At 36.6% G+C, this 72,089-nt stretch overlaps 2 protein-coding genes across 10 annotated transcripts in view; both read left to right on the top strand.

The window, feature by feature from the left end:
* LOC136029875 (tetratricopeptide repeat protein 7B-like) overlaps nt 1-20,895 on the top strand; it is a 235,461-nt gene extending 214,566 nt beyond the window's left edge. For all 4 annotated transcript variants that reach the window (XM_065708342.1, XM_065708343.1, XM_065708348.1 and 1 more), the window contains one exon: nt 19,781-20,895. In XM_065708342.1, coding sequence (XP_065564414.1) covers nt 19,781-19,913 — 133 coding nt within the window. In that variant the 3' untranslated portion in view covers nt 19,914-20,895. The remainder of the gene's footprint in view (nt 1-19,780) is intronic.
* A 6,745-nt stretch (nt 20,896-27,640) lies between these two features.
* LOC136029873 (uncharacterized) lies at nt 27,641-70,312 on the top strand. 6 transcript variants are annotated; one of them, XM_065708337.1, is made up of 4 exons: nt 27,641-27,750; nt 45,681-45,807; nt 62,177-62,274; nt 70,027-70,312. In XM_065708337.1, the coding sequence occupies exons 2-4, from the start codon at nt 45,703-45,705 to the stop codon at nt 70,175-70,177; spliced, it is 354 nt and encodes a 117-aa protein (XP_065564409.1). In that variant the 5' UTR covers nt 27,641-27,750; nt 45,681-45,702; the 3' UTR covers nt 70,178-70,312. The 6 variants fall into 6 exon arrangements, with proteins under 6 accessions (XP_065564409.1, XP_065564413.1, XP_065564412.1 ...); XM_065708341.1 differs by having other exon boundaries at nt 27,663-27,701; XM_065708340.1 differs by having other exon boundaries at nt 27,682-27,706.
* Nucleotides 70,313-72,089: the final 1,777 nt, after the last annotated feature.

Here is a 72,089-nt window from a genome sequence, read left to right as displayed (position 1 = left end):
AGGATATGATGACTAGGACATGTCCTAGTCAAAAAGATATGATAACTAGGATTGTCCTTGTTGGCAAACCATCTAGTGCCGGACGAAAAGTAGGTCGTCCCCGAATGGGGCGGGAGGATGTGGTAAGGAAATATTAAGAGAAATAGGGACTTCTTGGGGTGTGTAAAGAGGCATGGTTTGGGTATACTGGGCTGGAAGAGGAGCATGTGTAGGTGTGTAGGCCTCAGGCGGTTTGGTGCTGGAAAAAGTTGTTAGTAGTAGTTTGAATGAATGTTGCAAGCCAAATAAAAGCTATAGAGACACATAATAATACAGTATATTCGACTTCAGAGCCATCTTTCAGTGCTAGGAGTAGTAACGAGAAGAGCACACGATAAGAATGGTTGCACCCAAAATATGATTTAAAACTAAATTTGTTTGACGGATAAGCAACTTTAGAAAAGATTTCAGAAAGCAGAACATATTAAAAAACCTTTACTTAAAGAGCAATCTACTGTGTCAGGCCTACATGAACTACAATTAGTTGGATCTTTACCACGTTAAAGAATTGAAGTAACACTTCCACTTGAAAGGAGCACTGCGCCAAAGATCTAGACAAACTAATTTGAAGAAACAGCTGCAAATGATTTATTAGTTCACTTGACTCATAATAATCATTTTATTCATTTGGTTATCCAATTTGAAGCCATATTTCAGCTCGATTCTTCACAATTCTCAACTCTGAATCTGTCTTCCGTGTCAGACTTCTTTTGTTGACCATAATTTGGCTACGTATAACTGCTACATTTTTGGCTTTTTTTTGGGTTTTACAGAATCTGAGTGTAATTTACGTTAAGCTGAACACAAGCTTGTGGAGATTCAACATTGGTGCACAGCGAGTTAAACGTAACTTTATCTTTGACAGAAGAATAGCTAAAGTGGAGATACATAGGGGCCAATCAGCTTTATCCATCTCTTTTAACACTTTAACACTTCTACGATTAGTCTGAGTGGTATTCTTGGTTACAGTGGCTGAAAGAGGTAGATTGTCCGAATTACGTTCATCCTGGTGTACGTGAACGTGACTGATGCAAACACCATATAAAACAATACAACACTCGATATCTGACTGGAGGCCACTCCAGTCTATCCCATTGTTTTCAACACCAACCAGATGGGCTCCGTGATAAAATAAGATGCTTCAACTTACTGCTGAACTTTCTCTGTAATAATTAATCAGTATTTCTTATTATCAAGAATTTTCGAAAGCTGAAATCCAGCCTGCATAGAGTAGGCGTTGTTTAGCTTGGGAAAATCCTGGTAGGTTAAGCAGGTTAGTTGACTAAGATTGTAGGCTTAGTGGGGACAGAGTTCTGTTTTCTTTACCCTTCCCCCTTGCATTTTAGAGTACCTGGAAAGGCAAGTATGCAGCAGTGATGGGTCAAACAAAATAAAAAATTCTAGATGGTGGTGGTTAATTTTGTCGACAGTAGCGCCAGTATCCATTCTTCTGCGTTTCCCATAGTCTTTGGCACAGTGTGTAATCTGAAAAATCTTGTCGGTACAAGTCATTCAAATTAAGTGGTTATAAACTGTTTCAGGGAGTTGAACGGTATCTACGATTGAACGAAAAGGTCAAAAGGAGCTTACATCTAACCAATTTGGACCAATTCAAAGCATATAATCATAAAACTCCCATTCGCCTAGGCAACGTATCTGTCTTTTTTGTTCTAATTTATTTTATTGACTCGAGGATACAAAGCCATGCCTCAACAATTTTATTTTTTCTTAGTTTTTTTGAATATATAACTTAAATGTCGTTGCGTTTTGGAAAACTTCATGGTAAAACATGATGGAAGCATTTTTTTTTTTTCAAGTTTAATAACTTCTTTTTTTAGAGATAATCCTTTTTGTTTTCCGGAAATTTTGGGTGGGGAGGATCGAATTTGACGAAAAACTTGGTCAAGCAATGCATATACCAAAACCTTCACCATATTTTGTAAAATTACCAAGGACAGTTAAAAATGAAACCTGTCTGTTTAAATTCTTTTAATGGAAACTTCAATAGCCACATATATCTAGAATCAGAAAAATTCAAGAATTTAGCTCTCAGTGCAATTATCTCCAATTGCAGCTGTGTAATTTTTAGTTGTAACGGGTGCCATTTTTAAAACATAGATAAAAAATCAGCGAAAAATAAGGTGACATGAAACCAAACTGCTTAAGAAGATTTACCTTTACTTTGAAAGAGTAGTTGTCTTTGGTAATCAATGATTGTTGGATCACGGATCATGGATCACGGATGAGATCATTATGCTGTGCGAGGATATGTGATTAAATTGTAACAAAGCCTACCCCAATAGCCGAGATACTTGTAAGCTCATCAAGCGAAGAATAGAGCGGGAGATTAGAAAGGCACTACGCAACTACCTGTGGAAGAAATGCAAAGACTGCGAAGCACAGCTGAAGAAAGGGAAGAGCAGAGTAGTTTTTAAAATGGTACGCCTTTTGAGTCCGAAAAAAGAGCCTCAAATATCGGTGATCCTTGACGAACATGGGAAAGAGATTAGCGATCCAAAGATGAAACTTGAAAGATGGAAAGAGTATTTTAAGGATGAAATCAATCCCCCTGTAGCTGCTGATCCTGAAATACTACTTCCCTTCTTCATGCTTGACCAAGAGCTCGGACCACCACCTTCACTCAAGTCAGAAACTGAGTCCACTAAATTACTGAAGCAATCAAAAGTCCCTTCCCAGACGGAGTCACATCCGAACTCATTAACATTAGATCACTTTTAGATAACTGATCTGTGCCGTGCCATTGTGGCCGCGGTGTAGGAAATTGGCCACACACCCCGACAGTGGTGCGAGGCTGCCACTGTCTATTCGTAGAAAATGGTCGAAAAAAGAGTGCGGAAACTACCGTCCAATCAACCTCACGAGTCATCAGCTGTATGCCCTGACAATAGTTCTACTTCGACGAATACAAGCAATAACTGTTATTGCCATTGAAGAATATCAGGTCGGTTTCCGCCCTGGAAGATACACAATTGATCAGGTATTTTCGCTCGACAACTCATCGAACGATATGTCGAATTCCACCAAGGACTCTACTAAATATTTGCAAATATTTTCGGCAGGTGTTTGACCTTATATGGCGTGAATGTCTCTGGAGTATCTTTCTTCACTACAGTATCCCTTATGAGATAGTCCAGATGATCAAGAGTCTGTATGACCAGTTTCAAGGCCAAGTAATAACTGCAGAAGATTTCAAAGCTTCGTCAGGAGTACTTCATGGTTGCATCTTATCACCACACCTTTTCAACCTCTTTCTAAACTCCATTGTGTCGCTGATATATTCGGAATATAGCGCTACTATCGGAGGACTGTTGATAAGTAATCTTGCCTGCGCTGATGATATTGATGTGCTAGCCAAATATTCACAAGAAATAAAGGCACAAGCTAACAAACTCTATGATGCCACTAAGCCGTTCGGGATGAACATCGATGTCAGCACGACCAAAGCCTTGAAAACTACGAGACAGACAACGTCAAGTTAGTCCAGTATTATCGTACCGCACCCAATGAAATAATGTACCGAGTCCTTGCGCGTGAGCTAGCAGTAGGAGTGGCCCCATAACGTCCAACGAGGATGGTTGGGAGCTAAATAAGTAATCTTGTCGATCTCTTACCTTGCATACACGATTCCCAACTGAATCTGCTCTGCTAAGTATCATTAGGGACGGAGGAATATCAGCGTACAAAAGTCTCATTTTAAATGCTTGTTGATGGATTTTCTGCATTTAAATCTATGAAAATAATACCTATGAGTGACAGCTTAGTGTTTAACAGGCGTGTTATATTCATCTTTTGAAATGGGATCCCTGTTACTGGTAATAAAAAATAACGACTCGGTTCGAAGATACTGGTGTCTGACAACGGCATGCAATAAAGTCATTTTTGGTGCCATATACAATTTCAGTGCCAAATAAACAATAAGAATCTACTTTCCTGTAGGAGATTTCTTTTCCTTTGAGCAAGTTCCTGGGAATCTTAGTGTGGAAGTTGTTTGTTTTTTTTCATCTTTCGATTTAAATGGAGAAAAATAAGCTATTGCATCCTTATGAATAGTATTTGGGTGCCAAAGGTCTTATTTTATAGTATTTCAGGATTGACGTATAAAGCTGTAACGTCAAAGAAAGTACAAAAACCACCGTTTCTTCTGGAACTCGTTTTTCTCTGAGCAATCTTAATTACCTGATTTTTTTGGGGTGGGGGCTCGCAAAATTTATGTAGAATGACAAATTATAGAATTTTTTTAAGGAGATTTTCCCGGTTGAAGGTTATAATACTTAAAACAAAAGATAAACCGTTCAAAAGATAATTGGATTAAAATATGTTTTTCTGGAAAATAAATATTATAATATGTAATTTTTGGAAAATATCTTTCTGAAAAGCTCGACTGCAAATATGCCTAGGCTGCACTCTTTAGTTGGATGTCCTTATGCTTTTGGGATAAAATTTCTTCTTTGTGTGCAGTGTCCTTTTATTAGTTGCCACATTCACCTCTATCTTATGATAATATCAGAACCATAAAAAAGGATTCCAAACTATAAAAAGTTTCAAGTGATAAAATGTGACATTAGTAATTTAGTGAACGATCGTAACTTATTCATAAATTTTGAATATAATTTTACTCCCTAATCACGGAACGCTAAATCCCTAATCCCTGAAACGTTAGTGACCTGGCTGAGAATGTTTTAGGAGGATTTCTACGGAACCGTTGAGCAAAAAATTCAACTTTGCTGGAATACAACTTTTAATATTTGTAGCTTCCCGGTTTATACCTAAAACAGGTATATACATGTTTAATAAAAAGTAGGTATAGACCTAAAACAGGAACTTGCGCAGGATTTCTTTTCTTTGGGGAGGGGCAATAATAAAAATAGAGGGATGAACCCCTCTCCCCTTCCATTCCAACATTCCTGACCCAAAAGGACTTCTTTGAGCCTGCAAGGGCTGAAATTAGCTATAAACAAAATTTACTCTACCACGGGGTCAATGCCCCCGGGGGTGTAAATGCCCCTTAGATTCTGCCCTCCTATATTTTCGTGAATTGAAGCTATTGCACTAACAAGTCAATGCAATTTAGAGGGACTAAATCTAACGTTTGCATTGAAATCAAAAGAACGACGTTCCAAGAATTAGAAGTTTACATTGGAAACAGGTCTCTTACACTAGCTTTCAAACAGTTCGTGGTAACGAATTGTAGTAAGGAGCGACCCGGCTCAATATTAGCCGAAACTTTAAAAAATAGAATTTGATACCGATAGTTACATCAAAAGAATCGTATTTTAATGCTGATTTTGCATATATAAATTTCATAAAGTTTAGTCTTACCCATCAAAAGTTACCGAGCCTGAGAAAATTTGCCTTATTTTAGAAAATAGGGGGAAACACCCCCTAAAAGTCATATAATCTTAACGAAAATCACACAATCACAGTCAGCGTATCAGAGGACCAGTGTAGAAATTTTAAGCTCCTATCTACAAAAAAGTGGATATTCGTATTTTTTACCAGAAGACCGATCACGGATGCGTCTCTATTTGTTTTGTTTTTTGTTTTTTTCCAGGGGTGATCGTATCGACCCAGTGGTCCTAGAATGTTGCAAGAGGGCTCGTTCTAACGGGAATTAAAAGTTTTAGTGCCCTTTTTAAGTGACCAAAAAATTGGAGGGCACCTAGGCCTCCTCCCACGCTCACTTTTTCTCCAAAGTCACTGGATCAAAACTCTGAGATAGCCATTTTATTCACCATTGGCAAAAAACCTAATAACGCTGTCTTTGGGGACGACTTATTCCCCCACACTTATTCCCCCACGGGAGGGGCTGCAAGTTACAAACTTTGACCAGTGTTAACATGTAGTAATGGTTATTGGGAAGTGTACAGACGTTTCCGGGGGATTTTTGGGTCTTGGGGGGAGAGGTTGAGGGGGGTCTTCGTGGGAGGATCTTTCCATGAAGGAATTTGTCATGGGAGAAGAGAATTTCAATGAAGGGAGCGCAGGATTTTCTAGAATTATTTAAAAAAAAAAACAATGAAAAAATAAATATGAAAAGTTTTTTCAACTGAAAGTAAGGAGCAGCATTAAAACTTAAAACGAACAGAAATTATTACGTATATGAGGGGTTCACCTCCTCGTAATACCTCGCTCTTTACGCTAAAGTATTTTTAGTGATGCCAACTATTTATTCTACGTTCTTAATGAAAACGCTCTAAAAAAATTAAAAGTTCTGGTTATCTTTTTAAGTAAACAAAAAATCGGAGGACAGTAGGCCTCCTCCCTTGATCCTTTTTTCTCAAAATCTTCCTATTGAAACTATGTGAAAGCTATTTAACCAAAAAAAAAACTAATATGCAAATTTCGTTTTAATTTATGTGCGGAGAACCAAAATACAAACATGCATTAATTAAAAAACGTTCAGAAATTAAATAAAATAAATAAGATTTTTTAACTGAAAGTAAGGAGCAACATTAAAACTTAAAACGAACAGAAATTACTCCGTATATGAAAGGGTCTTTTCCTCCTCAACGCCCCGCTCTTTACGCTAAAGTTTTTTACTGTTTCAAAAAATAGAGTTAAGAGAAAGAGTCAAACTTTAGCGTAAAGAGCGGGGCGTTGAGGAGGAAAAGTCCCTTTCATATACGGAGTAATTTCTGTTTGTTTCAAGTTTTAATGTCGCTCCTTACTTTCAGTAAAAAAACTTGTTTTTTTTTTATTTAGTTCACCTAGTGATGATGTTAATGGCGTTAAGTAATGTGCAAATTTTACGATATTTTTTTTTCAGGAGGGCTCGGCTTGCAGTTTTAGTAATGCAGTATTAAGCATGCACATAAACCAATTTTTTTTTGGGTTGTTTAGTTGTGTCTTCGTTATGACTTATTCAGGCGAAGTCGGCAGAGTGAAAACGGCTTTCTGGTCACTGGATTTGACTTCTCCGCTTCAAACGTGCCTTATTTGGCTTTTGAACTTTAAAGTACCAATAGAAACTGGAGCTGCCACACTTATTCCCCCACGGGAGGGGCTGCAAGTTACAAAATTAAACCAGTGTTTACATGTAGTAATGGTTATTGGGAAGTGTACAGACTTTTCCAGGGGTATTTTTTGGGTCTTGGGGGGAGAGGTTGAGGGGGGTCTTCGTGGGAGGATCTTTCCTTTCATATACGGAGTAATTTCTGTTTGTTTTAAGTTTTAATGTCTCTCCTTACTTTCAGTAAGGAGCTTATTCAGTAATACTTATTCAGGCGAAGTCGGCAGAGTGAAAACGGCTTTCTGGTCCCTGGATTTTGCTTTTCCGTTTCAAATGTGCCTTATTTGGCTTTTGAACTTTAAAGCACCAATAGAAACTGGAGCTGCCAATAAAAGTCAAAAGACAAAAGTGACGTGGCCTGAAAAAGCCATCATAAAGACATGGCTTTGTTGGTGGGTAAAACTAATAGCTGTGTCTACTCTTGCATTTTCCAGAAAATTGGCATCTAAAGCCGTACGTCTCTTCATTTCCCTCTCAGGTGAAGTTTGCCAAGAGGTGTCAGAACTGATGACCAGTCAATACACGTCTTGATAGGGTGTAGCCAACACCACCCTAATTCGTTGCACTTTGATTGGTTATACATTTTGACATCACATTGTCAAATTCGCCTTAGAAAGTCAAATCACGACCCGGCGGGAGTACTATCGAGTGTTATCAGAGCAAATAACGGATCATTCTCAAGAAGGCTGGGGCAGAGACATTCCAAGGAAATATGGGACCTGGACTGAATTATTTCTATTTATTTTTATCAGCCTTTTTTTTAATTAAATCCTGTCCCTTCTTGAAAAATAGAAAGCTGATTTTCCTTTTGACCTTCTTTAATCTACACTCCTAGCAAGTTCAACCCAGCACAAACAACTCTGTGTACATCTGTTATTGACTATGGATCTGTCCACTAGCTTTTTTTTAATTTACCACACCTATGTTTACCAACTAGTCTACTAAAAGGGGTTTGTCCTTTTTTAAAAGAATAAATACATAAAAAACAAGTTTTTTTTAACTGAAAGTAAGCAGCGACATAACGAACAGAAATTACTCCTTATATGAAAGCGGCTGTTCCCTCTTCAACACCCCGCTCTTTATGCTAAAGTTTGACTCTTTCTCTCAACTCTACTTCTTAAAACAGTAAAAAACTTTAGCGTAAAGAGTGGGCGTTGTGGAGCGAACAGCCCCTTTGTGAACGTTTTTTTGTGAACGTTTGTGAACGAAATTTGTGAACATTTTTGAATTAGTGGATGTTTTGATTTTGGATGTGAATAATTAAAATTTATTAATTTATTTTTTGGCTAAATGGCTTTCTCATAGTTTTGATCGGACGATTTTGAGAAAAACAGGAGCGGTGGAGGAGGCCTAGTTACCCTCCAATTCTTTGATTACTTAAAAAGGCAACTAGAACTTTTAGTTTTTTACGAATGTTTTTATTTGTAAAAATATACTTAACTTACGAATTAACTTGCGCAACGAACTTCTATATTCTTATATTTTTATTAAGTATATGAGGGGGCTCACCCCCTTGTCAATACCTCGCTCTTTACATTAAAGCTTAAATTTTGTCCCAATTCCTTAAGAATGACCCCTGAATCACAAAGGCCGTAGAATAAATAGTTGAAACTACTAAAAATACTTTAGCGTAAAGAGAGAGGCATTAGAAGGAGGTGAACCCCTCATATGCGTTATAATTTCTGTTCGTTTTAATTTTTAATGCTGCTCCTTACTTTCAGTTGAAAAAACTTTTTCATATTTATTTTTTCATCGTTTTTTTAATGGTAGAAAATCCTGCGCCCCCTTCATGAAAATTCTCTTCCGCTATGACAAATTCCTCAGTGGAAAGTTCTCCCCACATAACCCCCTCCCCAAACCATAAAAACCCCTGAAAATCTCTGTACATTTCCCAATAATCATTACTATATGTTAAAATTGGTCACAGTTTGTAACTTGCAGCCCCTCCCACGGGGACTGTGGGGGAGTAGTAAGTCGTCCGTAAAGACATAGTTATTTGGCTTTTTGACTATGCTGAATAAAATAGCTATCTCAGAATTTTGATTCGATGACTTTGGGGATAATTGAGCGTGGGGGGGCCTAGGTGCCCTCCAATTTTTGGGGTAACTTAAAAAGGGCGCTAAAACTCATGATTTTCTCTAGAATGAACCCTCTTGCGACATTCTATGACCACTGGGTCGATACGATCACTCCTGGGAAAAAAAAAACACGCATCCGTGATCTGTCTTGTTGCAAAAAATACAAGATTCCACATTTTTGTAGATAGGAGCTTGAAACTTGTACGGTAGGATTCTCTGATACGCTGAATCTGATGGTGTGACCTTCGTTAAGATTCTATGACTTCCAAGGGGTATGCTCCCCTGTTTTCTAAAATAAGGTAAATGTTCTCAGGCTCGTAACTTTTAATGGGTAAGAACAAACTTGCTGAAACTTATATATTTTAAATCAGTGTTAAAATGCAATTCTTTTGATGTAACTATTCTTATCAAAATTCCGTTTTCTAGAGTTTCGGTTACTATTGAGCAGGGTCGTTCCTTACTACAGTTCGTTACCACGAACTGTTTGGACAGTTTAACATTTTGTTTGAAATCAAGAATAATTTGAATGATTTCTGAATAAATATAGCGTAATACAAAGATAATTCTTATTTCAGAAAGTCTAACGCTAGCGCTGATAGAGCCGGATTCGCTTCTTACGTCAACAACGAACAACAAAAATCCTTCAAAACTAATTACAAACGAAATATGCCATATATAATATGGCTACACAAATAGAATGTCCCTTATTTATTAAAAGAAATTAAGGTTTGGTAAAAAGGGAGAGAAAAGAGGAGAAGGAGATTCACTTATCTATCATATCAGTTATGCAGTGGTAAAAGTTCTTCAATATCTTTCTTTGGAAAAATTTAGGAAATTAACAATGGGGATGTTTGTTGAGTCGCCTCAGAGGAGGCCTGGTCTAAGGGGGGAGGCGTCTTGGAAAAAACATGTTTCTCCAGGGAACATGGAGATCACTGTGGGCGAAACGTAAGGAAGTTTTTGTTCTCCTTTCCTCTAGTGGAACCATATTTGCTCTGCGAAGGGTGATATAAGACACTTTACCCTCACGAAAAATAATTCTTGTGAATCTTTTTAATATTTTTTGCCTTAAAATGTTCTTTAATTTTCCACCTCCTCCCTCTCCCTTTGTAATAACGTCTGATGTGAAACCGAAAAATAATTATGTCTCTTTCAACACAATCGCTCTGAGGAAGTTGGGAGAGGACAAAGGGGTATTGCTAAAAGTACATAGGGTCTTCAAAATCCAAGAACCAGCCTGTGGGATGGATTTCTTCGTGTCACCTCCCTACTTTTTTAATAGCAGTACAATTCTAGACTAAATGCGCATGTCAAGTCATAGTAGCGTATCTCGGTATTGCAAGCAAAGAAATCCACGCGATATTGGATTTAGCCTATAATGCATTTGTCTTTATGTGCCGTCTCCTAAATTCCAAGTTTTCTCAAATGTTTTGACTAAAGGCTCCTTTTAATTTTCAGTTGCCTATTTAATGAAAAGAAAGATCAATAGAAAAAACATTAAAATATTACAATTATAAACTAAATAATAAGCTATTAAACTGCAATAAAAAGTTGCATTAATAAAAAAAATGCATCAAGCCCCTGTGAGTAACCGGCTCCAGGTATGGCTTATGCTTATGTCAGTCGTCAATTAGACTATTTGGTGAGTTTTCAGTTGTTTTGTTTTATTATTTTGAATTATTGTGGAAGCTACTGTGTGTTTCTGCTAAAAAAAAAAAATAATAAAAAGACGAAGAAATGGGACAAGTTTTTTTCCAAGATGGCGGAATAGATTGACACCTAAGATATTGGTTACGAATCCATTTTAAAGGTTATTTTTATTCGGGAGACCTCTCTCAGCAGAGCAACTATTGCTTCCAGGATATGTTCCAATAGGAACACATCTAATCCAAGACTGCATTTAATTAAAGACGTCGCATCTGCTTTCTGCTAACGGGGATAACATTGGTATCTGATTAGGGCCAATTTTCTTTTGAGAGTGGTTGTTTTATGTTCATGAAAACGAAAAGCCCGATGATAGCATACGAAAGAACCTTCATCGGGTTCATTTCCAGAAGTCAATTATCATTATCGACTAATGATTATTTGCTATTACGGTCATCCTAAAATGGTAGACAACAATAAATTCAGCTACACATTTAGGTGGATAACGTTAAATTCAGCTACATATTTAGGTGGATAACAATAAATTTAGCTACATATATAGGTGAATAACAATAAATTCAGCTACACATTTAGGTGGATAACATTAAATCAGCTACATATTTAGGTGGATAACAGTAAAATAAGCTTCACATTTAGGTGATTAACAATAAATTCGGCTACACATTTAGGTGGATAACGTTAAATTCAGCTACATATTTAGGTGGATAACAGTAAAATAAGCTTCACATTTAGGTGATTAACAATAAATTCGGCTACAAATTTAGGTGGATGACAATAAGTTTTTGCACATGTGTAGTTAAATGGGCCAGCATTGAATTCCCTTCTATACTTGTAACAGTGAGAATTGATCGCATTTCTTAGTATCTTTCAAAAATAAATGATGATTGATTATTTATTGTTCATCAGAATTGGTTTCCAGGAACGTAACCGTTGTGCTATAACAAAATTATCCATATTCTTGACCAGTACCACCATGCATAACATAACATTCATAACATAGCTCATATTATCCCCATTTTCCTCCCCATCATAAGTGGTCACATACATTTCATAAACGATCCCTTTTTTTTAAATATCTTTTACAGATTTATTTTCGTTTTTCACCGATTTATATTTTGCATATTAACGCTTTACTATCTTGGAAACATAATAAAGTGATTTATTACTGTTCATCATAATTGGCTTCTGGAACGCACCCCTAGTAGTTCTTTTCGGCCAACCGTCTTGGGTTAAACCCAAAGCAGGTCATCCGCGGTTGGGGTGGGAGAAGAAAGATTTAGGATAGAAAAGGAGGGTGTGTAGCTATGTTTGCATCAGGCAGCTTGGTGTTGCGGTGAGTTGTTAATTGTAGTAGCAGTAATATAGTCTGAAAAGGATATTTTGCCACCCGATTTTTTTTCCTTTTTTTGGAATGGGGGGTGTTTTGGCTAGAATCTTGGCTCGTTTGGTGTGTCTCCCCATAATATTAGTACTAATGAATACCCCTAGTTCAATGGATGTGACAGCTATTATTCAAAAGATGACCAAATTTCTTTCAATAATATTCAAAACAATTCAAACCTAAAATCAATCGCAATTTCTTATCATTTTCTTGATGAATTTCACAACGATAACATATAGTCTTAGTGCCGCAGTATACTCGCCCATAGATAAAATAAATGAATAAATAAAAATAAAAACATGATTAATGTATAATTCCTCTTGCTTTTAACGTTGCACTTGTACTACAGAAATGGAGGATTAGAATGACAAAAAGTAGTTTTAAAAGGCTTTATCATCACTAGTTTATTAACAAATAACACTCACTAACATTAATTGTGTGTGAGCTTTTTCTAAGATTCATCATCAGTTAGGAAAATTCCAGCTCTAATCTTCCATCTTTACAATTTTATAAAGTTATGCCTATGAATTTTACTTACAGTTACAGGAGCAAATAGATAGGGTACCAGGTAGGAATTTGGTGTTTTTGTTAGGAGTTTTTAACGCCCAGGTTGGTAGAAATAGGGATTGTAGGAAAAGAAAACAGTGATGGTTATAGAGTTTTGCAATTTTGTAGGTATAACAACCAAGTTATAACCAATACGGTGTTTGGTCACAAAATGGCCCATAACACGTTGACAGGGTTTTCACGCGATGGTAAGACAGCAAACCTTATTGATTATGTTATTGTAAACCGAAGACTAGCAGGATCAAAATCGAGATACTAGGGTGTATAGGAGTGTTGTTATTGATGTTAAAAGTAAAGATCACCATCTAGTAGTGTCTAAGGTTAATTTAAAGCTGAATTTTCAGAAGGGTAACTACCTCCCGGAAAGTCATGATGATGGTAGACTCCAGGATGAAAATTTGAGAAAAACCTCCCGGGAACAGTTGAATACTAAACTTGAGAGTTTAAAATTTGCCAATGCGGAAGATGGATGGAATAATTTTAGAAAAACAATTTGTGAAGTTACTGATGGTGTCTTAGGGAAGAGTGCTAAGACTGCAACTAGGAATATTAGTGAACAAGCTTTATGTTTAATAGAGAGTAGAAGGGGTTTGTAGAAGAATTATCTCAGTGATAGATTGTATGAAAACAAAAGGAATGTAGAGAAAGTGGAGAAAGTATTAAAATGTAAACTAAGGAGATGTGAAGTGGAGGCCATGGATGAAATTTCTGAGGATCTGGAAGATGCAGCTAGACGGCATAATAGTAAAATATTGTACTGGTATGTTAATAAATTGAGAGGGAGTAGTCAATCTTGACTAGTCCTAGTCAAATACAGGAATGGGGCCACAATTAGTGATAAGGAAAAAGTTAAAGAAAGATGGGCGGAACATTTTGAGAATGTGCTAAAACGAGATACAATTGCAAGACAAGATATAGATGAAAATGAAAAAGTTTGTGATACCTTGGATGTGAAGGAAGATTTGTTTTGTGAGGAAGAATTAGCGACAGTACTAAAAGGATTAAAAAATAATGAGGCTCCAGGTGCTGATAGTGTGATAAATGAGTGTCTTAAATATATGGTGGCTCTGAGGTTAGAAATAAGCTACTGAAGATTATGAATATGATTTTTGAAAAAGAGGGAAGTACCTAATGATTTTAGGAAAACCTTGATTAAACCACTGTATAAGAAAGATGACAAGAACGAGTGTCGTAATTATCGAGGCATTAGTCTGGTCTCAGTAGGAAGCAAATGACTTATTAATCTGATAATTTTTAGACTGAGAGATGTTGTAGACAAAGTTTTAAGGGAAGAACAGTGCAGTTTTAGAAAAGGTAAAGGATGTGTCGACCAAGTTTTCACTCTTAGGTTAATAATTGAGAAGTCCCTTCGTTGTCAAACACCTTTGGTCCTCAGTTTTATCGACTATGAGCAAGCTTTCGGTTCTGTTGATAGAAGAGCGATTATCCTTATATGGTATACCAGAAAAAATACATTAAATTGATTTGTGCTATGTATGAGAATAATACTGCTGCGGTTAAGGTAGGAAATAAGGTTAGCAACTGGTTTTGTATTAAATCAGGAGTTGAGCAGGGTTGTGTACTATCCCCCCTTATATGGATCATTTTGAACAAAGGAAAGGCAACTGGAGACCATGGAATCAAATGGGGCGGAAAAACACCCCAAAGTATGAGCAAAATTAATGAATTTTTAGAGGTTTTCTGATTTCAGGGTGCTAGAATAGACTTGAAAATTAATGTTAAGAAGACTAAGTCACTAAGGCTAGGAATATGTGAAGATGAAAAGGTGATGTTGGGTAATGAAAAGATTGATCAGGTTGGCAGCTTCACTTACATTGGTAGTATTATTAGTAAAGACGGTGGGAGCAGTGAAGATGTTAAAAGTAGAATAGCTAAGGCTCAGGGTTTCTTCGCAGTTAAAAAAAGTTCGGAAAAATAGGAAGATAAGTCTGCAACCCAAGATTAGAATATTGGAAGCTACAGTTATAACAGTAGTCAAATATGGCTCTGAAGCATGGGAGCTCCGAAAAGGAGACGATAATTTACTAGATGTTTTCCAGAGAGATTGCCTACGGATCCTTCTGGGTACTCGGCTGACTGACCGTATTTCAAACAGTAGGCTGTACGAAAAATATGGTTCAATCCTGCTTTCTAGGGCTATAATGAAAGAAAGGTTAAGATGGCTAGGCCACGTTCTGCGGATGAAAGATGACAGATTGTCCTTTTTGGCCAACCGTCTGGGGCTACACGGAAAGCAGGTCGTCCTCGTCCGGGTTTGGAGGATGTCATAAATAAAAATTTAAAGGAAATGGGAACTTCTTGGGAGGGTGTAAAGAGGGAGTTCTTGAATCGATTAAGTTGGAGGAGTAGCGTGCGTAGCTGTGTTAGCCTCAGGTGGCTTGGTGCTGCAGTGAGTTATTAGTAGTAGTAGTCGTATGCGTATGCCTTTACTTTGACAAACCTTTTCACAAATTCTAAAATGCCCTTGAAATTTATGGTTGTTTTTTAGAAGAAGCATAGTCTATGGTGACCCAAAATTTGAAATAGCATTAGGTTCTCTGTATTTTTTTTTATGGCACTTGGTATTTACAATTCGAAAAAATTAGAATAAATAAGGCATTTTTAACTTACGAACTGGTGATCGGATCTTAATGATATTTGATTTTCAGAAGGATATCGTTTCTCAGAGCTCTTATTTTAAATCCTTACCGGATCCGGTGACATCTGGGGGAGTTTGAAGGGGAAATCTGAAGTCTTGGAAAACGCTTAGAGTGGAGAGATCGGGATGAAATTTGGTGGGGAAATATGCACAAGTCCTAGATACTTGATTGACATAACTTGACAGGATTTGCTCTCTTTGGGGGAATTGGGGGGATGAGGACCTAGTTCGGTAATTCGGAAAAATTAGAAAAACTGAGGTATTTTTAACTTACAAACGGGTGACTGGATCTTAATGAAATTTTATATTTAGAACGACCTCGTGTCTCAGAGCTCTTATTTCAAATTCTGACCGGATCCAGTGATGTTGGATGGAGTTAGAAGAGGGAATCGGAAATCTTGGAAAACGCTTAGAGTGGAGAGATCGTAATGGTTCTTGGTGGGAAGAATAAGCAGAAGTCCTAGATATGTGATTGAAATAACCAGGCAGGGTTTTCTCTCTTTGGGGGAGTTGGGGAGGGGTGAATTCGGAAATATTAGAAAAAATGAGGTATTTTTAACTTACGAACGGGTGATCAGATCTTAATGACATTTAATATTTAAAAGGGCCTAATGTCTTGGAGCTCTTATTTCAAATCCCAACCAGATCCATAGATATTGAGGGAAGTTGGAGGGGGCAACCAGAAATCTTGGGAAACGCTTAGAGTTTAGAGATCCGGATGAAACTTAGTGGGAAAAATAAGCCCATGTTCAAGATACGTCATTGATATAACCGGCATGGATCCGATCTATTTGGGGAGTTGGGGGATTTGCTTGTTTGGGCACTTCCAGATAAGCTAGGACGACTAAAGTTGGCAGGCGCATCAGGGATCAGACTAGATTAAGTTAGAAATAGTCTCTTCCCCGATTCGACCATTTATTTAGTGGGGAGCGATCGAAAAAGATAGTTGAGAAGAATTTTATTGTCGATAAAACCAATGATTGTTCTTCTTAAGTATGGCTTGTATTCTAAGGGTATGATTCTCACTCACGGTGCGAGAGGTGTCAGGTTCGAATCTAGACCATCCCAATTTTGACATGGAGATGATCCGAAATTAGATACGTGATCAATATAGCGATCGCTGAAAGTTGGCCTGAGAATCAGGGACCCGACCAGATAAAATTGGAAGTAGTCGCTTCCCCGATTTGAGCGTTTGGGGGGAGTGGAAGGACGGTTAATTCGGAAAAATTAAAAAAAAGTGAGGTATTTTCAACTTACGGACGGGTTATCGGATCTTAATGTATTTTGATATTTAGATGGATCTCGTGTCTCAGAGCTCTTATTTTAAATCCCGACCAGATCTGGTGACATTGGGGGGGGGGGCTGGAGGGGGAAATCGAAAATCTTGGAAAACGCTTAGAGTTGAGAGATCGTAATGAAACTTGGTGGGAAGAAGCTCTTGGCTCTTAGCTCTTCCGACCACGTCTCAAGTGTCGTATGAGCTTTTGGCTCTTGTTTTTCTTGTATTTTTTTAGGATGTGGAGGCAACATGCCTCTTTAGCCTGAGTCTCGATTCTAGGGAATGCTTATTGTTCAGTGATGTGACTCGACTTGATTTATTGACAAAAAAAAAAAACGCTTATTCCCGTAATGCCAACACGCCAGAGGCATGTCAACGGGAATTTGGGAAATCAATCACGTGACAAAAATATCACAATGAACAAAAAACATACCTTTTTCAAATAGTATTAAGCAGAAAAACTAAACAAACAAAGAAAAACTAAACAACAATTTATAACTAAACAACGATTGTAACTAAACGAACCAAACCAAAGGGTGCATCCATACTCTAAATATGAAGAGCATAATATAAAGTTTTAAGTGCTTCACGAGGAATCAAATAATTTATTCTATTTAGAATACCTGTCCCTCGGGGAATTTTAATGGAAAATGCCCTCACATGATCTTTCCATATAATCATTTCATCAATAATTAATCGCTAATATTTGAAATTGGTTTCTCTTTCAATGACTACATTTCCAAATGAAAGTATCTTATTCTTTTAAAAATGTTGTATATTTGAAGAAATCATACATGACTACTATTGTTTAAATTTCTCTCAATAAAAGTCAAGATAATTCAAGGAAAATCTAATGTCAGGTGACACTTTCTAACCATTTTCTGGCCCAATTTCATGACAATTTACTTTTCTTCCTAAAACAAAAGCCAATTCGAGGATATGTGGTAAGGTATTTTGGTCAAATATATGTATAATACTTGTAAGTTAAACATAAACTTATTTCTTACGAAGGTCGGGGGTAGGCCTATTTTCAACGAGGGATTTCATCGTAAAATCGTCTACTAGCCTGTGTCTTTCTATTTGATATAAGATCAGTAGATCACTTTCTGTTTGATTACTAGATCATCTCAACTCACCAAACTCTGTACGAACTGCATTATTGAAGCTGTAATCGTGCGGAAGTCTGATTTTACCTACATCAAACTTCTACAGTCTGCGCAGACTTGTGGATAAAAGACTATTTCGTGGCTTAGGCATAAGGTTCAGGATAGAAAGCGACTTACTTTTACACAAATAAACTTTCTTATTATTACTTGCGGTAAATCTTTGACTAATTATGATGATGATGAACTAGGGGTGATTTTGCCAAACTAATCCGTAAGTGGTCCTGATCAAACAGTTCGTGGTAACAAAGTTGAAGTAAGGAGTGATGCGGTTCAATAGTAACCGAAACTCCTAGAAACCGAGTCCAAATAACAACAAATACATGGAAAAGAATCGAATTTTGATGTTTATTCAAAATATGTAAAATTCACCAATTGAATGGTACCCATCAAAAAATACGAGCCTGAGAAAATTTGTCCAATTTTTTAAAAAGGGGGAAACACCCCTAAAACATAGAGCAATCTTAATGAAAATTACACTGTCAGATTCAGCATATCAGAAAATTCTGCTGCATAGGTTTCAACCTCCTATGTACAAAAATGTGGAATTCGCATGTTTGCCAGAAGAAAGACTTTTTTTCAGGCGTGATCGCATCGAATCAGTGATCGTATTAGATCGGGAGAGGGCTCATTTTATCAGAAATCAAAAGTTCTAGCAACTTTGTTGAGTGACCAAAAATATTGGAGGGCAGCTAGCCCACCCTGTGCTCCTTTTTCCCCAAAGTTGACCAATTAAAATTTTGAGGTTTGATGTTTTTTCAGTATAGTCAAAAAATCTAATAATTATGTCTTTAAGAATGATTTGACCCCCACATTTCCCGGGGGAGGGCTGCAAGCTATGAACTTTGCCCATTGTTTACTTATAGTATTGGTTATTGTAAAAGAGAAACAATTAAAGAGAACAAATTAAACAAAACAATTTCCATTTAATTTAAATTATTATTCTAATTAAACGGCCTTTGTGATTAAAGAGTCATTCTTAAATGACTGGAACAAAATTCAAACTTTAGCGTAAAGAGCGAGGTATTGAGGAGAGACAACTCCCTCATATACGGAATAATTTCCGTTCGTTTTCAGTTTTAATGTTGCTCCTTACTTTCAATTTTTTTAATCTCATTTAGGATTCATTAACCCGACAAAATTAACCTATAAATTAAAAGGAAGTAGTAGAAATCTGAATTTGAGCGCTCCTGGGATACAAATATTTTTGTGGAAATCACAAAATACTTCTTTTAAAAAGCGAATGACGATTCTTCGAATTAATAATCTGGCTCAATAGGCTAGTAAAAAATGAATGGCATCTTTCCTGGCCAAAAACAGGATGACAATATCCTTCCTGACGCTTTACAGGATAGGTGGTCCCTATCCCCCCCTCCCCATTGCGCTTTCTGGCTGAAGGCTCATGAAACAGAGATCAGCTCTGCCTGTACGGAAGAGTTTAGCGCCGAATCCTTTACCTTTAATTTTCCTGACAAACAATTTTTTCTACCGTGTTCAACTTCAGCGAAACAGAGTTTACTTGTTAAGAAGAGTTTTGACTCAAAAATTTGTCTTTCTCTTTAATGGCTTGAATTAAAAAAAAAAAAAAAAAAAATTTGCTCAAAATTCTATATGTGACCACAAGTCTGAAAATAATCTGTACCAACCTAGTCACAGAAAAAAACCATTGAGCGTACTTTTTTAGCACATAAGTATTCGACAATGATCTTTTTTTTCTTAGATTTTACTGTAATGCTATAGTTTCTTTGGGAATCTAAAGTCTCCGCCTGAGTATAAATAAATGACAATTTAAACCTTACATTCATGTGCTATTGTTCCCAGAATTCAGAACGTCACGATTGGATATCTGGATGTGTTTCTTGTTGGAGATGGAAACGAAGCCAAATGCAGGTTATTAGTCTAATCTTTCCGCATTGCAGGTATTATCTGGGAGAAGTACTGGAAGCCGAAAGAGATTTCGAAGAAGCCGCAAAGTGTATGACAACAGCGATTGACGTTCAACGAACCAGTCCAATTCTGGATTTTGGAATTGTTCCACTTATTTTTGAATGAAAAATTAAAACTATGAATCATTATTTGCAAAATTTTGCTAATGGGGGTTGTTTGATTCTGTTATATTTTTTTTTTTGCGGTCATCTTCGTAGAAAATAATCGACCAATAAAGCTTTATCTTTTAACTAGTCTCCTCATTTTATCTAAATGGCTTAAAAAGAAAGACAAGTAGTTCATTTAAAACTCTATACTAATAAACCGATGGACAGGCCTTACTATGCCTCACGTGGCACCTGAAGTTCATATGTTACTTGGGAGTTTCTTTAACCGTAAGCCCTCATACTCACCTTGGCTAAGCTTGTAGAATTATATCGCTGGTCTCACCCAGGCGAAATGGTTACTACTACTACTACTAGCAACTCACCGCAACAACAAGCCGCCTGGGGACAACACAACTACGCACGCTCCTCCTCCATCCCAATCTATTCAAAGATTCTCTTTTTACACCCTCCCAGGAAGTTCCCATTTCCTTTAAATCTTTCTGACGTCCCCCCACCCCGGACGAGGACAACCTGCTTTCCGTTTTGCCCTCGACGGTTGGCCGAAATGGACAATCTTCGGCAATCTGTCGTCCTTCATCCGCACAACGTGCCCTAGCCATCTCGACCTTTCTTTCATTATAGTCCTAGAAGGCGGGATTGGACCACATTTTTCGTACAGCCTACTGTTTGAAATACGGTGAGCCATTCGGGTACCCGATTGACGGCATCATCAAAGACTTGATTCCCACCCTGAAACAAATAGGACTACAAGTCAAGTATGCCAACCGTGGTCATTACTCCCTTTTCTTTTTAACCTGTCAAAATGAAGTTTCTGTAGGCTAATATATGTTCCTTTCAAAAATTTTTGCACTTAATAACCGCAACATATTTTTTCTTCCAATACTTTTAAATCTTATGTTTTTTCTTCGGTTTTTTTAGATTAGAGCCTATTTCGGTTGTTATAAGGAATATCAACAAATAAATGATAAACGTGTTCTTAGTTTTGCCTTTGCTTTTTTACATATGTCAAGGAGATTGAAAGAAAAACGTTTATGGGTTGATTCTTCGATGATTTTAACATGGGAAGATGGGTATTAAAACTACTAGCCCCACTACCGTGTAGCGTCTGGCGACTTCATTAAAAAAGTAAAAAATTTAAAAATATGGGAAATTGGTATAATTAATTAACAATACAGAAGGATTTAAACTGAAATCGTTTTTAATTCAAGAGACATTTAAACTCCAAATTCATTCAGCACAAAGTAGTTCTAGGTTAACTTGGGAAAATCTTGCCAGGTTAAGCAGGTTAGTCGACTTTAAGCTGGTGGGCCTACTAGAGACTGAATTTGGATTTCCTTATCTTCCCGTGTATTCTATTGTACCTGAATCAACAAGTATGCAACCAATCTCGGCTATACAAAGTCACCAACAGTAGACGGCGCTGGAAATTTTCTTTTTGGCACTAGCGCCAGTTTCATTCAAACATTTCCCATAATCTTCTTTAGAGGTTCTAAATAGAAGCTTTCGTTTCATCAAACCATGTTTCTGCTTTCGAGTGGAATGCTCCGTTCTAGCAGGCAAGCAGGCAGGCATCACTTTCAAATTGAAGATGGACTAAAATCTATAAGTGTTAAATATATGCGGCAGTTACTCGGCCTTAGAGACTTAGAGGACTTAGAGGTACAGGTGTACCTCTTAAACTTTAAAAGTTCTGTCATTGCTAATGAAATTGGAGCTTATCCTTTGCTCCTTTCTAAGTGGTGACGTTAGAAAGTTGGCCTACGGCAAAAATATAAACATTTGAATTAAGACAGATAGAATTTTTTTTTCGACGGCAATCGGTAGTTGTTGATGAGCTGATCAAAATATATGTCATCCATTTTTTGATACAAAAATTCCTTCATGAGATATACTAGTTTGAAAGTTTGAAGGGGTTGACAACTTCAGTAGGGTACACACTGAAACCAAAAATAAGCCGATATCAATTGTGAGACATGTAGGGGACTTGTAAGGAAAGGTCAGCTGTTAGCTCATAATCATCTTCGGCAGTGAGGGGTTTGCAAATTTTGCTATTTGGTGTGCCTATTATTTGTTTCCAGTGTATTTGATGATAAGATCGAGTTGGTTCCAGTGGTAAGACATGTAGGGGAGTTGTAAGTAATAATCGTCTGTTAGGCTACAATCATCTTTAGTGAAGAGGGGTTTGTAACTTTTGCTAGTTGTTGTAGCCTACCCATACTCACTATAACCTAGAAATAAGTGTTTACGCAACGGGTACAAACGATAACGTAAAACAACGAGGCAGTTTCGTAATAATTAATAGAGTGTCATCTATGGTATTTTGATCCTGAAAAGTTACGGATAGCTTTATAATACCAACTAGATTATATAAGATAATGTTCCAAGTCTTGATCCGTCACGATGTCTTAGATTGAAAAGGATAAAGTTCAACTGGCTGCAAAGTCGATTTAGTCCCTCTTTTCGATATTCTTTTGTTATTGTTGTTTTTTCAACGCTGAGGAATAGCCTTTGATCATATGATTACTGATCGCGTTCTTCTTTGAATATAACGTTTTAAATGCTTCAATGGGCTGACAACTTCAGCATTTAACCGATAGCAAAGAAACAAAACCAAAGTGTTGCTCTCGCAACACTTTATTCGGCGAAGCCAAACAAAGGTTGCCGCAGCACTTCACTTTTCTCAGGCAATGTAGGTCTAGTTAAGTTTAAGAAATACGACGGTAGAGACAAGATTCTCTTCGGGGAGATGTATAAAATTATAGAAAGATCTCTTTTGAATTGATTTTGGAGACATTGTCCCATTTATGACGCATACACTAACATCCCAGAGAAACAGAGAGTCCACTTGTGAAAATTGTTGTGGATCAAAAACGTTTCGTTCCTTTTACTGGCTTAAACAACATTCAGGATTTGTGCTATTTTCACTTCCCCAAAATTTGACATAGTAGCAACAGGTATAACGTTGGCGCTAATTGGCCTCCCGTCCTGGCATACATCTAAGAAATAGCGTGATGGCTTCAGAAATCACGTTGCAGAAATGAATCAATAAAGTAAATTTTACCATAAATTTCACTGCAAGAGGTCTAAACTTATTTTCTTCAGGGAATGGGCTTGGATGACCTGGCTCTGAGCGATTAATTTAATCGCAATGTTTTAATTTTAGACATGTCCTTGTTCAGGGGTTCATTCGGCCCAATTTTTAAGGTAAAAAGACCTAGTATCATAAATTTGGTGTGTGTAAAGAGGAGAAAAAACCTCATAGCCAGTGCAGAGTCACGTGGAAACCATAATAGAGTGTTTAGTAGGTAATTCTTCTGCCATTTAAGTTTCTTTAGGTAGCTGTTTCTCAGGTTAAAGAAATAAAATATATTCACTTACTGTAATTTTTGGATAGAATTTGTGTCTACTAAGACTTGTTCTATAACAAAATAAAATATACCGATAATAAATTCTGTAATTAATTACTAGTGTTTATCATACATTTATTGAATGCATGTATTTAAAATATATTCTCCCCGTATTCCTGGCCATAAAGCTTTGCGGAGGTTTTTGATGTTGTTTTGTTTCTTTGTTTTTCGTTATAATTATTATTCCCAAAATATATGCACGAGTATGACGGTGTATATTTACAATGAGATAACATACTTTATGTCTACTATATCATATTAAAGATCTAAGGAAATAGTATACTTTTTTGGGTCTTAGTTTTTTGCAAAAGAACATAAACATATTGAGTATCGAGTGCAAAAATAAAAACACTTGTTGTATAATGAGTAAACTAAGTCCATGAGAAACCCTGGATGTCAGCAACAGATGCCAAACTGTGTCAGTGGCCCCCTTGGAAAGACAAGAATTCAGGGAAATTGCAAACTATTGAATCATTCTTCTTAAGCTATAAATCTTCCTTATAACAGTCTATAGTATTTCTATTCCTTCCTAGGGAAAGATTTATTCAGGTACGTTATAAGCTCGTGAGAGACGAAGTGGATGAAAGATGAATCGATTTTTTAGACATAATGAATTTCGTGCTCATTACCGATCCTGCTTTAGAAGGCATAAGCGCATATTTTTTTTGGGGGGGGGGTAAAAAAGAGTGATTAACGTGCACATTATAGAGTATACTTCAAATTACTGAGAAAATTGTAAAAATCATGAGATTGGAAAGGAGGCTCGGCCAGAAAAGTCCCCTTCACCTGCGCGTTTGCCTTGACCATCCTTATTTATTTTTTTGTGTGTTTTAGGAAGTATTAGCAAAGTTTAGGGAGGAAGTGTAAGTAAAGTAAATGTGTAATTTGACGGAAGCTGGCATCTGCTTTTGATGTCACGAATTTTAGAAGTTCACAAGACAAGTTTATACTATTCCTCTGACCCGCTTCCGATTTTTACCTTCTATAGGCTATTCGCTAGTGCATTTTCTTTACTTTTGTTTCAGCATGTTTACTTTTACTTTTCTATTCTTTTGCATTTTATTTACTTTTTATGTCAGAATATTGAATTTTTAAGAATAAATGGGGATACCACACGGAAATAACACCTATATTTCGACAAAAGGAAATAATTCTAATAAACATTTTGAATGAAGTCAGATTAAATTTAGCTAAAAAAAAATCTCTTTCCTTAGCTTTGAATCGCGCAATCAGTTCCACGCGACGATGTTTTTCTTATAAAGGGATATGCTTTGGGAAGGGGGAATGGTCTCCAAACAGGCAAACTGCAGAAATCAAACAGTTCGTGATAACGAACTGTAGTAAGGAGCGACCCGGCTCAATAGTAACCAAAGAATTCAATAGTAACCAATAGTAACAAAAGAATCGCATTTTAATGCTGATTTTAAATATATAAGTTTCATCAAGTTTAGTCTTACCTGTCAAAAGTTACGAGCCTGAGAAAATTTGCCTTATTTAAGAAAATAAGGGGAAAACACCCCCTAAAAGTCATAGGATCTTAACGAAAATGACACTGTCAGATTCAGCGTATCAGAGAACCCTACTGTAGAAGTTTCAAGCTCCTATCTACAAAAATGTGGAATTTTGTATTTTTTGCCAGAAGACAAATCACGGGTGCGTTTGTTTTGTTTTTTTTTTTTCCAGGGGACATCATATCGACCAAGTGGTCCTAGAATATCGCAAGAGGGCTCATTCTAACGGAAATGAAAAGTTCTAGTGCCCTTTTTAAGTTACCAAAAAAGTTGGAGGGCATCTAGGCCCCCTCCCACACTCATTTTTTTCCCAAAGTCAACGGATCAAAATTTTGAGATAGCCATTTGTTCAACATAGTCGAAAACCATTATAACTATGTCTTTGGGGATGACTTACTCCCCCACAATCCCTGGGGGAGGGGCTGCAAGTTACAAACTTTGACCAGTGTTTACATATAGTAATGGTTATTGGGAAGTGTACAGACGTTTTCAGGGGGATTTTATTTTGTTTGGGGGTGATATGAGGAGAGGGGGCTATGTTGGAGGATCTTTCCTTGGAGGAATCTGTCATGGGGGAAGGAAAATTCATGAAAAGGGCGCAGGATTTTCTAGCATTACTATAAGAAAACAATGAAAAATAAACATGAAAACTTTTTTCAAATGAAAGGAAGGAGTAGCATTGAAACTTAAAACGAACAGAGATTATTACGCATATGAGGGGTTCTAAAAATACTTTAGCATAAAGAGCGAGGTATTTAGGAGGAGATAAATACCTCGCTTTTTATGCTAAAGTATTTTTAGTAATTTCAACTATTTATTCTACGGCCTTTCTGATTCAGAGGTCATTCTTAAAGAATTGGGACAAAACTTACGATTTAGTGTAAAGAGCGGGGTATTAATGAGGGTACAAACCCCCTCGTATACATAATAAAAATATAAGGTTATGAAAGTTTGTTACGTAAGTTAATTCTTAAGTTACGTATATTTTTTACTAATAAAAACGTTCGTTAAAAATTAAAAGTTCTAGTTGCCTTTTTAATTAACCGAAAAATTGGAGGGCAACTAGGCCTCCTTCTCCACCCCTTATTTTTCAAAATCGTCTGATCAAAACTAAGAGAAAGCCATTTAGCCAAAAAAGAATTAATATACAAATTTCATTTTAATAATTTATGTGCGGAGAGCCAAAACCAAACATGCATTAATTCAAAAACGTTCAGAAATTAAATAAAAAAAACTATTTTTTTTAGCTGAAAGTAAGGAGCGACATTAAAACTTAAAACGAACAGAAATTACTCCGTATATGAAATGGGTTGTCCCCTCCGCAATCCCTCGCTCTTTACGCTAAAGCTTTTAATTGTTTTAAAAAGTAGAATTGTGGCAGAGTCAAACTTTAGCGTAAAGAGCGAGGGATTGCGGAGGGGACAACCCATTTCATATACGGAGTAATTTCTGTTCGTTTTAAGTTTTAATGTCGCTCCTTACTTTCAGCTAAAAAAATTAGTTTTTTTTTTTATTTAATAGCGTACAAATGCATTTCAACATTGATCAAAATAACGAGGAATGAGTTGGTGGGACTAGATGTGGTACCCCTTTAAAAATTGGACGAGCGAGGACCCCTCCTGTCTTAAACTTTCTTGAATCCCATGAAATTTTTAATAGATTCCTATAATTTTCACATAGGTCGTTTTTTTTTCCTATTTTGACGAATTTGACTCCCCATGGCTAATCCAAGCGATATATGGTTTTCCTGTGCAAAGATTTTTTTATTGCCTATTCCTCCTCACCCTCTTAGAAAGGGATCTCTGTGAGTACCCCTAGTTTTAGATGTAATGTAGCACCTTTAGCTCTTGTCTTCCTGCTTTAATTATTTTTTTTCTTTTTTCTTTTCATGAGATGTTGGCCGTTTCTTCTGGAAATGTTTCCAGCCGTCGGCAAAATGAATGGTTTTAATTTCCTTCGACTGTGGACACCTGTATACAAAAAAAAAATCCTATTTTTTTTTTTTTCTTTGAGCTTTACTTTAGATCCTTAAGTGCCTCCTGAGTTCCGCGAGATGTCCAAGAAGAGTCTCTATTCGTTTCTGCAGTTTGTGGTTGCGACGATGTCCGACCACTCTGTTTGTAAAGGAGCTTTAAGGTATCGTAGGTCTTTGTTGTACATGCGAAAGAGTGTTTTATGCTTGGTTGATTTTGGGTGAACAAAAGAAGGCTGGATCCAGTGGCAGATCTAGAGTAAAATCTTGGGGGCCCAATGTGACAAGAACATCAATAAGCAAAACCTTAGGGGGGTGCCATTTTGGCAAGGGCACCAATAATTGACCAAATTGACACATTTATTTAAAAAAAAAGAGTGAAAAACAGAACAAAAACATGGAATGAGGGTGCCAAAAAAAAATCTGGGGTGGCCCGGGGTCCCTTGCCCCTCTGGATCCGACAATGGGCTGAATTGAAGGATGGCTGACCTTAAATATGGCATAGGTAACTAGTTTTTAACATATAAATGTTTTTTCCTTTCTTTATTTTTGATTATCCTTACCATTGTCGTATCTTTTTTTTCTTTTTTTTTTCATGTGACCAACGAAAAACATGTGTAATTTTTCGCTATACAGTCTGTAAGAATCCTGCCCTGTTTTGTTTTCTATCAACGTAGTAGATGGCCTTATTTGTTCCGTTACCCTTTTTGCCGTCTTTAATGTGTTCATTGCCGCTGTCGAGTGGTAAATTTAAAAAACCGGTCGCCTACGGTACCAGCCATTTTGGAAGTCAGATACCCGGTTTTTTTTACATCGATTGACAAATTTTTCATTTAGTTACAAAGTGAGTGAAAGGTTTACCAAACGCACGAGGTGCAAGGACAATCGGAATATAGGCAAGGTGTCCCAGCCAAGTTTTGACAGATCATCATGTTGTAAAACCATGTATTTGCGAATAATTTTTTTTTTATGCTGATTGGTCTTGGGGGGGCACATAACATGAACTCTCGGGGGAGCAACCCTCTGTGGGGATCATTGTGAGTGCATATATCGTTACTCGGGAGATGACGGTAGTAGCTTCATATTTTCAAACAGTATGTAATAAAATATTACATAATTGGAACTCGAAAGGAAAAAAAGTACATTCTGAAAAGTTTTGAGAAATCCACTCCTTACGGCCCTAAGGACTAAGACCTTCATTTATTGACCGTTAATTACTTATAAGGTTTTAAAAAAACTCAAAAGAAATTTAAAAGAAAAAAACAAATAAGTAAATAATTTGGCTCTCTGTATCTTTTGGAAGTCACTTACTAAAGTATGCCTGTCTTTCTTATTTCTAAAAATTTGATAGAAAGAAAACACTTGCAAAAAGGTTCTGGTAACTTGCAATGAACGCCAAATGTCATATCAGAAAAAAGTAATTAATTATACAGGGTGTCCACAAAGTCTGGTTACATACGAATTTTACTTGATGATTAAATTGAAAGTACGGAGCAAGATTGAAATGAACAGAAATTATTCAATCTATGAAAAAGGTAGCCCCATTCTTGATACCTTCCTCTTCATGCTGACGTTTTTCAGTGCTTTAAAAAAAAACTTATTATTGTTCCGATTAGTCGTAAACGGCCCTTGTGACCGGAAATCTCGGAAAACATATAAAGCGCAGAGATTAGGATGAAACTTGGTGGGAGGAATAAAAACATGTCCAAGATACGTGACTGACACAACCGGACTGAATTCGCCCTCTTTGGTGGAGTTGGGGGGGAGGGAGTAATTCGGAAAAATTAGAAAAAGTGAGGTATTTGTAACTTACGAACGGGTGATCAGATCTTAATGAAATTTGATATTTAGAAGGATCTTGTGCATTAGAGCTCTTATTTTAAATCCCAACCAGATTCGATGAAATTGGGGGGAGTTGGAGGGGAAAACCTGAATTATTGCAAAACGTGAAAATTGAGGTATCTTTATCTTACGAATAGGTGATCGGATCTTAATAAAACTTGATATATAGAAAGATCTTATGTCTCAGATGCTCCATTTTCAATTCGAGTTGGATCCGGGGATATATTGGGTTGGAGGGGGAAAACAGAAATCTTGGAAAACGCTTAGAGTGGAGAGATCGGGATGAAACTTGATAGGAAGAATAAGCACAAGTTATTGATACGTGATTGACATAATTGGAACTGATCTGTTCTCTTTGGAGGAGCTGGGGGGTGTTGATTTGGAAAAATTTTAAAAATTGAGGAATTTCTAACTTACGAATGGGTGATCGCATCTTAATAAAATTTGATATTTAGAAGGATGTCTTAGAGCTCTTATTTTAAATCCCGACCGGATCTGGTGACGTCGGGGAAAGTTGAGGGGAGTGCATAAAATCTTGGAAAACGCTTAGAGTTGAGGGATCGGGATGAACCTTGGTGGGAAAAATAAGCAGACGTCCTAGATACGTTATTGACTTAACTGAAACGAATCCGCTTTCTTTGGGGGAGTTGGGGGAGGGCTAATTCTGAAAAATTAGAAAAAATTAGGTATTTTAAACTTACGAAGGATTGATCAGATCTTAATGAAATTTCATATTTAGAAACTCAGATTTCTTATTTTTAATCCCGACTGAATCCTGTGCCATTGGGGGGGGGGGGGAATCTTAGAAAACACTTAACGCGGAGAGATCAGGATGAAACTTGGTGGGAAGAATAAGCACAAGTCCAAGATACGTGACTGACATAGCCGGACCGGATCCGCTCTCTTTGGTGGAGTTGGGGGGGGGGGGGGTAATTCGGAAAAATTAGAAAAAATAAGGTATCTGTAAATTACGAACGGATGATCGGATCTTGATGAAATTTGATATTTAGAAGGAGCTCGTGCTTTAGAGCTCTCATTTTAAATCCCAACCAGATCCGGTGATATTGGTGGAGTTGGAGGGGGAAACCGGAATTCTAGGAAAACGTGAAAATTGAAGTATGTTTATCTTACGAATGGGTGATCGGATCTTAATGAAACTTGATGTATAGAAGGATCATATGTCTCAGATGCTCCATTTTCAATTCGAATCGGATCCGGGGACATAGAGGGCTGGTGGGGGAAACAGAAATCTTGGAAACCGGAAATCTTGGAAAACGCTTGGAGTGGAGAGATCAGGATGAATTTTAATGGGAAGAATAAGCACAAGTCCTAGTTACGTGATTGACATAATTGGAACGGATCTGTTCTCCTTGTAGGAGCTGGGGGGCGTTGATTTGGAAAAATTAGAAAAATTGAGGTATTTTTAACTTAAGAACGGGTGACCAGATCCTAATGAAATTTGATATTTAGAAGGAACTCGTATCTCAGAGCTCTTATTTCAAATCCCGACTAGATCTGTTGACATTGGGGGAGTTGGAGGGGAAACTGTAAATCTGGGAGGACGCTTAGACTGACGAGGTCGGGATGAAACTTGGTGGGTAGAATAAGCAAATGTCTTAGATTCGTGATTGACGTAACCGTACTGGATCCGCTTTCTTTGGGGGAGCCAGGGGGTGGGTTCAGTGCTTTGGTGATGTTGGTGCTTCTGGACATGCTAGGACGATGAAAATTGGTAGGCGTGTCAGGGAGCTGCGCAAATTGACTTGATATAGTCGTTTTCTCCGATTCGACCATCTGGGGGGCTGAAGGGAGAGGAAAAATTAGAAAAAAAGTGAGGTATTTTTAACTTACGAGTGGGTGCTTAATGAATTTTTTCGGAATCTCCGAACCAATCTCATTTACGCTAAAGTTTGAGTCTTTGTCACAACTCTACTTTTTAAGACAATTAAAAATTTTAGCGTAAAGAGCGAGGCGTTGAGGAGGAGACAACCTCTTTTATATACGGAACAATTTCTGTTCGTTTTAAGTTTTAATGTCGCTCCTTACTTGCAGCTAAAGTTTTTTTTTATTTAATTTCTGAACGTTTTTGAATTAATGCATATTTTGATTTTGGCTCACCGCACATGAATAATTAAAATGAAATTTGCACATTAGTTTTTTTTTGCTAAATAGCTTTCTCTTAGTTTTGATCGGACGATTTTGATGAAACAAAGGGGTGAGGGAGGAGGCCTAGTTGTCTTCCAATTTCTGGCTACTTAAAAATGCAACAAGAATTTTTATTTTTTACGAACGTTTTTGTTAGTAATAAATATACGTAACACAAATTACGTAATACGTAATACGAATTTAGTTGTCAGTCATTTGTTTGGATCTCTTGTCCAAGTTATGGCAAGACCGCCCAGTCGATTATAAATAGTTTGGCCAATACACCAAAAAGTTTAAAATGGACGATATAGGGTGACTCTTTGAGGCAGCGGATCCCCTTTACTTTTAGATTAAACCCCATTTACTTTACTTTTAGATGAGGTAGCGCATCCCCCTTAATATAGATTAAGGTAAGGTTTACAAAAATTTGAACTCAGTTTAAAGATATACCTAAAAATAATTCAAGGAGAAATGCTACTCCGGATGAGTCACGAAAGAAAAAATTGGGATCAAGATGTAACTTAACCGGAGAGACATTTTGATAGGCATGCGGAACAGGTATGCTACATGCGATGTGACACAAAAAAGCGGCACGTATGATACAAAAACAAAGAAATTTTCTGAAATTGTCGTGAATAAACATCACTATTTTGGCACTAAAGCATTTGGAATAGCATGAAATTCCTATAAAGTGAATAAGTATTTCGAATAGTATGAAATTCCTATAAGGTGAGTAAGTTGGACTCCAAGGACCAGAGAGGTTTGTTGAAAGATAGCAAGATGTCGGTGTTTCTTATCAGAGAAACGGTGTTTCTTAGGTCGTAATAAGGCACTCTTGCAGACAAATATTTCAGTAGGGAGAGGGTGAGTCCGTCGAAGAGCAAACAGATTTGGCTTAAAGGGATGGTATGGATACTGCGTTAAATTCATGAATATTTTTGAGGGAAGGAAGGAGCGTATAATCGTCTTCTCTGTCGTCGTACCACATATCCACATTTTGTGAAACTTAGTGTGTTTTTCGACCAATGTTCATCAAAAGAATAAAACTCTGCTTTAAGTGATGACTATATTTAATTCATTCTTTAAGTGGTGCAAAATAGATTCCATTATTTTCTCGGGAGGGAGGAGGGGATCAAAACCTCCTATTCCTAATTCTGACCCTAATACCCATTCTCACAGATCTAAGCATGTTAAAAAACCGTTTGACATTAGCAGAAGATTCTTAGAGAAAGAGCTTTTGCATTTCGGTGAATTCAGGTATATTAGATGCAGTATCTAAAAAATCACCTCTCACTCCCCCAATATCTCTGTACGCCAGAAGGCTAAAACCTATATTTTTAATATTCCTCTGGTTTAAACCTCCCTTGTAAAGAGACCTTTGTGGTCTATTTGCCTGAGAAGGATCAAAGTTCTGTGGTGGTTTGACGTCGTGAGTAACGAGAAGCTGCTGTAGGTCACCAGGCAGTTTTTAGTTTTTCGGCAGTAGCAGCCGAGAGCACCTTAGGATGGTTTGGATACCTACTTAGAATGTGCCTGCATTTACCCGTCAAGACGACCCTACGAAAGCCGGTTGGAAGTGGCCTCGCGGCCGAACGAAGAAACAAGGGTCCGACCGCCTGTCCGAGTTTCTGGCGATGGCAAACATTAGACCGAACAAGCACAAACACCTGCCATGGACTGAAGCGAATGGAGAGAGCAGCCGTCACTCTCTGTACCGAGCAGCACCCGGCAAGAAACCTAAGTCAAAGTAGGTCAAGTTTATCTCCGTGGATCCGAGTCTACCTCTAGTTCTATGACCACCTCTCTGGTGCCTATCAAGGAATCTAGTGGTCGATTCTTCGGAAAAGTCTAACTTGCTTTGGTTTTACCTCAGATTTCTGCCTTTATTTAGCGTAATTATTAATCATAAATTAAACACTAGTACTATTAGATGTTTTTCCATCATATTAACTAAGGATTAATTTCTTTTATCTTGTCTAGATTTCTTGCCAAAGGCCAAAGGTGGCTTGGTATTCTCTGTCTGGAGAAAATATCTCAGTTTCATGTAATGTTTCGAATTTAAATCACGTGGATTGCATAGTTTTGCTTTTAGGCTGGTAAATCAAAATCTGTTAGATAAACGACTTCGTCTGGGGGAAATCGTTTGAAAGGTTTTGCTTACAGTACTCAATTGAAGTTCTGAACATTGTCCTCTGCACAGAAAGACGTTGAAGACTCCTGCTATTGGAGGAAAGATAAATTCAGTAACATGCTGAAAATATTGTTGAAAAATCACTCTTATATTGTCAGTGATATTTTAAATTTGCCTCAGTTGCACAACATTACTTTCCATTGCAGGCCTTTTGTGCAAAGGGTTCCTGTTCTGACTTGAATAAAAGGGGTTTTCAGAATCACCTGAATCAGATTTGCCGCGTTTTTTTGTTATAGGGATATAAAAATAAAGATTTTAATTTTTCTTATTTTTTTTAATGAAAATTCGAAAATACTTAGCGTCAGTTAACTAGAAAACTATGATTTAAAAAAGGTGCTTGAAAAATCTCTTGTCTTTCCTCTGATGAAGATCATGTTGCTTTCTAACACCACGACTTTTAAGTTTTTACTTTGCTTTTTTTTACCATGACCTTTTTTTGCCATTTCTATTCAAATTCCTGGTAATATATTAACGATTGATGTAAAGTAGGGAAAAATATCAAATCAGGCGGAAAGCTAGGCAACGGCAAATTGTGTTTCCTTAGACATAAATAAAGGACTGATTTATGTTTACAATGCTATCTGTAGAGCTAAATAGTATAATTAATGAGTCCATTTTTTTCTTTAAAGTGCCCGAATCGCCTGAAAGAATCACAGTATTTTTATATGTATATATATATATATATATATATATATATATATATATATATATATATATATATAAATGAACTGCAACTAAATAGAAAAGGTAACTGTTCACATAGGAATGTAAAAAGTCCTTCCGGAAGGATCGTCCTCGGATTTTTATTTTATCTTATAATATGATTAAATAAAAAAAAAGCTTTTTTAACTGAAAGTAAGGAGTGACACTAAAACTTAAAACAAACAGAAATTACTTCGTATATGAAAGGGGCTATCTCCTCCTCAACGCCCCGCTCTTTACGCTAAAGTTTGACTCTTTTTCAATAAAAAACTTTAGCGTAATGAGCGGGGCATTGATGAGGGGAAAGCCCCTTTCATATACGGAATAATTTCTGTTCGTTTTAAATTTTAATATCGCTCCTAATTTTCAGTTTAAAAAAACTTTTTTTTATTTAATTTCTGAACGTTTTGAATTAATTCAGGTTTTGAATTTGGGTCGCCGTACATGAATGATTAAAACGAAATTTGCATATTATTTTTACTTTTTTAAACTAATAATAACCTTAGAATAATCTAAGATTGATTTTTGTTTCAGTTGTTTAAGAATGACTCCTGAATCACAAAGGCTATTTCATTAGAACAATAGCCTCTTTTAAAAGTTAAAAAAGAAACATTAGCGTAAGAATGAGCTACTGAGGAAAGGCAATCCATCTCATTTATGCAATATTTTCTGTTCTTTTTAAGTTTTAAAAAACTAGTTTTTTATTTAATTTAAATAACGTTGGGAAATCCCGCTCCCCCTCTATGGAAAATTTTCTTTCCCCACGAGAAATTTCTCCACGGAAAGATTCTCCCACGTAACTTAAACTAGTGATATTTGCAGAATTAATTTTGTAAGGCATAGTAACAAAACGGCCAAACAGGTCGAAACTATTTTTTTGAAAATGAGAGTCACAAGTTGAGCAATTCTCAAATGACTGAAATAAACGAAAGAAAAGATCTTTCAAAGATATACGTAATAATTTAGGTTCGTTTTTAATTTTTAATGGTATATCTCACTTTCAGTTGGAAAAAACTGTTTTTTTTTTTTTATTTAATAACAACCACAAGCTTAACATATAATATCTTTGGTTTATTATCACATGAAAATCATAGTTATGAAGCTGCTTAAGCTAAGACTAAATGCTAAGATTAGCTGGAAAATAACACAAACAAATTATTGCTTGTGCCGGCCATTATTTTACAAGATTCGAACTTTAGCGTAAACAAGGGGTTTACCTCCTCGTCAATACCTCCCTCTTTACGCTAAAGTTCGAATTTTGTTCCAATTCTTTAAGAATGAACCCTGAATCACAAAGGCCGTTTAATTAGAATAAATAGTTCTTTTGAAATTACTATAAATACTTTAGCGTAAACAACGAGGTATTAACGAGGGGGCGAATTCCCTCATGTACGTAATGATTTCTGTTCGTTTTAATTTTTAATGTTACTCCTTACTTTCAGTTGAAAATTTTTTAAATTTAATTTCTAATCGTTTTTGAATAATACTGGGATGCCCATCGCCCCCTTCATAGAAATTATCTTCCCCATGGAAAAATCCTCCCACGTAACCCCATCCCCCCGCTCCCCCCACCATAAAAAGTCAACCAATAACAAGTACTATATGCAGAACAATGGGAAAAGTTCATAACTTGCAGCTCTTCCCCCGGGGACTGTGGGGGATTAACTCGTCCTCAAAGACATAGTTATTAGATATTTCGACTATGTTGAACAAAATGGTTATCTCAAAATTTTGATGCTGTGACTTTGGCAAAAAATAAGCGTGGGAGGGGGCCTAGTTGCCCTCCAATTTTTTGGTTACTTATCAAGGGCACTAGAACTTTTAATTTCCGTTCGAATTAGCCCTCTTGCAAATTCCAGGACCACTGGATCGATCCGATCACCCCTGGAAAAAAAAACAAATAAATATGCATCCCTCACTTTCTTCTGGCAAAAAATACAAAATTCCACATTTGTGCAGATACGAGCTTGAAACCTACACAGCATGGCTCTCTGATACGCTGAACCTGATGGTGTAATTTTTTAAGATTTTCCCTTCTTTTTCGAAAATAAGGCAAATTTTCTTAGGCTCGTAACTTTTGATGGGTAGGACTAAACTTGATGAAACTTATATATTTAAAATCAGCATAAAAGTTATATTCTTTTTGTGTATCTATTAGTTTAAAAAAATCCGTTTTTTAGAATTTCGGTTAGTATTAAGCCCGGTTGCTCCTTACTTATAGTTCGTTACCAAGAAATGTTTGATAAGATCTGTAATATGAACATAAGAGTTAGAATGCTGGTAAAAGATGGTTTAATCTCCCTCCTCCCCCCATCCTTCTAAAAGTAATGAATTTCTTGTTGTATCTATAAATTTTATTTTCTTTTCTTTTTCGAGTTTTCTTCGAAAAATATGGGTATAAATATCAAGCCAGTTGAAAGGAAAGTTTTGAAGCTCCTCCTCCCCCCTCTAAATAACCGTGAATTTTACACAGTATATATAGTGGTCCTTTTGATCAACAAGGAAGCTTAGTTGAATTAAGTATCAGACTTGAACAATCATTTAGCAAATCTCGTTGGTCCGACTTAGTGACTTCATTGCGTTTATACGTACCTTGTTAGACAAACCTTTGCTAGCTTTGTTTGAAAAATCATGAGCTAAATCTAGAATTCAACTCAAGAGCTCCAGTCCTATGACCAGTTAAATCATTATATAACACTTTTGGATAAAACACCACGTTCGTGACTCAGAAGAGTTATCAGGTTTTACCGGGTCACATTTCACAGCATTTTTTTACTTCAATTTTTTTTGAAATCCCTAAAAGACTGGTGGAAAAATCCCTAGAAATCTTCTTTTTAATACCAAAATCCTGAAAGTTTTCCCATTTTCTGACTTCTTTCCAAATCACTAGTAAAGCCTCTTTATGCTGACTTTTAATATCATTCGTTCAAGACGACTTATTTTGCAACTTATTACTTTTACTCATGCCAACATGTTTACTTTTGACGTTTAAAACGATGCTTTGTATTTATCGTCTAGTTAAGTTACGTGTCGATTCATAGATTCCGGTGCCAGGTTTCACATTCTGGACCGTATGAAGATATTTTTTTTCTTTGCTATTATTTTTTCCTTCTCTATTACATTTCTTGCCGCACTCCCGTTTTTAATTGAACTGACACGATGAATTGGCATGAATGTTATCCAACCAGCCACTTTTTGAAGTATTAATTTTTGTTTTGGCTTGATATCGTAATGAGTTGTGTTTATGTTAATAATAATAATAAAAACAAACTTATCTGTCAAAGGTAACTGAAAATAGGAAAATTGCAATTTTGAAAATTTGACAGAGAATTGCTTAAAATGTACTTTGAATAATACAGAAAAGGTAAAATATGAAATAATACTTAGGCATTGTTCACATTCATGTAGTAAAATGCAGTAAGGCGAAATAGATTAAGTAAGAGAGATACATTCCAATTCTGTTTTCTATTACGCATGGACTATCAGAGTGATTAATTGGCTGCGTTAGCAGGTCAGTGGATGAAGATCTTTTCAACTGCGTCATGGGGCACACCAGGATCTTATTTTAGTGTCAACAGAGAGTCCTGCCCAGTTGAACCCAAATAAATACTTTCGAGGGGATGGTAAACACTTGGGTCATTTATATTAAGTTGTAATGCCTTCGTTGACTTCACATAGTCTTTCTTCGTGAAGCTCATAAGCAGTTCTTGGTAAGGGATTCAGTCTGTAGTTGCAGGCGATAAAACAGTGGTTGTCAGCTTGAAAAGCTACATTAAATTCAATAAGCAATCCCAATCCAATGGTAGCAAATTCAAACACTCACTTGATGACTGGGTTTGGATTTGTGTATACAAGCTCATTGAACTTTGTTGGATCCTCGACAAGTAGAAGTCTTTAGTAGGCACTTAGAGCATCCAAATTTTCTAAAATTCTGTCCACAGCATCTGTGAAGGAAAGTCGTCGAGTCTGCCCTGCCTGCAGAATCATAAAAGGCTACGAAAAACTCGATCTTAGAAATAGCCAAGTCATTTTCAACTAGAAAACTGCAGATTATTGCCTCATGAAGCTTTGTCTGGTCAGGGAACCCCCTCGTAAAAAATGATCAAGAGTATTCGATGTGGACCCCTCTGTTTCAATGTTTGACACATCCCTCTTTGTGTTGGAGTGCTTCATAAGCTCTGACTCTCCGCTTTTTCCTAGCTTGAGATTAATATTGCATACTCCACAATATCCAAGATGTAAGTTCTTTTCTTTAACCATCCCTTGAATTGTGGGTGACTCATCCATGAATAAACGAACTTTTGGGAGTATTGAATCTCAGAGGTAGAACTTTTGTGCAGGTTTCCATTTCATCTGTCCTTTCTTTGGAGGAGTTTTATAAGCTGAGGAGAGTAAAACGTTAGAATTGGATTCTTCACTATCGCTATCTCCCACACTAACTTGAAAAATATCAGGCATCAAGGATACAATCTTTGAAATTAAATAAAACACGTCTTTAGTGAACCGTTAACGTTGATGCGATTAGCAGTGTGGACCTACTACATCAGGATACAATAAAACCGCTATATAAAGTTAATATTTTGTTTATTTTGACCGTTCTATCCTAGAATATCAATCCCCCTTGATTTGTAGCAAATGTTCTTTGGTTAAAAGTTGAGAAGGAATGAAAAAGTCACGATAAATAGAACATATGCTAATGTTTTTGCAGCAGATCATTGGTTTGCTCAGTTGAGTTCAAAAAGAGTGGGAGAAACTTATTGAATTTTTCCTACATAATGGTAATCATGGTTCCATTCCAACTGAACCATCGTGTAACTAAACCCCAAGGAACTGAACCCCTGTGCAACTGAACCCCTGTGTAACTAAACCACTGTGCAACTGAGACCCCTTACAATAGAATCCCCGTGTAACTGAACCACCATGCATCTGAATCTTCATGTAACTGAGCTCTCCTGCAACTGAACCCTATTTAACCGAACACTTGACCAACTCAACCCCCTTGCCACTCAACCCCTTGTAACTGAACCCCCGTGTAACTGAACCACTATACAACTGAACCCTCGTGTAACTGAACCTTCGTGAAACTGAACCACCGTACTCAGTTTTTCAGTCCAACAGTTCATGGTAACGAACTGTAAGTGAGGATCGACGCGGCTCAATAGCAAGCCAAACTCTAGGAATCAGTCTTGATAATGTTGCTCTTTGCTTTCAATTAAAAAAAACTTTATATATATATATTCCACAAGTGCGAAACGATATCATTTGGTAAAACACAAGTTAGAATCTTTACTTGTTCAACTTTGTTGGAATGTTATGTTTTTTAAATTAATGATATAAATGTCTGTTAAGATGATTTATTAAAAAAAACTCTGTTTTTTTCACAAAAACTAAGAAAATCGGACGACAAAAACCATTCAAGCCAGATTTATTTCTCCTTCTTTATGTCTGTTAATTGGATTCCCTTCGCCTTTTCACTGTCTTCCGGTCTAGGCGTTTAATCCCCCTCTTCTCACAAGAAAAATACCCCTGCGGAAAATACCTCCCTCCTAGAATAAGTCATTCGCTGAATATACATCCCTGGAAAATACCCCCCCCAGCAGCTGGTTGATTTCCAATCACTTTTGACTTAAAAGAAAGGACTAGAACTCTCAATTTCTGATCGAACGAGCATCTTCTGAAGTTTCTACGACCATAAGGCGGAGGTAGGGATGAGGAAGGGACAATCCCCCTCCTATACAGAATAAATTCTCCTCGTTTTGAAGTTTAATATTTGAAGATCAGAAATATTCCCAGAAATCGAGAGGGATTAAATATAAATTTCATATTTTTGGTGTGCGTTTTTAAGTTTTTTGTCCCCCTCCCCAAGAAAACAAATCCCCAGACAAAATTCCTGAATACAGACCTGAGGATTACGTATCAATTTCTCCCTCCACCCTCCTCTTGTCTCTTTCTTCGAACTAATCATGTATATATATCAAGGCTCATTGAGAGTTGCGATACTTCAGTATTAAAATTACCCCTTTGAAGAGTCTCCGTTGCTCTCAAACTAGCCACAATGTTTTTGAGGTCTATACTAATTTCACTGTCTTAGGTAAGTTCCCTGTTGTTTTACGATTCCAAACATTTGCATATAACGGCTTTAAACTTCTACAAAGAGATTCTGTGATTGTTTTGTAGTTAAATTAAATAAAAAAAGGGTATTTTTTAACTGAAAGTAGGGAGTGACATTAAAATTTAACACGAATTGAAATTATCCTGTATGTGAAAGGGGCTTGACGCCTCGCTCTTTATGCTAAAGTTTGACTATTTGTCCCAACTCCACTTTTTATAAACAATAGAAACTTTATCGTAAAGAGCGAAGCCTTGAGGGGGGGGGAGAGTCACTTTCCTGTACGGAATAATTTCTGTTTGTTTTAAGTTTAGAAAAATTAAAACTAAATTTGCATATTAATTTTGGGATATTTATTCCGTATATGAAGGATTACTCCCTCCTCAATACCTTACTCTTTAAGCTAAAGCTGTTAGCACTTTTAAAAAAGCTTCCTATTCTAATTAGACGGCCCCCGTGTTTCAGTAGACTCTGTTAAAAAATTGGGACAAACAGTCATACCTCAGCTTAAAGACCAAGGTATTGAGGAGGAGGCAACCTTTCATATATGGAATGATTTGTGTTTGTTTTTCAAATAATGCCGGTAAATCTGGCTTACCTTCTGTGAAATATACGCCTCCTCCTCACGGAACACTCCTCTGTGGAAATTTCATCCAACGTAAAGTGCACCCCTGCCCGTCAAATTCCCTCCAGATAGCTCCATCCTTGCTGAGAACCTTCCTTCCCTGTAAAATTGCTTGCGGACGATTCAGCCTGAAAAATTCTCCTTAGCATTCTTTCATTTTAATAAGACCTTAATCTCTAACCGGTTTCTCAATCACTTCAGAAATGCCCCCTTCCGTGGAAATTATTTTCCGGGAACCAAAACACGCTGAAAAAAGCCCCTGGATAATTCCCCATATGAAAAATTTGGCAAAGAAAGTGTAAGGCAGTTAAAAAGAATTTCGTATTGTAATTCTGTCAGATCCCCCAGTGTAACATTTTCCCTGGAATATTCATCCCCTCCCCAGAAATTTCTCTTCCCAAGGAAGATTCTCCTTATAAAAACCCCCACCCCAAATACAACCCCCCCCCCAAAAAAAAATGTCTGTGTACTTCGCAATAACAAATTTTATACGTAGAAAACGGGCTAATTTCATAACCTACAGGCCTCTTTTTATACCTAAAGGCATAATTATTTGATCTTTCAACTATACTGAACAAAATGGCTATCTCAAAAATTTCATCATATAGTTTTGTGGGAAATGGGCGTGGGAGGGGGCTCAGTTGCCCTCCAATCTTTTGCTCACTTAAAAAGGGCACTATAACTTTTAATTTCCGTTTGAATGCACCCTCGTTCTTCTTGGCCCATTATTTCGATACGATCGCCCTTGAAAAAAAAAAAACACGTATCTGTAATCTGTCTTTTGGCCAAAATAGCCAAATTCCTCATTTTTGCAGATAGGAGCTTAAAATTCTGCAGTAAGGCTCTTTGGTACGCTGAATTTGATGGTGTAATTTTCATAAGGATGCCTTTTATTTTAGGGGTGTGTTGTCCTCCTATTTCAAAAATCAGGCAAATTTTCTCAGGCTCGTAACTTTTGATGGGTAACTCTGAACATGACGAATCTTACATATTTGGAATCGGCATGATAAGCTGGTTCTTTTGATGCATCTATTGACATTAAAATTCTGATTTCTAGAGTTCCGGTTACTATTGAGCCGAGTCGCTCCTTACTTACAGTTCATTGCCACGAACTGTTTGATTAAGCTAAGGTTAATCCAATGACAAATAAACTATGCTATGTCAATATTGCATAGTATTTCAGCTTTTTACTTGGCAGGCAATCAGGCTAAAAAAGCAAGTCTGTCTTATTATAAACATATAATAAAGATTTTATAGTACATACAACAAACCAGGCCTTTATTCCTTTAGTGCTGTAGATACATTATGGAAAAAAGACTTCTAAGGAACAAAAGAGACTGAAATTTGTGGTAGCTTTTATGTACAGTAGCTGTTTCATTTTGTCTTTTTTGAAGTTCATTATTTTAAGCGAAGTGACTTAATCTAGTTTCATATGGCAACTTTACAGTTATGTAGTAGAATACGCAGGGGGCGATCAATGAGTACAACTAGCTTTCAATCACCTTAAACTAATCATCTTGTAAATGACAATCTTTGAAAATATCGGTACAAGGTGACAGATCAAATGATATCCCAAATTTTATACAGTTTTTGAAAATTATTATACAATTATAAAATAATAAGAAAATTTGTCTTATTTTTTAAAAAGGGGGAAACATCCCATAAAAGTTTTTGATCTTCAAAAATATCAGTACAAGGTGACAGATCAACTGATATCCCAAATTTTATACAATTTTTGGTGTCACTAGAGGGAAATAGTAGCTATTGATTGCAGTTCAATTACCAAAAATCAGAAAAAGAGGCAATGAGGCTGTGGAAAGAGGAAAAGGCTTAGAAGTTCTAATGAAAATCACATGAAAAATTGCTCTTATCTGGATAACTTACCAAGTTTTCAGTAAAGGTGCAGAAGAGAGCAGGAAAAGGGACTCCTGATAAGAATATCTTATTTATTACTATATATTATTCAGTCTAATAGGCTCTAAAGATGCAGAGGGCTGTCCAGTAGAAGGAGGATATACACAATTATTTTCTTGCTGCAAGTCCTGGTTTAATTGACTACAGGGGTCACTAATCCGCACCTTTACCAGGTTCTCTTGAAGTGATTTGCAGTGTTGAAAAATTTCGGACCCCTCTTCTTTTGCCTTCTTGGTCAATATAGTTGTTGTCGTCGTCTCTTAGGAGGCTGTATCCAACATAGGAAAGGAATAAAAAATAATACGGTTCTGAATCGACAATCCAAAAGATCCTAAACTCCCTTTATGAGACATCCAGACAATCAGCTTTCTGGAAAAATGGGACGGAAAACTACTTCTGTTCCATTTTCTTTTTTCGAGGTGGACGAGGATTTTCTGTGACGGAAACCCTAGAAACTCCTTGAAAAATACAGAAGACTTGTAGAAATCCCCGAACCCTAAAATGAAAATGTTCGCCCCTAGAAGACCTCAATAATCCCTATTATAGGGGGAAATCCCTAGAATGGAAACACTGGTTCACAGACTTACGTTTCTGAATCGAATTCCGCACTTATGACTTTCAAGTCCGTGAGGGAATTATATACTAGTAAACAACGCAACATTGCGCTGGATATTGATAGTGGGATGAAGAGAAGTGTGCACAACTGTGGCTTTTTTTGCTGCGACGAGTCGTTATTAATAGCAGTAGCAATAGTACTAATACCCCACCAGTATAGACATCCCACCGAAAATACACAGTGTATTAAAACTAATCAAAAACATTTAAAACAAAATAGAGGTTTTATTAATGACAAAATCATAACTTTACTTGTATAATTTCGAGGGTAACGGTAGTAGACCATGACCTACTACTCAGGGGATAGCGTCCCTGCCCTTTGCCAGCTAAAAACACGACATTACATTATGATGGTGACAGCTCTTGAACTTTGGTTTTTCTTTTTCAAATTTCATACGCAACATTTGTAATAGAGTGTTCTCTTAGCAATACAAAGCAAAAAAGCTACTTTTTTTAGACTATGGCACTAAATATGTTCTTTGGATTCAATGCTTGATCCACCGTAATATTGAGTGTAAGAAGTTGCTTGCTGTGCAATATTGCTTCCTTATTTGAGCTTCTTCGATACAGTCATTACAGCTCGTTCTTTGGTCAGTTAGTAAAATTAATTTCACAAGACTTAATATTAACAATTTGCCACCCCTACTTATTAATCCATCTAAATCGTTGTGAGATGTCGACTGCGAAAAGTAAATTTTTTTCGCTATTTTTTAACCCAAAGGTGGTCCACAAGGATGACTCCGATGAAAGAATAAAACAGTTCAAAGGATCTGATTGGTTGGCTAAAAACATCTCCGGCAAGACGTTTAATAAAACTTGGATATACACCCTTCGGCTAGTTGACGGGGTTGATACTTCATATAATTGATTGACTATAGTCGAAAAACGTTTTATAGTGTCTTACTCACTCTGTGCAAAACGAGAATTGCAAAAAACAACATTTGAAAATTGCACTCTATTCTCCGGCTAATTTGACCTCATATATCTTTTCTTAAATTTGTGTCAATGAATTAACACATAGCAGTAAGCATATCATATAAACATATATCAAAGTTAGTTTCTTTTTTTTAATATTGAGTCCTCTGAGGACGAAAGTTCTCTAGAGCTGTCATTGTTATCATAAAAAAGTAATGATTCTTATTGCTCCCTTTTTCATTCGTATGACTCTTTCCAACATTTTCCCGCTTATCCTTAAAAGCCAAACAAAGGCCGTGGATGGCTCAGCTGGTGTTCATATACGTAAGAGTGCTTGAGTAGCCCTCAATCTTTCCGCTACGTCTCACTACTGATTGAATACTACCTTCTCTATGCACTGCAATTTATGGGCAGTTTGGCTCAAAATAAATAGCTTTTCGTTAATGATAGTTAATTGCAACTGTCAGAAATCCTGGCTCGATTTCACAATAAAAGAAATTCTTACCTTTCGAGCCACTCCCGTAATTGGTTTCGTTAGCATCCTGTCTTTAAAAATTGACAAAATTAAATTTTGAACGAAGGAGGATTCTTTTCTAAGGAAATAAGAATTTTATCCATTAGACTTAGATATTTCGGCTATACAGTGGAAAATTTAATCTCAACAGTGGTAAATATTTTAAAATAAAACCAATTTCTGGTGTATATGTTTCAATTTATTTATTTGAAAACCCGTCATACAAAAACAGGAAGACGGAGCAGTAAAAGAAAATAAAATTATAAAACAATAAAGGCAACAATTAAACGCTTCGTTAAACACAAGGCAAATAGATAATAAGAGAGAAACCAGAATTTAAAAAAACAAAAAAAAAGCAAAAAACCCCTCAAAAACGGTGACATACTATATATGATGCAGAATAATAACGTTTAATCAATCTTATGAGAAATATATGAATAAAAACATTAAAAAACCCGTCACAATTAAACACACACAATACGGAACATAAGAAAAAGAAAAACACAATAGATGTTTCAATAGATGTTCATTAGATTTAAGGGCATTTAAGATCCAGAGGAAGGGTGTATAGGGCCAGAGCCGTTCAAGCGGAGTGGGGTGAGGGAATCGGGGCAGCTGGCTCAGTTGCCATGGCTGGTGACGGCCTGCCCTGATCTGATCAATTTTTTGCATTTGAATCGGCTTTTTGAGTCGGGAGGGGTGCTGTAATTAATTTGTATTTTTGTAAATAATTTTGTAATTAATTTAAGTTGGGCATCACCAATGCCAGGAACGGTCTGCATCGGGTATGTTGTCTCAATTGTGTGTCTCAACTAGGTTCTTAGTGGCCGTGGATGCAAGCCACATTTGTTAAGTTGAATCCCGTTCTCACTCACTAGCGAGAACGAACTCTTCAGTTTAAAGCAATTTCCAGCTTGAAAGTTCAGTTTCCAGCTTAAAGATGTTTATGTTTAAAGCCATCTTGCATACCACTTTTCCTCAGATCGTTTCAAACTTGGTACTGGATACCACCTGAACTCTTTGCTGATTGCTTTTAAAGTTTATTAAAGTAGAATGTCTGCTTTTGACTATTTTGTTAACTTCCATTGCAGGGAGGCTTGACTGGAGGCAAGGATACTAAACTAGTTGCAGCTTCAGAGATACATTTGCTTATATTTACAAGAAATATCTTGTCTTCCCTTGATTGTTAAGTTTTGGTATCATGGGTATTTGTATTTATAAATATTTAGCTTTATGTTTGGTTTTATTGACTATGTTTAACCTAGGCAGCTATTAAATTCAGAAACAAAGTCTTTTTTTGCAGATAAAAGCAAGCTCGTTTTGGAATGAAGGTGGAAAATGAAAAGTCTAGGAAAGTCAAACCAGATTATTTTGTTACGCCCCACATCACCTGGTGGATTTTGATTCCATATGGGATGTATCTTGTTATAGTAAGTCATAATCTTAGTTGTCGTTTCCTTTGCTTAGGAAGAAAGTGAGTAATATTTACATATTTATAGCATTTTCCCCCTTTTTCAAAAATTGGGCAAAATTTCTCAGGTTCGTAACATTTGATGGGTAACATTAGGTCTTATGGATTTTACTTATTTTAGATAAACATCAAAATTCAATTTTTTCATTTATCCATTGTTATCAAGACTCTGTTTCTTAGAGTTTCGGTTACTATTGAGCCGCACATTAAATATTTATGAGATTTGCATGACAAAACAATTAGTTTTTTTAACGAGAAAATAAAGAGCACCGTTCTGTGAGTTTTTTCTGTAAGTTTGTTGAAAGTAATAGTTTATGACAGCTGTGCCGCAAGGACCCTTTAGGGTCCTTGCGGCACTAAATCTGCCTTATGGACCACTGTTGTCTTAAACGATAGATAAATTTGGCCTATCGAAATCAACTATGGAACCCTTTCTATCCGTCAATGAGACTTCACGTCATTTTCCCTCCTCGAGCCTTATGCAAGCAGTAGTGCCAACCCGCATGCATGTTCCCGGCAGGCTTTATAGGGATGGTAATAATCAGGCATATACTTAGAGTATTGAAGAAGACTTCAAAATCTTCCCCGCTTCTTAAGACCTCAAGATAATGAACTCAATATCTCGTTTTTTGTGCTGAAGCTTGACTTTTTGTTCCAATCATTTAAAAATGACTCCTGATACACAAGGTTTGTTTAATTAGAATAATAAGCTTTTCTAAAGTTCTAGAAAAATTAACGCAAAGAGCAAAGTATTGAGGAGGGGGCAACCCATCTCATATACGGAATACTTTATGTTCGTTTTAACTTCTAATGTTGCTCCTTAGCCTACTTTAAGTTGAAAAACTTCCTCCGTGGAAAAATCCTCCCACATACCCTCCCACCCCCGCTAGGAAAATCCCCCGGAAAAATATTTGTTTACTTCCCAATAGTCAATAATGTATGTAAACAATGGGCAAAGTTCAGAGCTTTCAGCCCTTCCCCTGACGCCTGTGGGGGTCAAGTCATTCTCAAAGACATAGTTATTAGATCTTTTGATTATGCTGAACAAAATGGCTATCTCAAAATTTTGATCCGATGGAAAAAATGGCGCGGGAGGGGGCTAGCTCCCTTCAATAGTAGTGGGCGCTTAAAAAGGGCACTAGAACTTTTGATTCATGATCAATGAGCCCTCTCACTATCTTCCAGGATCATTGGTTCGATACGATGACCCCCGGAAAAAAAAACAAATAAACACTCATCCTTGGTCTTGCTTCCGGCAAAAAATGCAAAATTCCACATTTTTGTATATAGGTGCTTGAAACTTCTATAATATGGTTCTCCGATATTCTGAATCTGTTGGTGCAATTTTCACTAAGGTCACTTGGTGTCTTAGCGGTGTTTCCCCCCTTTTTGAAAAATTGGGCAAATTTTCTCAGGCTGAATTTTATATATTTTTAGTAAACATCAAAATATTATTCTTTTCATGTATCCATTGTCATCAAAACTCTGTTTCTTATAGTTTCGGTTACTATTGAGCCGCATCGCTCCTTACTTACAGTTCGTTACCACGAACTGTTTGAAATCTTCAACTTGGTGCATACAATTCACTTATTTATTGGTAGACGTGTGGTTAGAACACATCCTCGAAATAAGCTTATGTGTTTTGCCTGGTCTCAATCTTGAACAACAACAAAATATACTATATATGATTGAGAAATTAATTACCCGAATTTCTGCTTCATCGTTAATGTTGCTCAATTGAATTTACTCAGCTCTCACTTATAGTTTACTCCCTATAGTTAAATCCCTATAGTTAAATTATTAGTTTACTCGACTTCCTCACTTACAATTGACAAATTAATTGACCGAATTTTTGCTTCATCTTTAATGTTGCTCAGTCGAATTTACTCAACTCTCACTAATAGTTTACTCCCTATAGTTAAATTATTAATGTACTCAATTTACTTACTTTTAATTGACAAATTAATTGACCGAATTTTGCTTCATCTTTAGTGCTGCTCAGTCGAATTTACTTAACTCTCACTTATAGTTTACTCCCTCTAGCTAAATCCCCGTAGTTAAATTATTAATTTACCCAATTTACTCACTTATGATTGACAAATTTAATTGACCGAATTTTTGCTTCGTCTTTAATGTTGCTCAATCGAAATTACTCAACTGTCACTTATAGTCTACTCCCTATAGTTAAATCCCTATAGTTAAATTATTAATTTACTCAATTTGCTCACATTGACAAATTAATTGACCGAAGTTTTGGTTCATCTTTAATGTTGCTCGGTCGAATTTACTCAACTCTCACTTATAGTTCACTCCCTATAGTTAAGTCCCAATAGTTAAGTTATTAATTTACCCAATCTACTCACTTATGATTGACAAATTAATTGACCGAATTTTTGCTTCATCTTTATTGTTGCTCCATCGAATGAAAGTAGTTTTTTGCAACAGTTTGTTAGTTTTAGCAATCTTTGATTTTTGGAGATCAGCTGCGAAATAATTTGGCAAAGATTTTGATTGCTTTGAAAGACTGAAATAAATTTTTTGGACGAAAGAGGTATTGCTGGAAATTATGCAATGGACCTTCTACTTTGGCGTGTTTATAATAACTTAGTAACATTATTCTAATAGACCAACGAAGAGGCTAAAACAGTAAACCAAAAAAAACAAAATCACAAGAAGTACTTTTAAATTATAACCACTAATTCTTCGGATGAAAGAAGTTTTGCGGGAGATTTTTTCATTATTTATAATTTTTTCATTATTTTTCATTAGTCTTGCGGGAGATTTTTTCATTATTTATAATTACTTAGCAGATCTATTCTCATAAATTAATTAAGCGGTCTATTCATTGTTCTGTTCTACTAGACCAATAAAAAAAAAAAAAAACATTTTAGCATTTTAAAAACAAAATTTCTAGGAGGAATACTGTCGGAATGCCCTGAATAGGGAATTTGCTCTTCTACTAAACTTGCATCCTTTTCGCTATTATATAAAAAAAAAAACAAGCCTTTTGAACTGAAAGTAAGGAGCGACATTAAAACTTAAAACGAACAGAAATTATTCCATATATGAAAGGGGTTGTCCTTTCCTCAATGCCCCGCTCTTCATGCTAAAGTTTGACTCTTTCTCACAACTCTGCTTTTCAAAACAATAAAAAACCTTAGCGTAAAGAGCGAGGGGTCGAGGAGGGGCCAACCCCTTTCATGTAAGGAATAATTTTTCTTCGTTTTCAGTTTTAATGTTCCTCCTTACTTTCAATTGAAAAACGTGTTGTTTTTTTTAAATTCTGATCTTTTCGAATTAATGCGTTATTTGATTTTGCTTCACCGTACATGAATAATTAAAACGAAATTTGCATATTAATTTTTTATGGCTAAATGGCTTTCTCATAGTTTTGACCTGACGATTTTGATATAAAAAGAGGGTGGGGGAGGAGGCCTAGTTGCCCTCCAATTTTTTGCTACTTAAAAAGGCAACAAGAATTTTTTTTACGAACGTTTTTATTTGTAATAAATATACGTAAATTAGGCTACAGAACAAACTTCTATGTTAATATATTTTTATTACGTATATGAGGGGGTTCCCCCTCGTCTATACCCCGCTCTTTATGCTAAAGCTTGAATTTTGTTCCAATTCTTGAAGGATGACCCCTGAATCACAAAGGCCGTAGAGTAAATGGTTGAAATTACTAAAAATATTTTAGGGTAAAGAGCGAGGTATTGAGGAGGAGACCAATCCCCTTATATACGTATTAATTTCTGTTCGTTTTAAGTTTTAACGCTGCTCCTTACTTCCAGTTGAAAAACACTTTTTTTTAAATAATGCTAGAAAATCCTGCACCCCCTTAATAAAAATTATCTTCTCTTATGATAAATTCCTCCGTGGAAATATCATCCCACGTAACCTCCCCCCCCCATCGTCAAAATTCCCCCTGAAAACGTCTGTGTACTTTTCAATAACCAGTGCTATATGTAAGCAATGGTCAAAGTTTGTAACTTGCAGCTCCTCCCCCGGGGACTGTGGGGAATTTAGTCGTCCTCAAAGACAGGGTTCTTAGGTCTTTCGACTATGTTGAACAAAATGGCTATCTCAAAATTTTGATCTGGTGACTTGAGAAAAATAAGCGTGGGAGGGGGCCTAGGTGCCCTCGAATTTTTTTGGTCACTTAAAAACGGCAGACGAACTTTTAATTCCCGTTAGAATGAGACCTCTCGTGACATCCTAGGACCACTGGGTCAATACGATTACCTCTGGAAAAAAAAACAAATCCACAAAAAACAAATAAACACGCATCCGTCATCTGTCCTCTGGCAAAAAATGTAAAATTCCAAATTTTTGTAGATAGGAGCTTGAAAATTCTACAGTATGGTTTTCTGATACGCTGAATCTGATGGTGTCATTTTCGTTAAGCTTCTATGACTTTTAGGGGTTTTTTCCCCTATTTTCTAAAATAAGGCTCAGGCTCGTAACTTTTGATGGGTAAGACTAAACTTGAAGAAACTTATATATTTAAAATCAGCATTAAAATTCGATTCTTTTAATGTAACTATTGGTATTTAAATTCTGTTTTTTAGAGTTTCGGTTACTATTGAGCCTAGTCGCTCCTTACTACAGGTCGTTACCATAAACTGTTTGAAAGTTACTTGCTGTTTTTCTAACTGGCCTTCGTGAAATGTCTTTTCAAAAATACTTCCATGTACCTTGTCCATTATGAAATTTCAAGTTCTTTCAATACCATATTCTGTTGTCGTTGGATCCTGCCTCTCAAATTTTCATCCTGAAGTCTTTTAACATACAGCTAATTGGTAAGTAATTGCTCCTCCTAAATATCCACTTTAAATTGACTTTTAAAATGCGAAGTGACTATCTTTCGTTTTCCTCAATAACAACAAAAAGCAAACCCGAACAAACTATTCATTGATCCAAATCTAGTGTCATGCAGCGTCGTTACTTAGGCTGTAGTTTCTTCAAGGGGCACGATTTCCTCAAATTCACCTGTCATGGCTTTTTTGCAATCCCGGTTAGTGTTAGGCCAACTCGTAGTAGGTCCACCCCAACGCCGCTATAACGCCACGCAAGCACGATTTTTTTTCCTTCCAGAGATAAAGATGAAGCTTACTGGAACAGCTCCAATCTTTTATACCTAGTTTATCTTCATCAGGGTACAATATCTTAGCAGGGTGGGCCAAAAGTCAAAGACCCTTTCTATTTTTAAATATCTTTTTTATTTCTTAATATTTTTTATTTTCTTAAAAAAATTTTCAGGTCTGGAATTTAATTGTAGAGAAATTCAGTACCGCACAATGTACGATATATAACGTGACACGGTATACGTACGGTATACGTGCAACTTACTTACAACATACGGTATACTTACGTGATAGAAAATCAATTTTCTTCGCCTTGACTTTATGATACTAAATTTCATGCATATAACTGTTAAAATAAAAAAGTTATTTAAAATTGAAATGGGTTAGTGACTTCTGGCCCACCTTGTATTATCAATATTATTCGTTACAGTACATTAAGAGACGCCAGATTATGCTATATCAAGTGATCTTCTCCATTTATTTTTGGGTGAATTCTCCATTATTTTCTTTGTTGTACTTGTCATCCACGGAAGAACTAACCTGTTTCTACTTTCCTAATTTGATTTCATCGGCGTTTGGAATTTAGTAATAAAGGATCTTTGGTGTACCATTGCATGATTGAAGAGAAAATCTGGAAAGCAGCCAAAAGCCAGCAGAGTATCCGTAAATTTATTGGAGGCATGCCAGGTCAAGACTAATAAGTGTACATATTGGACAAACAATAAACTTGTATCTCCAAAAATATTGTCTCCAAAAAATAACTGCCTTGTATCTCCAAAAATATTTCGTATCTCTAGTCAATTCGTGGTACAATGGCCCAATATTTGTCTTCTGTATATTTAGTGCCAAGTTTTTCCCAGGTTAGAATAATCTTTTTTATCTGACAATGCGAATTTGTTTGTGTGTAAATACTCATTGATTGCTCAGAAAAAAATGGGCCTGGAAATTCATATTGGCACACTCTAAAACACTACGGTCTCCAGGACGAAATCGTCAAAATCATTGAGGACATGTACAACAAGTTCTAACGCCAATTCTGACTAAAGATAGCCTATCTGATGAATTCTCGGCAACTCCTGTTGTCTTCCAGAGATTCATCAATGACTTTGGAGGATCTGGCTTTATCCCTTAGCCTTGATCCTTTATCCATCTTCCTTTGGTGTAATTTATTTCACCGGTTATTTTCCCCTGGATGGGACGATCCTTTATATCCCTTGTTGTCTTTAAACGCTGGTATTTGATTTTATATATTCAGGGGGACAAGTCTTCAAAGGTAGACACGTCAAGGATAAAATCTTCGTTTATCCTTTTACATCTCTGGTACTCATCTTATAAAAGTAATGCTGTCGCTGTTGGTTATTTAAAATAGTGATAAACGTGGTCTTGGCATGGAGTTTTACAAGCTAGATTTTATTAGCATAAAGAACGAGTCTCATGCCCTAATAGATTTAAACTTTTCAAAATTAAAAAAAAAAAAAAAAAAAAAAACAGAAAGAAAAATATTGTATGTCTTTTCAGTTTTCTTTTATAGGAATCCAGAGTACGGGTTGCTATTTGTATGCTGGGGAAACTTTTTCATCAATTTTCAATCCTCATACAGACAGCATTTTTTTATTTAATTAAATAGAATTTTTTTTTTTTTAAATGAAAGTAAGGAGCAACATTAAAACTTAAAACGAACAGAAACTACTCCGTATATGACAGGGGCTTTTCCTCCTCAACGCCCCCCCCCCCTCTTTACGCTAAAGTTTGACTCTTTCTCTTAACTCTACTTGTTAAAACAGTAAGAAACTTTAGCGTAAAGAGCGGGGCGTTGGGGAGGAAAAACCCTTCTCATATACGGAGTAATTTCTGTTCGTTTTAAGTTTTAATGTTGCTCCTTACTTTCATTTTAAAAAACTTGTTTTTTTCTATTTAATTTCTGGACGTTTTTGAATTAATGCATGTTTTGATCTTGGCTCTCTGCACATAAATAATTAAAACAAAATTTGCATATTAATTAATTGCAATTATCGGAAGACTTTGAGAAAAAAGGAGTGAAGAAGGAGGCCAAGTTCCCCTCCAATTTTTGGATTACTTAAAAAGGCAAGTAGAACTTTTAATTTTTTACAAACGTTTTCATTGGTAAAAATCATACGTAACTTACGAATTAAATTTTGTAATTTCACGTAATTTTTGTAGAATTTTTAATGCTGCTCCTTACTTTCAGTAGAAAAACTTTTCATATTTATTTTTTCATTGTTTTTTCAAATAATGCTAGAAAATCCCATGCCCCCTTCATTGAAATTCTCTTCCCCCATAAGAGGTTTCTCCGTAGAAATATCCTCCCACGTAACCCCCCCCCAACTCTCCCCCCTAAACCAAAAAATACCCCTGAAAACGTCTGTACATTTCCCAGTAACCATTAGGCTACTTTATGTAAACACAGGTCAAAGTTTGTAACTTGCAGCCCCTCCCACGGGGACTGCGGGAGAGTAAGTCGTCCCTAAAGACATGGTTATTAGGTTTTTCGACTATGATGAATAAAATGGCTATCTCAGAATTTTGATCCGGTGACTTTTGGGAAAAAATGAGTGTGGGAGGTAGCCTAGGTGCCCTCCAATTTTTTTGGTCACTTAAAAAGAGCACTAGAACTTTTGATTCCCGTTAGAATGAGCCCTCTCGCGACATTCTAGGACCACTCAGTCGATACGATCACCCCTGGGGGAAAAACAAACAAAAAAACAAACAAAAAAAAACAAATAAATACGCATCCGTGATCTGTCTTCTGGCAAAAAAAAACGAAATTTCACATTTTTGTAGATAGGAGCTTGAAACTTCTACAAGGTTCTCTGATACGCTGAATCTGGTGGTGTGATTTTCGTTAAGATTGTATTACTTTTAGGGAGTGTTTCCCCCTATTTTCTAAAATGAGGCAAAATTTCCAGGCTCGTAACTTTCGATGGGTATAACTGATCCTGATGAAACTTATATATTTAAAATCAGCATTAAAATGCGATTCTTTTGATGTAACTATTGGTATCAAAATTCCATTTTTTGGAGTTTCGGTTACTATTGAGCCGGGTCGCTCCTTACTACAGTTCGTTACCACGAACTGTTTGATTTTATAACTTCTGAAGTTGACCTAAGAAAGAAAACTTAATATCATTCCCAAAAGATTCTATCTATGATCTTTGAGAACCTGTTTACACTTACACTCTTTTTATTTATTCAAATTGTAAGAACAGAAGTAATAATAGTAGTATCCCCAAAAGTTTCAACTTAGTACCCCCAGTCGTTCTCGATATATTGCTGAGGTGTCTTATTGGCAACCACTTAACACAATGCCTTTTGATTTATTTTTAAAACGACATTTAGTTTCAAAACAGAATGGGTCGATTGCATAATTTTTGATCATGTCCCTTATCATTTCCTGAAAGTTCTAAATTGGTATACCTAGTCATTCATGGTTTACGCCCTTTTGACAATTCGTAAACGCATAACATGTTTTGATTTAGTTCAGCACTCTCCTCAACATTCTCTGATAGACTAATTTGTTTTCCCTTCGCCTTTTTGGAAAATGAAGTTCAAACATTAATACCTTTCTCAGTGACATGTACTTTATGTAAAAAATGAACGAATAGCCAAATTTTCAGGCCTTAACCTGAGGAATGTGGGTAGGTTGACATCCTCAAAGACACAATTACTGGACCTTTCAATAATACTGAATAAAATAGTTCTCCTAAAATATTGATTGGATGTGTTTTGGGGAATGATAGGATTGTGGGGGCAGGCTGGTTGTCCTCCTTTCACTTTTGAATCTTAGATAGGGCACTAGATCTTCCAAATTCCAATCGAATGAGCCCCATCCGATCCGAAGTTTATCCACACATTCGTTTCATAAGAACTTTATATGCCCGGGGCATAACTGATAACCCTTGCACCAGGGCTATGGAGGGTTGTGTCCACCTTGAAGCCATTGTCATATGCTCTTTGGTCTACTGTGAACAAAATGGCTGTCTCACAATTTTAATTGGATGTGTTTGGGGAAAGCAGGCTGTCAGGAAGGAGGGCTGGTTGCCCTACATTAATTTTGACTCTTAAAAAGGGACTGGAACTATACATTTCCAATTCAATGAACTTCTTTTAAAGTTCAAACAATCTCACCTTCCATAAAAAGCTTATATGCCCGCGGGATATAACTTACAACCCTGGCCTTCTGATTTTGGGGGGTTTTGTCAATCCCAAAGGCTTTGCTATGTGTTTTTTGGACTGCATTTGAACAAATGAATGTCTCAAAATATCACTAAAATAGCAAGTCAAAAAATAAATGTCTATATATAATGCTTAATAGCTAACAAACCGTTCGTGGTAACGAACTGTAGTAAGGAGCGACCCGTCTCAATAGTAACCGAAACTCTAAAAAATAAAATTTTGATACCAATAGTTGCATCAAAAGAATTGTATGTTTATGCTGATTTTAAATATATAAATTTCTTTAAGTTTAGTCTTATCCATCAAAAGTTACAAGCCTCAGAAAATTTACCTTATTTTATAAAATAGGAGGAAACACCCTCTAAAAGTCATAGATTCTTAACGAAAATCACACCATCAGATTCAGCGTATCAGAGAACCATACTGTAGAAGTTTCAGGCTCCTATCTACAACAAGAGCTAAGATCTCATATGGCACTTTTGACGAGGTCGGAAGAGCCAAGAGCTCATATGGTGCTCTGGCAAAATTCTACGAATAAATAGATTGCTTTAAAAGGAAAATCAGAAGCTTAATGTCGGTCGGGATTTAAAGTAAGTGCTCTGAATACCTCAACTTTTCTGATTTTTCCTCTCCCTTCAGCCCCCCAAATGGAAAACGACTTTATCAAGTCAATTTGTGCAGCTCCCTGACACGCCTACCGATTTTCATCGTCCTAGCACGTCCAGAAGCACCAAACTCGCCAAAGCACTGAACCCCACCACTTAACTCCCCCAAAGAGAGTGGATGAAGCCCGATTACGTCAACCACGTATCTACAACATTTATAAGCGTTTTCCAAGATTTCCGGTTTCCCCCTCCAACTCCCTCCAATGTCAACAGATCTGGTCGGGATTTGAAATAAGAGCTCTAAGGCATGAGTTCCTTCTAAATATCAAATTTCACTAATATCCGGTCACCCTTCCTTAAATTAAACTACCTCAATTTTTCTAATTTTTCCAAATTAACAACCCCCAGCTCCTCTAAAGAGAACGGATCCGTTCCAATTATGTCAATCACATATCTATAACTAATGCTTATTCTTCCCATCAAGTATCATCTTGATGTCTCCACTCTAAGAGTTTTCCAAGATTTTCGGGATCCAAAATTTCCAGTTTCCGCCTCCAACTCCCCCCAATGTCACCTGGCTGGATCTGGCTGGGATTTTATTAAGATCTGATCACCTGTTCGTAAGTTATAGATACCTCATTTTTTCTAATTTTTCCGAATTTATCCCCCCCCCCCAACTCCACCAAAGAGAGCGGATCCAGCCCTGTTATTTCAGTCACGTATCTTGGAGTTGTGCTTATTCTTCCCACGAAGTTTCATCCTGATCTCTCCGCTTTAATCGTTTTCCAAGATTTCCGGTTCCCCTCCCCCCAATGACACTGAATCTGGTCGGGATTCAAAATAAGATAACTGAGCTACGAGGTCCTTCTAAATATAAAATTTGATTAAGATGTGATCATTCCTTCGTAAGTTAAAAATACCTCATTTTTTCTAATTTTTCAGAACTAAACCTCCCCCCAGCTCCCCCAAAGAGAGTGGATCCGTTCCGGTTATGCCAGTCACGTATCTAGGACTTGTGCTTATTTTTGCCACCAAGTTTCTTCCCGATCCCCCCACTCTAAGCGTTTTCCAAGATTTTAGGCCCCCCAACTCCCCCAATGCCACCGGATCCGGTCGGGATTTAAAATAAGAGCTCTGAGACACGATATCCTTCCAAACTTCAAATTTCATTAAAATCCGATCACTCCTTCGTAAGTCAAAAATACCCCATTTTTTTAATTTTTCAGAGTTAAACCTCCCCCCCCCAATTCCCCCAAACAGAGCAGATCCGTTCCGGTTATGTCAATCACGTATCTAGGACTTCTGCTTACTTTCTCACCAAGTTTCACCCCGATCCCTCCACTCTAAGCGTTTTCCAAGATTTTAGGTACCCCCCTCCAGCTCCCCTAATAACACCGGATCTGGTCGGAATTTAACATAAGAGCTCTGAGACACAATATCCTTCAAAACATCAAATTTCAATGATATCCCATAACCTGTTCATAAGTTAAAAATACTTCATTTTTTTCGAATTAACCGGCCCCCCACTTCCCCCCCAGATGGTCAAATTGGGAAACGACTATTTCTAATTTAATCTTGTCCAGTCGCTGATACGCCTGCCAAATTTCATCGTCCTAGCGTACCTGGAAGTGCCTAAAGTAGCAAAACCGGGACAGACAGACAGGCAGACCGACAGAATTTGCGATCGCTGTATGTCACTTGATTAATACCAAGTGCCATAAAAATGTGAAATATTTATTTTTTGCCAGAAGACAAATCATGGATGCGTGGTTATTTGTTTTTTTTTTTTTTCTTGTTTTTTTTGTTGTTTTTTTCCCTAGGGGTGATCGTATCGACCCAGTAGTCCTAGAACGTTGCAAGAGGGCTCATTCTAATGGAAATTGAAAATTCTAGTGCCGAGATGATTTGAGATGACTAAAAATTGGAGGGCGCCTAAGTCCCCTCCCACGCTCATTTTTTCCCAAAGTCACCGGACCAAAATTTTGAGATAGCCCTTTTGTTCAGAATAGTCGAAAAACCTCATAGTTATGTCTTTCGGGTCGACTTCATCGCCTACAGTCCCCGGGGGAGGGGCTGTAAGCTACAAACTTTAACCATTGTTTACATATAGTAATGGTTATTAGGAAGTTTACAGACATTTTCAAGGGGACTTTTTCGCGTTGAGGGGGGTCGGGGAGAGGCGCTTACGTGGGACAATTTTTCCATGGAGTAATCTATCATGAGAGAAGAGAATTTCCATGAAAGGGTGCAAGATTTTCTAGCATTATTTAAAAAAAAACAATGAAAACATAAATTAAAAAAAAAGTTTTTCAGCTGCAAGTAAGTATCAGCATTAAAACATAAAACGAACAGAAGTTATTACGTATATAAAGGGGTCCGTATACTCCACAATACTTCGCTCTTTACGCTAAAGTATTTTTAGTAATTTCAAATATTTATTCTACGGTCTTTGTGATTCAGGGTCATTCTTAAAGAATTGGGACAAAATTCAAGCTTTAGTGTAAAGAGCAAGGTATTGACGAGGGGGAGAATTCCTTCATATATGTAATATAATGTACAAATATAGAAGTTCGTTACGTAAGTTAACTCGTAAGTTACGTATATTTATTACTAATAAAAACGTTCGTAAAAAATAAACAGTTCTAGTTGCCTTTCTAAGTCATCAAAAATTGGAGGGCAGCTAGGCCTCCTCCCCCGCCCCTTTTTTATCAAAAGTGTCCGATCAAAACTTTGAGAAAGCTATTTAGCCAAAAAAAGATTAATATGCAAATTTCGTTTTAACTATTCATGTGCGGTGAGCCAAAATCAAAACATGCATTAATTCAAAAACGTTCGGAAATTAAATAAAAAAAGAAGTTTTTTTAACTGCAAGTAAGGAGCGGCATTAAAACTTAAAACGGACAGAAATTATTCCGTATATGAAAGGGATTGTCCCCTCCTCAACGCCTCGCTCTTTACGCTAATGTTTTTTATTGTTTGATAAGTAGAGTTTTGAGAAAGAGTCGAACTTTACCGTAAAGAGCCGGGCATTGAAGAGGGGACAACCCCTTTCATATACGGAACAATTTCTGTTCGTTTTAAGTTTTAATGTCGCTCCTAACTTGCAGTTAAAAAAACTTATTTTTTTTATTTAATCTTATTTTAGAACAAACTTATCTTGTCTTGAATTTTTTAAAACAAAATACGTCTAAAATACGTTTAAAATGTTTTAACTTTTTCAACTTTAATAAATAAAAATTATTAAAACTTTAAGGATGTATATGTATACTAAACTGACAATCTACAGCCATTGTTTTTCAGTAAAGTGCAAATTATGTTCTGGTCTTGAGAAGGTATGGGGGTTGTCAAAGACATAATTTCCAGACTTTTCAGCTACGTTGAACAAAATGGCTATATCAAAATTTTGATTTAATATGTTTTCGGAATTGATGGGTGTAGGAGGAGGTTGTTACCCTCCAATCACTGTTGACTAATATAAAGGGCATTAGTCTTTTCAATTTCCAATCGAATGAGCCTTTTTCGGACTTTTTACGGCAACAAATGGCCATCTCAAAATTTCTATCAGATACATTTCGGGAAAATACATTACTTATAACCTTTGAAAATATGATCGTGATTGTGAAAATATGAGGATGTGGGGCGAGGGGGGTATAAACCCTTCGATCGCTCTCAATCTTAAAAAGACACTAGAACTTCTGATTGCCAATCCGTTGAGCCCACCTCCGAAGTTTATGTGATCATCCTTTCTATATAAACCTCATATGCCCCCAGGGTATAACTTACAACCCTTGCCCCGGGGGCTCGGGGAGTGTCATCCTAAAAGACATAATTTCCGGACCTTCCAACCACGATGAACAAAATGGCTATCTCAAAATTTTAACTGGATGTGTTTGGGGAAATGCTGGGTGAGGGAGGGGGGCTAGTTGCCCTCCAAACACTTTCGACTATCAAAAAGGGCACTAGCCCTTTCAGTTTCCAATCGAGTGAGCTATTTTCGAAGTTTTTACAACAACAAATGACAATCTCGGAATTTCTATCAGATGCATTTCAGGATAGTACCAGGTGTGGGGGGGGGGAATCCACCCTCCGATTACTCTCAATCTGAAAAAGAGCACTAGAACTTCTGATCACCACTCCAATGAGCCCCTTGCGAATTTTACACGATCCCCCTTTCTATATATACCTTATATGTCCGTAGGGCATAACTTATAACCCTTGCCCTAAGGGCTGTGTGGGGTTTGTCATCCTTAAAGACATAATTTCCGGACCTTTCAATTACAATGAACAAAATGGCTATCTCAAAATTTTAATTGGATGTGTTTGGGGAAATTGTGGGCGATGGGAGGGGGATATCCAACCTCTGGTCATTCTGAATATTAAAAAGGACACTAGAACGCCTGATTACCATTCCAATGAGCCCCCTCCGAAGTTTATACGATCGTCTTTTCTGTATATACCTTATATGCCCCCGGGGTATGTTACCCTGAAGGGTCCTGGGGGGGGGGGGGGGTTGTCATCCTCAAAGACATAATTTCTAGAGCTTTCAATTATGGTGAACATAATTGCTATCTCACAATTTGGATTGAATGTGTTTGGGAAATGATGGACGTGGGGGGGGGGTTTAACTGCCCTCCAATCACTTTGGACTATTAAAAACAGCACTAGCCCTTTTAATCTCCAATCAAATTTTAATTCTCTACGACAACAAATAGGCATCTCAAAATTTATATCAGACGCATTTTTGGAAACCCTTGCCCTGAGAGGGACTTGGGGGTGAGGTCATCCTCAAAGACATAATTTTCGTACCTTTCATTTACGTTGAACAAGATGGCTATCTCAAAATTTTGATTGGATGTGTTTGGGGAAATGGTGGGCATGGGAGGGGTTTAGTAGCCCTCCAATCACTTTTGAGTATCGAAAAGGGCACTAGCCCTTTTAATTTCCAGTCGAATGAGCCTTTTTCGAAGATTTTGCGACAACAAATAGCCATATCAAAATTTCCATCGGACGTATTTCGGTAACATAGGAGGTGCGGGTCCCATCACTCTGAATCTCAAAAAGGGACTGAAACTTCCAATGAGTACCTTACGAAGTTTTAACTTACAACCCTTGCCCTGAGGGTACTGGCGGGGGTGTCATCCTCAAAGACATAATTTCCAGACTTTTCAACTACGTTGAACAAAATAGCTATCTCAAAATGTTGATTGGATGTGTTGGGGGAAATGGTGGGCGTGAAAGGGGTGTTAGTTCCCCTGCAATCACTTTCGATTATTAAAAAAGGGACAAGCTCTTCCGATTTCCAATCAAATGAGCCCTTTTCGAAGTTCCTTCGATACGAAGTGCCCTGGTCTAAAAGAAAAAAAAACAATTCATTGTGCCAACATCACTCTTTACTTAGGCAGCGCTATTGCGCTGCCTATGATAGAGATTAATCTTGATAGTTCAGTAGAAGAACTAAAACCAAAATGTAAGTACTTGTGTACTTACGTACTTTTGCACTTTTGTAACTTTTGTGCTTTTTTAATGTAAGTATTTTTGTTCTTGCATGAAACTCATAAAATGGGAGCTGACTCATTGAAGCTTGTGAGACAAGCCCTTTAACTTGGAGGCTAAATTTACAATTAAGGCTAAATAACTTTTAAATTGCGAAAACTAGTGGTACGTACAAAGCTGAAATCGGTGCGCATTGACGTCCTCCATTGCCCTGCTACCAAGGCTGCCACCTCTAGTGATTTATCACTATTTCTATTGATTTTTTGTTTAGGCAATATAAAAAAAATCTGCACATAAATCATTAGATTATTAAAGAAAATCACTAATCAACCGAAAAATCACTTAAATCTAGTGATTTTTTTCTCACTGGTTGGCAATCCTGCCCACCACAAATAATCCTTGCTCAATATGAGAGCACTGCATGCCTGAATGTCCCGTAATAACCCTGCTATTTGCCTATTACTAGTAACTAATCACCACGTGAATACAATGTTGAAATCAGGGCCACTTTATGGCCAGTCACAGTATTCGTTTTTACTAAATCTTAATGCCTACAAAACTGTTGCGGGACCCTGCATGCCTTAATGTCCTGTAATAACCCTGTTATTCGCCTATTTCTAATAACTAATCACTAGGTGAATATAATTTTGAAATGTGTGCCACTCTTTGGCCAATTACAGTATTTGTTGTTTTTTTTATTAGATCTTAACGCCTATAAAATTGTGGCAGTTTATTATCCTTAGCAATTTTCTTCTAATGCTATATAGACCTTAGTTAGGATATTGTTTATCTTGATTTGTGTCATTCTAAGCAATAAAGCTCCCTAACGAAAGTACCATGTTTCTATCCTACGTCCTGTATGCTATTTTCATCAGGTCCGTGTACCATCACCTATTTCCCTTACCATCATACAATACTCGTAAGTTTCATCTTCGATTCCTTATTTTAGATGGCTGGTTTTGCACCCACTTCAGTTCCACGGTATCTACCACTTAACAATTTAACAACGTACCTTGGAACAAACTTTGGAGGGGCAATGAAAGTGATGTAAGTTTCATTTAGTTTCACATAAGTTTTAAATAAGACTTATTTAGTCTTATTTATTTATTCTTTCCTTATCAATATATTACATAAAAGACGCACATCCAAGATGGGTTTTTTTTATATATTCTTATATTTTAATTTATATTTTATTTATAAATTAGCCATCACAAATGGCCCTTGTTCCCCTAAGGTATTACGAGGGTCTCCAACCTTCACGTGGCTTTGTTTGAAGTCAGGTTTTGTGCATTCTCTTCCATGAATTTTTTTAGGGATCCTCCTCCACTAAAAAACATGCAACTATATTATAAATACAGTTTCGGGGGCATATTATCTAGTAATACCGCTAACAACTCACTGCAGCACCAAGCCATCTGAGGCTAAAACAGCTTCGTATATTCCTATTCCATACCAATCTACTCAACCCCCCCTCTTTAAACCCTCCCAAAAAGGTAACGTTTCCTTTGAATCTTTCCTTTCGGCACCCTCCCACCCCATGCGGGAACGACCTGCTTTTTGTTTGGCCCAAGGACGATATTTGGCAATCTGTCATCTTTCATCCGCAGATCATGCCCTAGCCGTATCGACCTTTCTGTTATTATAGCCCAAGAAAGCGGGATTGAACGACATACTTGGCACAGCTTACTCTTAAAGATATGGTCAGTCTGACTGGCTTCTAAAACAAACCGTAGCCGATTTCTCTCGCAAATACTTAGCAAATCCTCTCCCGTTTTTCGAAGCACCCATGATGCAGAGCCATATTTGACCATTGTCATCACTATAGCTACCAATATTCTAATCTTTGGTCGCAGTCACGTCTTCCTATTCTTCCAAACTTTTTTCAACTACGAAAAAACATCCTGGGCCATGGCTACTCTACTTTTAACATGGCTACACTGCGCCGTCTTTCAAACAATTCGTGGTAACAAACTATAATGAAGGAGCGACATGGTTCAATAGTAACCAAAAATCTAAGACATGGATTTTTTATATCAATACATGTATCAAAATAATCAGCCTATTATACTGATTCCAAATATATAAGATTTGTCAAGTTTAATTTACCCATCAAAGGCTACGAGCCTGAGAAAATTAGCCCAATTTCTAAAAAAGGACCCCCTAAATGCGAAGGAATCTGAATGAAAAATGCACCATCAAATTCATTGTATCAGAAAATCCTGCTGTACAGGTTTCAAGCTACCATTTTTAAAAATGTGGAATATTCATTTCTTGCCAAAAGAAAGATCACGGATATGTGTTTATATATCTTTTTTGGGGTATCTCCCCCAGGGCCGAAGGCTTCGAACTAATGGTCCTAGAATATTGGTAGAGGACTAATACGAACGAAGATTAAAGTTCTAGTGCCCTTTTTAAGTCACGAAAATGATTGGAGGCTAGTCCCCCTCTTCCTCCCCCAAATTCGTCAGATCAAAATTTTGAGACAACCATTTTGCTCAGCATAGTTCAAAGGTGCAATGACAATGCTTTTGATGGGCAAGCTCCTTTTATGTAACACAGTAATTTTTGTTCTTTTTAAATTTTAATGTTGCTCTTTACTTTTAGTTGACAAGACTTGTTTCTTTTCATTTAACACTAATAATACTACCTAAGTGAGTGAAGCTGTCTACTTGTTCGATCTTCTCATTACTCAAAATCACCTCTTCACCTTCATTTATTCCTAGTCTTAGCGGCTTAGTCTTATTAACATTAATTTTCATACCTATTCTTGCAACCTAAACTTGCAAAACCTCTAAAAAATTAATTCCTTTTGCTTACATTTTTATCTAGGATTCTTAAATCATTAGCATAATCTACATCTAGGAGAGTTTTACTTCCCCAATTGGTTCAGTGTTCTCCTATTGCCTTTGCTCTGCTCCTTAGGATAAAGTCCATCAGAATGATAGTATCAATGAGGATAGGACGCAACCCGGCATAAATTAAGATTTAATACGAAACCAGCTACTAATCTTAACCACAACAATGTTATTTTCGTGTATACCCACTAATTATTTTAATATTTAATCTATTGCATACAAAAATAGTACCTTCGCTAAAACTCTTCTATCAGATAAAACTGAGGACTAAAGGGTTTGATGACCCAGACACCCAGACACTTCTCAATTATTAATCCAAGAATGAAAATTTTGTTGGCATATCCTCTGCCCTCCTGAAACTGCAATGTTCTTCTCTTAAAACTTTATCTACAGTATTTATAAGTCTAAAAAGTATCATCATAATAAGTAATTTACTTCCCACAGAAACTAAACTCATGTCTCTTTAATTACCACATTCACTCCTATCACCTTTCTTATGGAGGAGTTTAATCAGACTTTTCCTAAAATCACTAAGTACTTCCCCTTTTTAAAAAATCATATTCATAATCTTCATAGCAACATAACTTCATAACTCTAGCTTCAAAACCGCCATAATTATAAATCTCATTTACCATACTATCAATCCATGGGTCTTATCGTTTTTTAGTAGTGTTACTGATTCTTCCTCATAAAAATAAATATTCCTTCATATCCAAAGTGTCACAAAACTTTTCATTCTTTTCTATATCTTTTCCTGTAACTCTATCGTTGTTTAAAAAATTGTCAAAAATATTCTGCCCATCTCTCTTTAACTCTATCCTTATCAGTAATTGTGGCCCCGTTCCTGTCTTTAACTGGGACAAGTCTGGATTGACCACTCCCTCTCAATTTATTAACACGCCAATACAATTTTTTACTATTTTGTCGTCTGGCTGTATCTTCCACATCTTCGGTAATTTTATCCATGGCGTCTAATTGAATTCTTCTTACTTCAAATTTTAATGCTTGCTCCACCTTCTTCACATTCAGGGGCGTAATTTGCTATGGGACAGGGGTGCAACTGCCCCCTCCGGACTCAAATTTGTCCCCCCACACCTCAGTTTAGCCCCCAGTTGAAAGTTTTGTTTCTACAAAAAATCTTGTCAAAACTAAGATAAGCCTACATAATTCAAGTATCCAGAGAAACAGGTCAGTTTCCTTTAGTATATATTTGCCTTTATGGTAATAAATGGATCATTTTTCGTTTTCACTGTCATTTTTACTTGTTTGGGAAAACTGGCTCCAACTTTGCCCCCCCCCCTCGAGGATTTTGATGAAATTACGCCACTGTTCACATTCCTCTTATTTTTATATGATTTATCACTTAAATAATTCTTGTACAAGTCCCTCCTACTCTCTATTATACATAAAGTGTTTTCACTAATATTCCTAGCTGCGTATCTACCTTTCTTCCTTCACACATCATCAGCAACTTCAAAAAGTATTTTTCCTAAAATTATGTCATCCGTCTTCTCCAAAATTTGACAATGTAAAATTTTAAGCTCTCAAGTTTAGTACTCAACTGTTCCTGGAAAGTGTCTGTCAAATTCTTATCCTGGAGTCATTACTCCTCGGAAGGTAGTTACCCTTCCTAAATTCCAGCTTTAGATTAACTCTAGACACTACTAGATGGCGATTTTTCACTTTTAACATCATTAACAGCACTCCTATATACTCTCGAATCTTGTATTGGTCCTGCTAGTCTTCGGTTTACAATTACATAATCAATAAGGTTTGCTGTCTTATCATCATGTGAACACCATATTAGGTTATGGGTCATTTTATCACCAATTGTAATACCTACAAAATTGCAGCAGTTTGTAACTGTTACTACTTTTTTTTCCAATGCCAAATTTGCCTAGTCTATGATACCATCTATCCCTATTTCTACCAACCTGGGCAATAGAATACCCTAATAAAAATACCATATTTCTAACTTGGACCTTGTCATTTTGTTCCAGTAGCTGTAAGTAAAATGCATCTGATTCACTAATATCTCCATCAATCAGTTCTACAGGGGCATCAACTGCTATGACGGATACCTACCACTTTATGGTCATAAAATGGGCAACTAGCCTCTCTAATTTACACCTTCTCAATCTAAATAAGACCTAGCAGCTTCCTTATCAAACATTTCGTGGCAACACACTGTAAGTAAGGAGCAACCCGGCTCAATAGCAACCAATACTATAAAAAACGGAATTTTGATACCAATAGATCCATCAAAAGAATCGGATTTTTATGCTGGTTTTAAATATGTAAGATTTATCAAGTTTAGTCTCACCCATCAAACACCCTCTAAAAGTCATAGAATCGTAATGAAAATCACGCCATCAGACTCAGCGCCTCAAAGAACCCTACCGTAAAGGTTCCAAGCTCCTATCTATAAAAATGTGAAATTTGTAATTTTTGCCAGAAGTTAGATCAAGGATGCCTATTTGTTTGTTCTTCTGTTTTGTTTTTTTCTTCCCAAGCGTCATCGTATCGATCTAGTGGCCCTAGAAGATCGCGAGAATGCTCATTTGAACGGAAATTAAAAGTTCTAGTGCTCTTTTTAAGTGATCAAAGAAATGGGAGGGCAACTAGGCCCCCTCTCACGCTCATTTTTCCCGAAATTACACAATCAAAATTTGGAGATAGCCATTTTGTTCAGCATAGTTGAAAAATCTCATAACTATGTCTTTAAGGATAACCTCGTCAGCTCTTTACGCTAAATTTTTTTTTAGTAATTCCAAAAAAGATATATATTCTGATTAAATGGCCTTTGTGATTCAGGGGTTATTCTCAGAGAATTGGGCAAAATTCGAACTTTAGCGTAAAGAGCGAGGTATTGACGAGGGGGCGAACCCCCTGATATACGTAATAATTTTTTCGTTTTAAGTTTTAATATTTCGCCTTACTTTCAGTTGGAAAACTTTTTTTTTCGTTCAATTCGTCATAAGCCTGACTTCCTGTGTATGCATTCCACCCTTCCTGCCTGAGTAAATAAATTCTATCTCACCTAGTTTCATGTTTCCTGTCCCTGGGATAAGAGTTTCTGAAATTCCTAATAAGTCCAATTCGAACCGTCTGAAATCCTCAGTCAAAATGTCAATACAATCAAGGCCGTATCCAAGGGGGGGGGCTATGGGGTGAGACCTCCCCCCCCGAAGTGTTTGTCTGACTCGTAAAAATGTAACGAAAATTAATATAAATTAATGCGTTTTTCTAAGTTTTTTGTACTCCCCAAAAAAAATCCTTTTCCACTCCCCCCCCTGAAAAAAATCCTGGATACGGCCCTGATTGCGATAGTTGTTTTTTAATGTTGTAACATTCCAAATTGCAATTTTCATATTCTTTAAATCATTAAAATTATTATAGCCTCACGATAAGTAATGGTCCCAGCACTTGTGCAGGACGGGGATTAACATATCTTCTCAAGTCTACACCCAAGCGCTTAAGCCGGCTTAGAACCGGACAGCAAGGAGTCACTGGGAACCCCAGTTGAATGGAGGCTTTGTGCAATCCTGGGTCCATCTTACTCACAACATTGAATTCCTCATTTAGAGATGCTCTTCAATCAACAAGAACTGAAATCCTGCACAGACAATCTTAAGCCTATTATCTACGGCCCATTATTTATCCACGCCTACAAATATTGTGCTACTACGGGGAGGCAACTTAGCTCGGAAGAATACAGTGCAAATGCTGTGTTGTTTAATATCCTTCATGGGAGCCAGTCTTTAAGGCCACCCCGCGGCCCTGTTAGCATTCACGGTTTTGGTTAGGAAAAGTTTTGGTTAGGAAAAGTTTTGGTTAGGAAAAATGACTGATGTCATTATGGGGCCACGTATCTGTGGTGCCACAGTGGATTGATCTCTGCGTGGGAATACGGGGTGCGGTGCTCTATACCAGCTGCGGCAGGGTCTGGATTAGATTATACACTAGCGCCTCCAAAAAACAAAGCAAAAGAATTAACCGAAGTATTTGGAGGATATGAATATACTATTAATCTGAGGAAGTGTTTATTTGAATGAGTTCTTCTCAATATCAGCCGAACAACGGTGCGCATAGTTTAAAATGTGTAACTAGTATGAGATAGAAATATACATTTATCAAGAAAAGAAAACAAACACTATTCGCCATTCGCCTGCCAAGAAAGGCAACAAGCTTGGAAGGGCAAGCGAGGTTATCACCCTCAGCTAATTAAAACCACGTTCATATCACGCTACTTAATACAAAAGAAACTCAACTGATGAAGGAAGAAAGGAAAAAAGAGAAAGAGGAAAAGACAAGAAGAAGACAGAAAAAAATTTAACCAAAAAAAAATTAACTGCAAATAAATCAGGGAAATGCCTTGAATAGAATGACAACCTGGAACGGGCCTCTCATCAAAATCACTCACGAGATAAAAGAAACTTCTTTACCCGTGACTTGAAAGCCGGAAGACCAAACACATTTTTCACACCCTCGGGCAAAATATTCCAAACATGGGGACAATAATGGCGAATCACAAAAGATGCCCGAGTAGTACTCCTAAGCTCATGAGTTAAGTTATCAGCTTTTCTTGTATTACGATCATGACGGTCTCTATTAAAAGTAAAAAGATTTTCAAAAGTAGGAGTGAGCAGGCGATTCAAATATTTATGCGAGAAAATCGCGACTTGGTAATATCGAATTTGGGATACATCCATTAACTTATTCTTTTTAAAATGCTCATGAGCAGGAACCTCATCAGAATCATAAAATTCTGATAATAATTTTACAGCTCTATTCTGAAGTTTTTGTATTCTTTTGAAACATGTTACAAAATTACTTGCCCATATAGAGCATCTGTAGCTAATATATGGACAAGATATAGAAAAATAAATCATTTTTAGAATCTTTTTGGGGGCTAGATTTTTAATTCTTCGCATCACCCCAAGACCTCTGCTTGCTAATATGGTTTAAGAAAATTGCAATCTTTACTCTTTTTTTATCTTTATTTTTTTTATTACACTCTTTATTATGTCTGAACTGAAACCATAGAAGATTTTGCTCATAAAAATTATCCCCATGAAAAGCTTAAGTCTAAAGCTTAAGTCTAAATGCAAGATTAGGTGGAATAAGTCTATGCATTGATTTTAATACTACCCTGGCGTGAAATATAACTGTAGTACTTGTGCTATACTACCCAAATTCGGAACTACATTTACTAAAATTTATTCTGGTATCTTTTCATATAGTTGTGTTTAATCGAAGCTTCTTTTTCCAACTTTTTTATAATTTAGATAAACAAATACAAAGTAGAAACAGCAGGGAAAATCTTTTCAAGACACTGGAAATCAATTCTGTGAATATTTCGCCCCTATGTCCAAGTTGAACTTCGTTGAAGTAAGGATGCTAGGGCTGTTTTAAAAAAGTTAAAAACAAAACATTTTAGTTTTAATTCTCGCATTTTAATGTAAGGTCTGTTTATATATACATATTCTTTTTGAGTCCTGTTTGAACTTCGTTGAAGTAAGGGCTGTTTTAAAAAGTTTTTTAAAAAATAAAAAAAAAACATTATTAGCGTTAACTCTTACATTTTAATGTAAGTTTATTTATATATACATATTTTGTTTTCTCTCTTTCTTGTATTGTACTGAAGACCACCCTTGGACATAGGGCCAAAATATTCACAGAATTGATTTCCACTGTCTTGAAAAGATTTTCCCTATTGTTTCTACTTTTTACTCGTTTGTTATGGAAAGGCAGCATGGTCTTCGTCACTATTTTTATAATTTAGATCACCCAAAACCGGTTTGTTTCTAATTTTACCAGATCTTTGATTTCTGATGTGATGTGAACAAGAGAATTAAATGCTAATATGGCTTTTTTTTGTATTATATACCATGTTTGTGTTTACCGGCAAATCAATTATATGCTTCTTCTTTCTAATTTCCAGTGCCGCATCCGCAGTAATGGCCCACATCATTGAAGCTTTGCTTGCATACAGAAAGGCGAAGAAACTTGGCATCCAATCACCAGCAAACATAATGTGGGGTCTTCAAGTTTTAATTCTTGGATATTTTGCTTTCCAACATCTAAGAACATAATGAAATTTTCATTTTTCGTGGGAACACTTTTTCTCTTTTAATTTTGAGTGATAAGTTATTCATTTTTCCAGGAAACACGAAACTTCCTATCTAAACACGAATTCTCCAGTTTAAGATTAAACAATGTTTACGGCATTTCTTTTTTTAGCTGATTAACAGAATAATCTCAAATTTGTCTGGCTGTGCATTTCGATTAATTTCGTACCTGAGATGACTGATTTAAAGACAAACATTTATTCGAATAAATTTTCCCCTGGATTTGGACCTTTTTTCGCGCTGCACACAACTTACTACCACACCCAAAATGTCAAACCAAGGGGGTCAATAACCTAGGAAGGGTAGTGGATCAGAATCAGAAGTGAGGCAGAAGATCAAAATTTTCTTACACAAACTTTATTTACTTGTGACGGAGTCGCTCCGTCCTGCTCTGTCCTGGCACAATCTTTTTTTAAACAGACATGGTCGAAAGTGACGATTTATGACGCCAATCTCCAATTGGGTTGTAAAGATTTATTTATTTCGTAAGACGGCAAAACAGACCCACCTAAAGCAAGCAATCACATTTTCTAAAGTAGCAGCAACAACCCAATACTAAGATTGAACATTTGTAGGAACAGGAGTTTCAACCGTACAACTTCCCGTTCGGGGAAGCAGCAGTTTCTGCTTCCAGGCAGCAGTGTCACTTAAAAGACACAGGCCACGCGATTGATCCTATGCAATCGACTAATTATATTCAAAGAACGTCGATATAATGAAAAAATAAATCACCAATGCAACAGCACAAACACATAAAAAAAGACAGAAGGAGAAAAGGAAGACTGTTTTCCTACATTAGTAATTAATATATATCAGTACTTGAATGAGACCTTAACCCTACTCATCCATACAATCAAATAGGCACATAGGTCAAACAGCATAGCCATAAACAATAACAATATGCATTTAAAAATAATGATAACAACTAAGTCACGCTTTCCCTGAGGGATAAAATGTATCAAATTTCTAATGTGTGGATAAATCAGTTGCTGATTTTTCTGCTAGATCTACCAGTACAATACGAGTAGGTAACAAGAGGAATAAATTGAAGAAGGTAACAAGAGGAATAAATTGAAGAACCCTTCACACCACCTTAAAGATAAAGGGCATGTATTCGTAAGCTGAAACTAATACTAGCACTTCTACTGTAGTGGCCGTCTTATTCACTTGCAGTCACTGTGACCACTTTAGCTTAATAGACACTCAGAAGGAAGGTTCTTTTCAATCTATTTTTCAATCTATTTTTGAGCTGCCAAGTCACGTAATGCCTTCTAGAGGCCCTTTACAACAAGCATATTTTCTATCCCATGTGTAGATAGATAGATAGATTTTTGTTTACACGAAAGTCTATCTATCTATGTATTTATCTTTGGGCCATGGTAACAAACAACAAACAACTAAGAATATAACATCGAAACATAAACTGGAAAAACACTAGAATTTGATATTCCAGAAAATTTCATGATGCTTCATACCTATGCGGAAGGATCTTCGAATATATATTATATCTAAATAACACCTACTTATCAAAATTTCAAAAATTCAATCTCTCTCCCCGACCTCCCTACTAAAAATTTCCATCTGCAATTCCCTCAATTCCTTACATTCCCCTAAAGAATGATAGGAAGTCTCATCTATCTCTCCAGACATAACTGTATGAACCATCCCTCTATGTAGCCCTCCTTAAATATATCCCTCGTTCTCCAAGAGGCGTGAAATTCCTCCTTACAGACATTACCCATTTCAAATATTCCAGACTTAATCCTATTTTTAGGTAAACGTATGACAAATTTATAGGACAAGGATATGTGTAGGACAAGTTTTTTTTTCAACAAAAACATTCTCATTAACTGGTTATAAGAATCTTTAGTTAGCA

The sequence above is a fragment of the Artemia franciscana genome, chromosome 8, assembly GCF_032884065.1.
Source record: "Artemia franciscana chromosome 8, ASM3288406v1, whole genome shotgun sequence".
Taxonomy (NCBI): domain Eukaryota; kingdom Metazoa; phylum Arthropoda; class Branchiopoda; order Anostraca; family Artemiidae; genus Artemia; species Artemia franciscana.
Note: the sequence above shows the minus strand (reverse complement) of the source record. Positions and strands in the feature narration are given on the sequence as shown.

Excerpts from the sequence above, each read along its gene's own strand:
- LOC136029873 (XM_065708337.1), top strand. The coding sequence starts at position 45,703 with ATGAAGGTGGAAAATGAAAAGTCTAGGAAAGTCAAACCAGATTATTTT. Across the intron at positions 45,808-62,176 it reads ATGGGATGTATCTTGTTATA|ATGGCTGGTTTTGCACCCAC; the intron begins GTAAGTCATAAT and ends TCCTTATTTTAG. Across the intron at positions 62,275-70,026 it reads GGAGGGGCAATGAAAGTGAT|TGCCGCATCCGCAGTAATGG; the intron begins GTAAGTTTCATT and ends TCTAATTTCCAG.